The sequence below is a fragment of the Amphibalanus amphitrite genome, unplaced genomic scaffold (assembly GCF_019059575.1).
Source record: "Amphibalanus amphitrite isolate SeventyFive unplaced genomic scaffold, NRLGWU_Aamphi_draft 001901F_arrow, whole genome shotgun sequence".
NCBI lineage: Eukaryota > Metazoa > Arthropoda > Thecostraca > Balanomorpha > Balanidae > Amphibalanus > Amphibalanus amphitrite.
In genome coordinates this window covers 44,032-99,324 of record NW_024883394.1, presented here as the reverse complement: position 1 = coordinate 99,324, position 55,293 = coordinate 44,032, and the positions used below count along the sequence as shown (strand labels likewise).

The following is a 55,293-nucleotide window of genomic DNA, read 5'->3' as shown; positions in this document are numbered from 1 at the left end:
CAAGAGCAGGAGGCAGTGTCGTACTGCTTTGATCCAAAATATGCCATATAACAAATGATATAAACGACCTAAGCTCGGACTAAGCTTATAATTATCAAATCCTTAAATGTAAAAGACGAATGGAAACATCGAGTCTCAGACCAGCAGTAGCAACCATCACAGTAGCAACATCACAAAAACACGCGGCATTATCAGACAGCCGTTTTGTTATCGGGCTACAGGCGGCGACGGCGTGGTTGCAGACCAGCTGCGAGGTAGCGGCGTGCGGGCAAAAGGCGCGGGCACACCTCCATGTGGCCGTGCGGACAGTGCGCGGTCGGCGTCGCATAGTGGGCGGCATCGGGCTGTCCCGGGGCCGTCGAAGCCGCACAGGTTGTCGGCGCATGTGGGCGCCCGCGGTCACCACGGCCAGCTGCTCACCACCAGCACAGACTGCGCAGCGTCGCCGCTCCGCCGGCCAGAACACGCAGACAACCCTTCTTGCAGTCGCACAACACGTCGCCAAACTCATTCACCTGCTCCACCATCTTGTTGATGTCACAGAGTCGTTCAAGTTGTGGCTCGTGCCATCGAGCATGACCTGCCCGATCGGACACGGGTCAGCGGCTTCTGCTCCAGCGAAATCTTCATCTTGGTGACGTCTTGCTGATCTCCACAAAGGCTGAGCAGATGACCTTACCCACAGGGACGGCCGACGTCCTCGCCAGCGACCGCTTGGTTGTGCAGACCTGCCAGAAAAAGAAAAGCTGTTTGGTGATCTCAAACGATTTTTTTTTCTTTATGCAGTGGAACAAAATGGAAAATATGTCATACAACAGGAGCTAAAAAAAGATGCAGCCAGGTCGTCTAAGAAATGGGTGCAACATTGATAAAATTCTTCCTTTCCTTGAATGAATTCTGCAAATTCTTTTGATAAAATGTGTGGTGATTATAAGGAGACCACTTTACTATAAAATTGCTCAGGATTCCCTATCTGGACCTGTCAAAAAATCCTGGCTGCACACCAACAATGAGCATTAAATCCGAAACCTCTACCAGGTACCTAGGGATAATTAAATTCTGATTCAGGAAAATATTTCAGTCACATCATACAAATAAAAACCTTTACTATATTGAAACTGAAAATGTGATGCCGATCCAGCGACCTAAGGGTCTCAAAGTATAATAATGAATTAATCTATTATAAATTTGGTGGTGACTGCCGACTGGTGTCTGGCAGCCTAGACCTTGAGGCTTGAAAGTGGCCTTCCTTTTCCATTGACTCCGATCCTCCAGATGGAAATGATATAAAGGATCATTTTTATCTTATTTCAAATGAGGCAGTCAGCAAAGTGGCTATCCTGTTTCAGCATTCACACACACAATAGTTGACTGTCAGTCTGTCATGCTGTCAGTGTTGTGAAGTAACGAAGGAGTTGAGTTTTGTTTATTATAAATTGTGATGTTATGTAAAGGACTGGAAAATGAATGTGAAAACTATGGAAACATATTGGCAGAGTATTGTCACTTACTATCAGGACATATGGATAGAGAATACATTCAAATTAATAAGAAATGCCAAATATCAAGGTACTCAATCACTGATAGCAGTGGACTATCGTATGTTTTAAGGTCAATTATATGAAAGTTAAGACTGAAACTACCTTTTACCTCGTCATACCTAATGAAAAATTGTGTAAAGAAAACATTCACAGCCTCTTTGAAGCACTTTGACCACTAAAAAACAAAAATTTTCACGTAAATATGTTGTGTCTCTTTCCCTCAAAACATCATATCGGATGGCGCCACTTTCGTCGACAGTTACTTATCTGCACGCAAAGGAAAACGTGAATTGATTGACGTTTACGTGTTTCCAAATTTAAAATCACAGCATATTCAAACTTTTTCAGTGTACCTTTTAATATCTAAGTATAACTAAAACGATAAAAACTTACCTTCAACACAAGGACGACGACAACCACGCGACCGGAGACGTCGCGACGAAATAAACAAACGGCGCCGCCAAATGAAAAAATATTCTCCGATATGGGTAATGTGAAATTGAGTCGCAATCATTTTGGGTAGTATGAAAAATGCTCTTTCCAACAGAACCCTAGTAAAAAAACGTGAATGGACAAAAAATAACTTTATTTCGACATAAATATTGGCCTGTTTTTAAGGCATCCTGATTTGCCTGATATGCCGTAAGATTTCGACCTAGAAATTGGTGTTCCCCCAATCATTGAAGCTTGAGCAGTGAAAAATATGAAAGCCTAATCTGTTTTGCATCATTAGTGATTCTCCTAGGGTGTTGCCATTTCTCCCTAGGTGTTGCGAGTTGCTTTTGCAAAACGTGTTCCTGAAACGGCTCAATTTTTTGAGCCCTCAGCATTACGCCTATGGGAGCCTCTGACGTCACACGCTCAATATTTTGAGCGCTCAATAATTTGAGCTTTTCCCCCTTGTGCGTGGGAATGATTTGAGTGAACGGATGCCGATTCGGATTGAAAAAAGGTGTACGTTTGATATCGGGGAGTCAATACAGTCGCAGTTTCCGATGATGCGGAGGTGCAGCCGTGTGGGAGACTGGCAGTTGACAGTTGACACCGCTGAGGGTTACGCACGAGCTGGGAATACTGGGGGGGTGGAGGAGTGCCAGTGTTTTGGACGTTCAGCATTGATAAGATCAATCAAAAGCCAAGAAGGCCAGAGTATTATTGGCATTCCATGGCGGGATCTGAGATTTGTCGTTTTAGCATATGTTCTGTCGAACATTTATCCAGACTAAATACATCTGCATCTAAATCTGCATCTAAATACAAATGTATACAATACATCTGCATCTAAATACAAATGCTGTAACGTTAAATGGACGTTTCATTTGACGGCATTTGTTACATCATATTACTTCAACCTCTTTGTTTATTTTATTTTAAATAGTTTTCATGTGTATATGGCATTTGATTGCTTGTGGCCTATGCCCGCTTCATATAAAAGCCAAGACCTCTTGTCATTCAGCGCAGCAGCCCACCATTTATAACATCTTGTTCAGATGGGTCACGAGATGTGACAGTGAAGATGACGGACGGATCGTATCATGTGTTCAGACCAGTGGCGTGGTCTGTAGCTTGGTCTGTAGTACGACACTGGTGATAACGGGGGAATAGTAATGGTTTGTCCGGGCGCCCTGCTGGAGTTGTGCTTACTCGATTCCATTATCTGCGTTCTTTGCGGCTTCAGGTCACATGTAACCCCAATTACTGATTACACGAAGTAAGAAACGGGTACGATATAGCCTCGTTGCTGGTGCGCCCTCTAGCATTGAATAATTGTCATATTCTTGCTTCCGGGCGGATATTCGAGGCTGTATGTTCTTTGTTTTTAGTCTCATCGTGCCCATGAAGAAGAAGAAAACGGGAAATCTTGCCAGCGCGTTCCGCTGGGGGAGTTTCGGTAGAGTGATGGACGAAATGGCTGGTCCACACGCTTGCAGTTTGGCTCGAGTCACTTAGGCACTTTCCGTCAGTTGAGCAGAGAGCATGACCGGCCGACAATGTCAGTGGTCGCGGTACATGCTGGAGAACATCGCTTATCTCAGTCTTCCATCTCGTTCTGGATTATCCACATTTGCAAAACATATTTATTGCGATAACTCTTACACTTAAGGACTATCTAAATAACGTACTCTGAGCGAGAATTATCAAACTTCTAGGTGACGTCAGCAACACTAGGTAGGTACGCTTCCTGCCATGAGAAGCGATGTTTGAAGTTTGAAGAAGTTTGAATATTTAAGCTTTTATGTCATATTATTCACTTGCGTGGAATAGAAATAATTTATTCGCCACAGAAGGGGATATACATATGATTAAACTCGTGAGATTCTCGAAAGATTATAATAATCTGTGCCTGACGGTCCCGTGTGTCTCTTCTCCAGACAATGTGTCAGACAGTCTTTGAGTATCTGCCTGTGTCTGACAGTCCTGTGTGTCCGTTCCAGACAAGGTCTCAGAGTGCAGTGCTTATTTACCTGACTGTCTCTGTCTCCTTTTCCAGACAATGTCTCAGATGGAGGGCGGCGGCACCCTGGAGGAGTGGGTTCAGTGGCTGGCGGAGGCCATCACAAAAATCAAATACCAAAAACAGAGGCCCAGCGAGGACCGCATCTGCAACGCAGTGAGACATCTGCATAGCTGTAATAATGATCAGGTATGTAACATCTGCATAGCTGTAACAATGAATAGGAGGTATGTAACATCTGCATAGCTGTAACAATGAACAGGTATGTTAGCAACACAGATGTTACAAAAATATGAACAGGTATGTGAGCAACACAGCTGTAACAAATATGAACAGGTATGTGAGCAACACAGCTGTTACAAATATGAACAGGTATGTGAACAGCACAGCTGCAACAATGAACAGCTGTGTGAACAGCACGCATAGCTCACACGTTGACGCCATTTTCGTTCAGGCTTGGCTCACTCGGTGTGATTCAGCAAGGCTCGGTGACTGGTATTGATGAGACAGACACGGTGGGTTGTCTGTACACGAAGCACCCGCTGGAACTTTTATTTTCGGTAAACCTGCCTGTCTTTGGAACGACTGACGGCAGTGTCGGATCGCCCGGCTAGATAAACGCGCTCCAGTATGCTTGCAGTTGATCAATTTTAGAGGTCCACTCCGATATGAATCAATGGGTCGAGTATTTTAACGCCGGAACATAATATTCTTATGTGTGATGCTGGTAATCTGAAGGCAAAAGTAAACGTCAGCCATTACTTAGGCTCTGTAAAACCGGATTTTAATACTGAGTCGGTGCCCACCGACTCTGACTCTGGCCATTGTTCTGTTTCACCCTGCCTGGACCAGCTGATCGAACATGCATCGTTCCGCGCCACTACAGTCGCGCCGGTGAGCTATACGCCAGTGCCGCTCGGACGATACTGAGCCTCCCTCCCCCCGGCCGCCCGGCCGCTCGGCCGCTCGGCCCGGCCGGTCAAGGTCACGCGAGGTCACGGTCACGTCAGTGCGTGCGCGTGGCCCGGGACACAACAGCCGCTAACCAACCCTCCTCGCTCCACACAGGTGCTCTCCAATCTGGAGCGAGCCATTCAAGGCGGCTACATCCAGCGCGTCTACAACAAGAACGTCGTGTCGTATAAGGTGCCGAACGTTCCGCCGAGACCGACAAGAGTAGTCATCAGCAAGGGCACCGACCTTACCAAGATCATCGTGAAGAGCGTCAAGGATCTGGTGGAAGCGACGGTGAAGGATATTGAGGAGTACATCCTGCAAGCGCATAATATTGAAGTGACGGAAGGTGCTGATCTCAATACGACACTCAAGGTAAGCGCAAATGGATATAATTGGGGACGGGGCTAGGAGATCGAAAATGAGCATTTAGCTGTTTAGGAAATAAATTAAATAGGAAAAAGCTAGTAGACTTGATGGGAAGTATTGATTTGTCTATGACTCGATGACAATTGACATCTTATTTTTTTTGTTATTGTTGCTTCAATGCGCCTGAAGGATAAGCTCTGAATCTTACCTCAGTAGGCGGAACTATGGTCATGAGTACCCAAATATAGGAACGTTCCCATTTTTGGGAACGGAGTTCCCAAATATGGGAACGGGCGTTCCCATTTATGGGAACGGAGGGTAATTTTTCGGCCGTTCGCCCACTAAAACTCATTAGTGCATCACGTCTCAAAAAAGTGCACGCTAATTTAAGTATCTACTAAGTCTCTATAAAATTATCTTTAATCTGACCGTTGCACAAGGAAATTGACCGTCGAATGATATTTTTAATGATTTTTTGAAATGACGGAATGGTGAAAACATGGGTTACACTACATTTAACTTGCAATTTTAAGGAAAATGAAGCGTTTTTTTACATTTTGAGGTCAAGTATAATAATTTTCGCCTGGTTATGAAGTTTCATACTAGCGACACCAGATGCTGACATATGCAAGCGAACACGCGGACAGTCCGGGGGTAATATGGTGACATTTGGTGTCGGGGCGCACGACCGCATGGAACGTCAGTGATTTTACCGAACTACTGTTGTAAACTCAGTTTCAGTGGTTTAAAATTTTTCAGCTGTATTATATCATCCCAGATAGACATATTTTATTTGGATGCTAGCTGTTTAGAGTTGTTTTATAAGGAGCGTCATGAGCGTGGTTTTTGTCTTCCGTGTTTCTAAGCGTGATCGTTTTGGGGGAATTTCTCTTATATAGGTCGCTCTGTGTGGCTTATTTATAATTTTTATGCTGATTTCGATCATTCCTCGTGCCCATCCTACCAGGCCTTTTGCCACTTACACTCATCAAGAAAGGAAAAAACTAGATTTTCATTGGGACTAGGTGTTTTGAGGGTGTAACATTCAGCGTTCCCATTTTTGGATACTTCCTTGTGCTCGTCAACTATCGGTGATAAACAGACAGGTGCTTGACATGTCTCCATTCTCGGTGCGGACGGTGGATATAGGTATGGAAGACCTTGTTGAACATCGCTGAGCGTTGTGAATTACGTAATCCTGCAGAGGGGGGCGTGCCCGCTGCGAGATCGACGGGAATAAAAGCGCAGAAGACCGGGCGAAACATGCGACGGTCTTGCCGGAAAGGTCATCTGATGATTGTTGCGTTAACAATAATTTGCGGCGTTGGACGTGATGCTTGTTAATGAAAAGAGCCCCTGAAAGGCGTCGGTGAAATCGTTCCCAATTTTGGGTACGCCGTTCCCATAATAAGGAACGCTTGCAGCGCCAGTGTACGAGAGCGTTCCTAAATTTGGGCTCGCGGCCCGGATGATGGACTGCTTTAGAAATAGGGGAACGATTTGAAACTACGATGGGCCTTACAATATCAAACTCTTTCCCAACAATATTGAGACAAATATCAGGTGGTTCACGATCTTTTTATATTTTTTGGACGTCATTTAACGGTTCTTTTTCTTGTTTTAAATAATGCCTACATGGCGTTCCCATATTTGGGTTTCTCGTTCCCAAATATGGGAACGAAAATGCGTTCCCGAAATGGGTACGCTTGACCATAGTTCCGCCTACTGACCTGTAATTTGTGTATTTATATTCTACTTCAACTGTCCGCTAATCTGACCTTATGTTTCTATTCTATTCTCCACCGCCAGGTATCTCTACGGCGCGCCATCGCCAACGGGCACGTCCTCCAGGAGAGCGGCCCGGGCGGCGACCTCTACCGGCTGCCACAGGAGTCGCTGGCAGTGGCCGCCCTACTTCACCCCCCAGAGCACCGGCCCAGTCGCGCCAAACCGCGGCACCCGCCCACCACGCCTGTGTCAGGACCTGCGGTAGCGGCGGCGGCGGCGACTACCGCTACGCCGGTGGCTACTGCGGCGGCGGGGGTGACCACGCCCAAGAAGAGGCGCGCGGAGCGGGCTGAGACGCCCGTCACACCGCCCAAACAGGTGCGAGAGGGGAGGGAAAGGGAGAGAGGGGGCGCCGATAAGCTGGTCATCATGCAGTGAATGAAAGTGAGAGGCGGCACTATTGAAGCGTACCCCCTAAAGATTCAAAAATTAAGGCTGCTTGAGCAGCTCTCGAAGAAGACGTTGAGGTCTATGTTGTACAGTTGTAGCCTATTTCTTTTTTAAATCACATGTTCTTCTGCGTCATTTTGATTTATTTTGGATCAATCTTGTATGTCTACTCATGTTTAAAGGCAGGCCAAGTCTTAGGTTTGGCAGTCTGGCTGGGAGTGATGAGTGCGTCGGGTGCGCCCATTGTGGAAGCAGAGCGGACAATGGTACGGTGCATTAGGCTTCCGTAGACAGTACGTGTTGCTTTTTATAGTGAATCTCTGTGAAGTATATCAGATTACGGCTGTCCCTCAAATGACAGCAATACCAGGCATTATTTGCCACAATTGGTTCATAACTTGTATGACACACAGCCTTTGACACCAAGCTGCTTTAGTGGTCCATCTCCTGTGTGTCTCTCTTTAGCCTGACCCCTTCTCCCTTCCCGACAGGCTCCCTCACACATGAACGTCTGCACCGAGTGTCTGGGCACGGCCAGTCGGAGTCCGTCGGGCGGCTCCGAGCCGTTCGTCCACTGTGGACGCTGCCGGGCGGCCGCCCACCCCGGCTGCCTGAGGCCGGCGGCGAGGGCGCTGTACACACGCACTCAGCGCTGGACGTGTGACGAGTGTCAGAGCTGTGAGCTGTGCCAGCAGCCAGCCGATCAGGTGAGGGTGGGGGTTAGGAGTGAGAACAGGATGGAGAGTTCAGGGTGAGAGATGTGAGGATTGGGCTGAATGAGGGATGAGAGGTGGGGACGGGTTTAAGGGTAAGTTGGCTTTTTTGACGGTGAAAGACTCTTGTATGATTGGTGATGATATCCTTAGTATGGGCGCCCAAAATAATAAGTCATCCAGTTAGGCCAGTTGACGGGTAGGCTGGTAATGACTGAGTTGGCAGGCGTGTGAGATGGTGCTGAGTTGCGGTAGCAGCTCGATGCATTGTATTCCCGGTGCTGAACTGAATCAACATACAGAATTGGCTAGAACTGAGGTGATATTCCTTTCCTCTCCCATCCCCCCTTACTGACAGTCTCGAAGGCCGGGTCCGTCCGAAGCCTTCCCCATGTGCGTTAAGTACAACTATCTTGCCTCTCTGACCGTAATTATCTTTCTCGTTCTCCGTAGCCGGAGCTGGTGGCCAGCTGCAGTCAGTGCTGGCGGGTCTACCACCGCGTCTGTGTGGAGGGCCGTACCCCTGCCGGTTGGCTGTGTCCCATCTGCCGCCATCCGTCCGCCGTGTCACCCGGTGGGACGTTCACCGGTGTGACCAGGAAACGGGCCCGGTCCACCAGCGGCGGCAGGTGAGTTGTGCGGTTGTCAGACAGATTGAACTTGTTTAAGAAAAAATGTAGGACCGAATGGGATAATGGGCTATTCAATTTATGAGCCGATGACTTGAGTGTGCTGTCTTCTTTAGTGGTTACCAGAAAGTTTTGGCACCGCTTTCAAATGCTTACTCTCATTCTACTGCCCCCCCCCCCCCCCACACACACACTCAAAAAAAAAAATCCAAACCCGGCTGGTGTGGGTGAATCTATTGCCGTTTGTGGCTATGTTTGAGCTCTTTTCCCGTGTCCGCCCCCACAGCCGACCGAGGAAGCGCGTGAAGCCTCCTCGTCGCCGCAGCAGCGTCGACTCGGGCGGTGACGAGGCCAGTTCCTCCGGCTCCTCCTCTGACGAGGACGAGAGGACGCCCGCCGCGCGCGGCCCTCAGCGCCGCCGTGAGGACTCTGCCGGCTCCAGTGACGGAGAGGAAGCGGGCGCTACCTCGGCCCGTCGCCGACCGGCGGGGTCTGTGACGGTTACCCTACCGCCGGCCGGAGCGGCCGCCCCGGGTGAGGAGCAGAGCTCGAGCGGTATGTCGTCAGCGAGTTCACGCAGCAGCGCGGCGGGCGCCGGAGGGCAGCTCCGGGGGTTATTTGACGGACTGAGTCATCTGTTCACAACGGGAGGAAGACGGGAAAGACCCGGCGGACGTCAGAGGCGACCCACTGGAGAGGCGGGGTCTGAGGGACGCAGACCCTCAGAGGGAGCCACCAGCCCCTGCGGCCGCTCGCCCAGCTGGGAGACAGGCTCTCCTGGCCCTGTCCCCCCTCCTCCCCCGCCCGCGCCGACTGTGGGTCACCCTCCGACGCCGGCTCGGCCCTTGTCTGTGTCGGTACCGGCCGGCAGTCCGCCGCCCGAGGGGGGAGCCGCTGCTGAGCTGAGCTCCCCGCCGCTGCCCGGAGAGCCGCACCTGCTCGTGGCGCCGACCGTGGATGGTAAGTGGAACGCGTGGTACAGGAAACTGCTGTCAGGGGCGCTACTGGTGTGGGCTATGCGAACGGTTGGGTCAGAACATCCCTCACTTGCTATTATGGTTGAAACTGGCCCAAAGTTAACAGACTACAGGACTGCGATAAATTTTCCCCGAGAAAATCATCTTGCCGTCATGGCCCTGGTTAGGGTTTTGCTCAATTTTGAACACACTTTTCCCACTCACTCGTGCAAGATAGCGAACACTGTCTCAATATTGAGTCCCTTCTTACTTTGACCTCAACCGTAGCTTTGCTGCTTAACCGCGATTCGCTGTTCGTACCTTTTGCATAACGCTTCGTTGTGTTTTCTTTATTGAACCGTCTCTCCGCGTCTTGTCTTCTCCGCAGGTGTCGTCGGCTTCTTGTCATTTCACCGTCGCCCCGTTTCCTCCTCCCCAGGTCGTCCGCCCAGTGAGGCGGCCCTGCGCTCCCAGGCCAAACTACCGCCCGGTGTCACCGAGAGGGATGTGCTCTGCTTCCGACGGGCCAAGGCTAAGGTCAACGAGGTCAGTATGGTCAACTGACCAATGCTGAGGTCAATGACCCGTCAGAGGGTCGGGAGAAGGGAGCACGGGGTGGCACAGCGAACAGCTAGAAAGAATGCGAATGATTGTTGTAGCATGTAGCGCTTTCAGTGTGTTAGGTGTTAGGGCTAGCCGGCATGCGTCACGCTGATTACTGTGGTGAATGATTTTAGTAACCGCGTCAGTGATGCCGGTAAAGGTATGGGTTTAATCAAATCAGGCTAAATGCGCAAAAAAAAAGTTTAACAATGAGAACGATTGATATGCTAAAATATAATGCAGACTTAAATCAGGCTAAAATGGATACTAACTGCTTACACTTTACACCACCTGCAGCACAGTTCACTGCTTACTAAAGTTTCATCGCTCATACACCTAATTGCACTTACGGTCACTTGGCGTTGAATGCAACTACGGCACCCTAACTTGGACTACATTAGCATCTGTGGCTTGTCTATGTTTAATCTCCAGCATTTCTGTGTAATCTGCTGCGTTAATCTTCCTGTTTCCTGCCTCTATCTGGCTGGCTGCTTGTCTGTCCGTCTCTCTGCATCTCAGCTGTCTGTATGCGTGTGTGTGTGTCTGACTTCTCGGCGCCCGACACGTGGCAGTGTTTTGGCGGGCAGGTCACTGGCGTCGTCACCCCCGGAGACTCGACACCCGGTCACCCACCACCACCGGCTCACCCCACGGCGAGCCACCCGACGGCGGCGGCGGCCGAGCGCTGGCCGGCGGCGATACAGTTTGGGAGACATCGGATCAGCACCTGGTACTCGGCGCCATACCCGCAGGAGTATGCCAGGTGAGCGAACTGCGGATGGGGGATGGAGGGTTGATGGTAGTTTGATGGATAGGCTGGTTTCAATGGTGATGTGTGTTGAGTGATGAGAGTTAAGGTAGGGGCTGAATGACAAGTTATATATGATGAATGAGTAAGTGGTGTAGATAGAGAGTCGGTCTTTGATTTTGTTATAACCGAACTACTTATGTCACTTTGGAGACAAGTGCAACAAAGCCGTGAAATGCCTATAAATCTAGCGCATGTCTAAATATTGTATTATGATCGTAGGTTCATAACGATAGATTTTCGATATCATTGGCTGCTAATAAGTTCAGACCGTTCACTCTCTTTTCCTGGTAGTTTGTGCGATTCTAGGACGTTATCTGACCAATATTTCCACCCCGCCCGCCCTCAGACTACCGAAGCTCTACCTGTGCGAGTTCTGTCTCAAGTACATGAAGTCGAACGGCTGCAGAAAGCGGCACGCCGGAAAGTGCGCCTGGCGACATCCGCCCGGAACGGAAATCTACCGGTCCGGGGGACTGTCGGTAAGTGCATTTGGCTTGACTGGACTTTGTTGTACGTCGTTCATTACAGTAATTCTGCCCCGTCAGAAAAAGTGTTATCTGTCCCGCGTAATGCCCCCCCCCCCCGTCCCCATGGACAGTAATTTAGTGTAATATTGTCTAGGTAGTTCGCTGACCCGCCGTCAAAACACTTGACCTATCGAAATCGATCAGGTTGAAGGGAGCGAGTGGTTAATGATGTCTGTGTCACACTCTTGCTGCTCTCAGTTTTCCATTGGACAAAAACGGCAGTATTTTTGTCACTGTGGTATTTTACGTCGCTTTCTGTACCCGGAGAAACAGATCTCACTGCAAAAACCCAAGCCCGTCAGCCCGTCTGTCCGCCTAGGTCTGCGCAGTGTGCATATGGTATAGCTTTAAGTGTAATTATAACCTGTCTGACCTGCCTCTTCCCCTTTCGTCAGGTGTTTGAGGTGGACGGTAACGTGAACCGCATCTACTGTCAGAACCTCTGTCTGCTGGCCAAACTGTTCCTCGACCACAAGACGCTCTACTATGATGTCGAGCCGTTCCTCTTCTACGTACTCACCAAAAACGACGAGAAGGTACGACGAACTGTGACTCTTGCTGTTTGTGTCTTCCTTTCTAGCTTCTTTCGTCGATATGCCGAGCTGTCGTTCTTGTCTTATTTATTTTTCGTCTTTTCATTTTATATTTTGTTCTTTCATTCGTTCGTTATCGTATTCTTTCTTACTCATGCACCATGGGTGCTTTACTGTTCTCAGCTTAATTTTTGTGGGAAATGAATTGTCTGGGTATTTTCCACTCACTCTCAAACTCCGTCGTACATGCTCCCTTTTCGCCTACTTTTGTAGTAGACCTGATTTTGTGCGCTATTTTGGCCAATATCTGACAATTTCTGTCTGTCCTCACAGGGCTGCCACCTGGTCGGGTACTTTTCCAAAGAGAAGCACTGCTCGCAAAAGTACAACGTGTCGTGCATCATGACGATGCCTCACTACCAGCGACAGGGCTTCGGAAGGTTCCTAATCGACTTCAGTAAGTAACCGGGGGCAGTGAATATGGTGTCTTTCGATAGAGTAGGACAGTCTTCCTGCTTCCTCGTCTACCCATTGAGTCTGTTACGGCAGTTGTTAGCTTTGTAAGGTGATTGATAAATGGGAGTGATTAAACAGAGACTAGGAAAATTATAGCCTGTTGTTCGGATGCAGGCGTGACTCCGCCATTATGCGGAATACTTGCCGAAACTGTCGCTTTTTCGACAGACTTTGGCCCTCCTACCGTGTAACCGTATCCTTAGGTGTGCCATATCACCACCAAGTCACCTTCTGGTCCGTATGATTGTCTTACTTCTTAGGATACCTGTTTGATTTGTACATAACTCCCCCCCCCCTCCGTCAGGTTACCTGCTGTCGCGCGCCGAGGGCCAGCCGGGCACTCCGGAGAAGCCTCTCTCGGACCTGGGCCGGGTCTCCTACCACGCGTACTGGCGCTCCGTGGTGCTCGACTATCTCTACAAGCACCGCCCGGGCGGGGGCAGCAGCCCGCAGCGGCAGAAACGGCCCCTGGTGTCTGAACTGATGCATCAGACTGGAGTGCATCCGCAGGATATACTGACGGCGCTGCATCTGCTGCATATGGTGCGCAAGACGCCCGACGGCAGGTACGTATGGATGCGAAGAATGCTAGCCCGGTGTCAAGGCGGCAGCTGTTTGGGTGGTAAGACTCCAGTGCCCAGTGTTTTCCAGTGACGATTTTTATGTATGTTTCTGTTATCCGAGTAGGGGTGTTTCGAATGGTCTCAGCGATGTTCTCATTGAGATGGTGTGCGGTAGACGGAATTTGCGAGTGTTGGTGTTAGCAGAAATTACTGCTCAAAACTGTAATTATTAGATCGTCACCGGTAGCTCAGCTCGGACGCCACTAGTTTTGGCGATGTAGTTCATGAGTGCCAAAATTATCAACAGCTACTGATAACCCAGAAAAGAGTTGTTCATTTGAGGTGAACATCCTGTTAATTTAGATGTGAATGGCCGATACACGTTTTTTTCTGGTTCAGTTTTTGCATCTTTTAGTTGGCAAACAATATGCTATGTCTGATTGGTTAATGTATTTCTCTCCGTTCTCCATCAGGTGCGTGCTGTGTATCGACTGGCCGACCGTAGAGGCTCACGGCCGCCGGGTGGCAGCCAGCGCCACCCGACTGACGCTGGATCCGGACGCACTGCGGTGGACGCCGCTGCTCTCCGGGCACGGACACCGCAGCCATCAGGTGAGGACAACACTACACGGCTGGCTGTTAGACACTGTCCTGCGACAGGACCCTGTAGCTGATTCAGTGAGAAGGTACTTGGTTAAATGGGGGTACTTGTAAAAGGTGAAAGGGGTTATTAAGTAACGCGCCTGATTGATTTACTGCGAAGGAGATTAGATGGAGTAGAAATGAAGCAAGGAAAAGGATGACATTAAAATACGTTACCATTGGTAGAAAGGGAACAAAAGGGAAGATCGATTTGAATACATGAACATTTTACCGTGGAGAAGGAGATAAATATATTTAATTTGATAAATATATTTGCTATCTGTTGTGTTTTTAATAAAGACCCAAAGGGTGGGTTACGTAACAAATGACCAAATGACTAAAATGACTGACTGACTGAACGTCTCTTCCTCCCTCCCGCAGGACGGCGACTCGTCGGAGGCCGAATCCCGGCACTCGGTCAGCCCTCTCAAACTGCGCCGGCCCGAGCGTCCTCCGTCACCGCAGTACGCCCCCGCGGCGCCCGCACAGCCGGCGCCGCCGTCACCGCCCTTACAGCGACCGCTGAGCAGACCCCGCCAGGCTAAACTACATGAGCTGATGGCGTTTCGTATGTCTCAGTCGGATGGGAGAGCGAAAAGGCCGAGAGAGAGTGAGGATGAGTCGGGAGGTGAGAGTGGGGAGGAGGAACAGAAGAGGGAGAAGGAGAATAAGGCAGAGGCGAAGACAAAGACGGAGAGGTCAAAGGCGGACGCAGTTGGGAAAGCTGAGAAAGCTAAGGACGTAGGAACGAAGGCTGAAGCAAGAGGCAAGAGTGGAGTTTCAGCAAAGAATGAGTCAAGAACGAAAGCTGACAAGGCTGATGGGAGAGCCAAGGCTGAGCCCAGGGCCAAGTCAGCTGGAACTAAGCCTGAGCCGAGAGCTAAGGCGGAGCCAAGAGCCAAAGCTGATACAAAAACGCATTCGGAGTCGCGAGCGGAGACAAAACGGAAATCAGAACTGAAAACTAAGTCTGGGAAGGCGAAGTCGTCGCGAACTGGCTCGGAAACCAAAGCTAGCATTGAGACGAAATCCAAACCAGAAGTGCGGACAAAGTCAGACGCCAAGTCCAAGTCTGAATCAAAACTCAAGCACCACTCCAAATCCAAATCAGACTCTAAATCCAAACTCGACTCGGCCCGAACCCCACGGACGCACCGGCGGGTGTCTCGGGACAGTGAGTCTCGTGTGCGTGACTCATCTGAGTCCGACTCGGACTCTGAACGGGAGGAGCCGAAGGCCAGGCGGGCGGGTCGTCCGCGAATTCGTCGCTCTGCCGATCGGACTCCTGCCTCGGGTCAGGCAAAGGGTACCAGAGGGGCCGGCCGGGGTCGACGCGGTACACCCACCAGCAGCACGCGGTGAGTCTGGGGTTACGTGCTACTCAGTTTGTCTTGGGGTGGCTCTGACCCGCGGCAATCTGACAAGGTATACTCCTTTGTCTGTCTGCCAGTTCGTGTCTGATTGACTCTGTGATGCCCTTTATTCTTCTCTAAACTTATGTGACAATTGCTTTATTCAGTGTGCGAAATGTTTACTGATGAATGTTAAACTGCTTAGTGGATACTAAACAAATATATCACCTTTGGTATCATATAAAGTAGTTGTCCAGTATATTTTTGGATAAGATTGGATGACTTTCGTCATATCAATTTCCACCCGCTCTTTGCTATTGATTTGTCTCCTCGACTCTATTTCACATAATCTGCGTACGAGCTACTTGCATTCAATGTCTCGCCTGGCCCCCGCGCCCTGACCGCTTCTGTGTTCGTGTCACAGCTCTGTGACGCCGGTGGCGGCCGCGTCCGGCCGGAGGAGACGCCGCACCGTCTCCCAGCAGAGACTCGACGGAGACGGGGAGACGGAGATCAACGGATCACCGGCTCGGGTAAGTTATAATAGAATGGTAGACAGGATAACGTTGTTCGGGGTCCTCAAATTCTCTATTGAGACCGCATTTACTCATACTTCATCGTAAACACTCACCGGCATAGGAAATATTACGTGCGGCAATGAACAACTCAGTGCGGGAGGTCACCGTTAAAGCTTACCTTGTCTGTGATCTACTCTTCTGCTGTGTATCTGGTTGTGCCAGTCTGGTGTTTCTTGTCTGTGAAGTTGACTGTGGCTGTCGTCTCCAGGCTCGCTCGCCGGAGCCGGAGCCGCCGGCCGCGTCCGCCAAGCCGGAGCCCCCCGCCGCCCCGAACGCCGAGACTGAGGCACCCCCGGTGAAGAAGAAGCGCGGCTGGCCCAAGGGAGTGCCGCGCGGTACCTCGTTCAGGAAGTGGGGAAGGCAGAAACAGGGACGGCCACGCCTGGCTGTAAGTGATTAATGATGCTTGACTTGCCTGTTTTGCTGAAAATGTCATGCTAACCAGACGTAACGATCATTCTAAAGTGTATTGCCCCATCCGGAGTACGGTATTTTAGTATGTTAAATATCAGCCGATTTCTTAAGTATTTATTTGTTTTGCTCCAGTCACCAAAAATCTGCATACTCTGCATGTTCAACGGAATAAAACAGCTGCTTTCATTGCCCCGCCGAATATTTGTTTAGCGAGTCCCAATCACGCTTATTTCATGGTTCTGACTCTCCCCAGTGACTGATTACTGAGTGTTGTCATTTTCAGTATATGCTGACTGGGATGTTGTGTCTCATTTTCAGAAGAAGCAAAAGCAGACAGTGGGAGCGGCCAAGAAGGCAGAGAAGGAAAAGGAGAAAGAAAAGGAAAAGGAGAAGGCGGCGTCGCGTGCCGGGACGGAGCCACCGGCCGCCGGCGGACGGACGCAGGTCAGTAGCTGAGATCAGCGAGAGGTTGACTCTCTGGGGCAGAGCGTGCGCCGGGACCGAGCCATAGGGGTGGAGAACCAGGGGAGGTGGTTGATTCTCCGCGGAATCGTTGGGAGAGTGGTTGTTAGTTTGGGGAGAAATGAGCTGGGGAGAAACGAGCTTTGGAGTTGGGAAAGCAATATCTAGTGGGGCTCACCTTGAAAGATGACCGCGGAGGAAAATGACGAATATTTACTGAGGCATATGTATTCACTCGCGCGTTCATACACGAGCTGCCCTGTTAACACTTACGAACCTTGTCCGTGTAGTTGTAGACTAGGGTGACCCGCGTGCTCCGCAACGCGAAAAGGGATATTTTCGATCGGCGGGTGTTTGTTTTTTTCTTGTGTCGGTTGGGTTATCTATCCATTTCGGTCGATTGCTTTTTGACGGCTAAACGTTTTGGTTTGTGGAAAAAATATCCACCGCATCGAGGTGCCCGTGTCTGATAAGCATGCTTTCCACTTCAGAATCTGTCAAATGTGCTTTATAATTTAGGCGCGTAGTTTTATGACAAATTAAAGGCGTAGATAATTTTCACTAAAAATCGTTTTGCAGAGTTTTGAAACATTTATATTTTTAAGAATACTGTTGCTTGTCATGCAAACGTGATGATTGGATCTTGGAGAGAATTGAATGCTCTTTCCAATGATAGCATTTTCAATTGTCAAACGTATCAGGTTAAGCAGCAAAATCTGTGTAATTATTTAGTGGCACATTTTGGACAAATACCATTTAATTCAGCGAATTTTTCCACATTGTTTTTTATCAATTAGCTTTTCACAATTTTTCCATGAGAGACGGTACATTTTTATTGCTAATAGGCGCTGTTTCAACTCATTCCGTCTGACGATCACCTGAAATAATATAAATTCCAAAATCCGTCCAAAACGTCCATTTTTCAAAAGAAAGTGTCCTCCCCGGTGCACGTGGCGCGTGCCAACCCCTGCATCGCACACCATTCGATAGCCCGTTCGATTCTCTACACGATGCTGTTTTCCCCGTACCGGTCGGGCCCACGGTTACCGAGATATTGCACCGGGACCGGACCCGTGTCGGGCAAATTTGGCTGTTTTCGCCCGTTTTTGCCAGCCGATTAATACATGTAAAGTCTATGACGCGAATTTGCACTTTTTGGGCACGCGCCACGCGCTCGCTATCGATCCGATCGAGCTGAGACCCATCAAAGGCACGTTGTCCATCCTTGTTCTATGAGTTGCGCAAACTTCAGCGCGGTAGGTGCAACGGTGTGGCCTGTAACCCGCGCTACGTAGCACCATGTCGCGACCTCGGTTACAGACAGAAACTACGTCACCACAAATAGTAATATATGTAGATTGTTTGTAAGCATTCCGGTACCAGTGTTTGACCGAGCTGTGCGCCCTGTTTCAGGACGGTGAGACCGCTGCTGAGCGGAGAGCCGCACGTGCAGCCGCCCGCCGGGAGCCGGATCCGGATCCGGAGCCGAAATCCGAGCCTGAACCGGACACCAAGCCGGATCCGGGGGCAGAGACTGAATCCGAACCGAAATCCGAACCAGTTCCGGAGCCAAAGACAAAGACGAAATCCAAGGCGAAGCCTGACCCGGAGCCGGAGCCGGAAATGAAGGAGGAATCCGAGCCTGAAGCAGAAGCGGAAGCAGACCCGGAGCCGGAGGTTCTTCGGGATGAGCCGGAGGCGGCACAGGACGAATGCAACGTCAGCAACTCGAGTGAAGAGAGCAACACATCAGTAGCTGCGGAGCCGGCCGGCGGGACTCCAGTGTCTGAACCAGAGTCTGAGCAGAGAGAGGATCGGACTGAACTATCGGAGACGGTTGGTGCGGGTCCTGATAGCGAGGAACGGCCCGAGGCTAGTCCGAAGGAGGTTGAGAGGGAGGGAAGCTGCCCCAAGGCTGAGGAGCCGCGACCGTCCAGCCGCACTGGGTCCTCACCGGCTGAGAAAGAAGCTGTGGAGACCAACGGCTTGGACAGCTCCCGGGCGGAATCAGGCAGTGAGGCAGCAAAGGAGGAGCGTCAGACCGACGGACCGACTGACGTGTCGAACCGACAGCCGTCTCCGTCAATACAGACAGAGAAGTCACGAGACAGCCAGTCTCCACAGAGTCGGGAGGAAAAGAAGGTGGAATCCAGTCCAGTTGGTACGCCCAGCCAGCCGGAGGCTAGCCCGGTAGAGAACAACCACAAGTCGGCGGCTAGTCCTAGCGAGGAGACGGTACAAAAACCTGCGACAAGTCCTAAGGAAGAGGCAGCTAGCAAGCCAGCATCGCCAAGCCTTAAGCAAGAGGAAGCCAGCCAGCTGACTTCCAGTCCCAAGCAGGAGGCAATTAACAAGCCAATGCCCAGTCCCAAGCAAGAAGAAACTCAGAAGCCAGTGGCCAGTCCTAACAGGCAGCTAATGATTCAGCAAGCACCCAGCCCTAGACAGGAAGCAGCGAATAAGCCGGTGACTAGTCCTAGCCAAGCACAACCAGCGCCCCAGCCAGCGCCTAGCAAAAGACAGGAGCCAGCAAAGAAGCAAGAGACGAGCCCCAGCCAGCAGCCGACGAATCAACCGGCGCCTAGCCCTAAGCAGGAACCGGCGCATAAGGTGCCTAGTCCCAACCATCAGCCGACGCCTAGTCCTAGGCAGGAGGCAGCTTGCAAAACGGCGCCAAGCCCTAGGCAGGAGGTGGTACAGAAGACGGCGCCCAGCCCTAGCCAGCCACAGCCGACACATCAGCCTGTGCCTAGCCCTAGCCACCATCCAGTGCCTAGTCCGGCAGCAATGCACCAGCCGGTCCCCAGTCCAAGCCATCAGCCTGCTCCCAGTCCCAGCCAACAGCCAATGCACCAGCCAGTGCCCAGTCCGAGTCACCGTCCGGCGCCCAGCCCTAGCCAACTACTGACGTATCATCCGACCCCCAGTCCTAGCCAGCAAATGGCTCACCATCCGGCCCCAAGTCCTAGTCATGTCTCACATCAGCCAGCGCCTAGCCCCAACCACCAGCCTCCCCACCATCCTACGCCCAGTCCCAGCCAACAGTCCACGCCGCAGCCAACTCCGCAGCCGGCGCCCAGCCCTAGCCACCAGCCAAGCCACCACCCGGCGCCCAGCCCCAGCCAGCAGCTGGTGCACCACCCGGCGCCCAGCCCGGGTCATGTGCCCCACCAGCTGGCACCGAGTCCCGGCCAGCAGCCGGCGCCCCAGCTGGCGCCCAGCCCCGGGCACCTACAGCAGCAGGTGCTGAGTCCTAGCCAGCACGCGCTGCATTCCCCAGCGGCTGCGGCACGGGGGCTGCAGGCGTCCCCGGGCCTGGCGCCGACTTCTGCTCAACAACAACAACAACAGCAACAACAACAGCAGCAGCAGCTACATCAGCAGCAGCAGCAGCAGCAGCGGGCGGCGGCCGTGGCGGTGTCGTCCGCTGCGGCGCACGTCCAGTCGTACTACCCGCAGTATGGGTACAATCAGCAGCTGCTGGCCGCTCCGCAACACGGCTGGCTGGCCGCACAGGTAAGAATGAGTCCCAGTGTCTGACAGGCTGTTTTCCCTTTCTTTTCTTCTCTTTTTCGTTCATTTTTCTTTCTCGCTGTCTTTCGGTCTTCCTTTTTTCTTCTTTCATTTATTTCATGCTTGTTTTTTTCGATTTGCCTGTCTCTTTCTCCCTCAGTTTTTCTCTTTCACTTCGCTTCCCTCCCTCACAATCATTTTGTTCGTTGTTATTCTATCATTCCGCTTTTGTTTTTATTGACCGTATTTATGTCTTGGCAGACCGAGTGTTGTGTCTATCGACCTACAGAGTACCCTGGCCAAGTACCCTCTCTCTTGAGAGTTCCTGCTTTATTTTTTATATGATACTATGATTGGTTTCTCTCCGTGGCAGTTTCTGTTCCTCTAAGAGCAGTTATATTTCTACCGCTCTGCCTTTTTTTGTATTTCATGTACTACCCATGTTTTCCTTCCCTCGTCTCTAACCACCCCTATCCACCCCCAGGGCGGCCACGGCGGCGCGGCACCGGCCGGCTACAGCCACCGTCTCCAGCACACCGGAGGGTGTTACTACGGGGGAGGGGGCGGCGGCGGGGGCGCGGCGGCCGCCGCAGCCGGCGCCACCGCCGCAGCAGCCGCCGCCGCCGCCAGCTCGTGTAGCATCACCAAACTGCAGCAGCTTACCAATACCATCATGGATATAGCGCCCGGTGAGTAGCGTGCTTGGGGTAGATTGATACTGGGTGACATAAAACGGGACGAAATACCACGTGAAATGTTTTTTCAGAGGCTATTGCGTTTTGTGAACATTCATTAGCTACATAAATTTTGGCGACCAATGTGTTTTTCGTACCATCTCACCGTAGCATATTTCCGTCTGTGATCGAGCTTCAGACTAACTGATAAGAGACACTGCTGGCCAGTGTTATCTGCGATAGAGGCGTCTACGAGTGTGCTATCTAATCGAGTTTGTTTGATAGTCGATAAGTACTCTGCGTTTTCAGCGACGAGTGACCGAACTGCGTGTAAAGTAAATGTCCACTGAGGTGGGCTGGCAAATGTCCATACCGTTAACATTTAGGCTGAGTGCCCCTTCCAACGGTGGACACCTATCTTTGCGCAGGTATCATGACCATATTGTAACCAATGAGGTCTATTTGAGGTGCACAGCTCAGTTATAGCTAGAAGCAGGCTTTACTTTTCCCTGTGGACTGCAGAGAATGTTCGCACTGTCCACTGATCCACCCTAGTCCATCATCTGACCTCGCTCGTCTGTTCTCCGCAGGTAACACCACCACTCCCCCGCCCGCCACGCCGCCTCCCGCCTCGGTGGGCAGCCACAGTATGACTCCACCCCCTCCGCCGCCAAGACACGCCCACCTAGCCGCCTACTACGGCGCTAAACAACCCTCTGGTCACGAGCGACGGCGGCAGGCTCGCTCCTCTGGCTCAGGCGCGGCTCCGCCGGCTGCTGCTGCCCCGCCCCCGCAGCCGCCGCCGCCGCCACCGCCGGCCGCCGCGCCCGCCATGCCGCCAGCAGCTATGATGCCGTACCTGTCGCATCATCAGAATGGCTACCACAGGTGAGATAGAGTAACTAGAGAGATAGAAGAGCTTGAATGGTAATCTGTGGGTGGTTGTGTGGCCTATATCGAGGAATCGTATTGAGGCCTGTTAGAAGCTAGGGGAATGTTAAGTATCCTATATAACTGGGGTCTGTCTAGTGTCTCTTTATGAAATGTTGACCGCTGCTTTAAATGTTTTTTTTCTGAAGAAATAGTGCCAAACAATATAAGATTTGCTTTTTGTTGCATTTTCAATTAATTATCGAGGAAAAGGTCATTTGAAATTCTAACTACATATGTTTTTTTTCTGTCAGAGTTAAGCTTGCCAGTGAGCTGTTTGCTAAAATATTTAATATCCTCTCCACACAACCGTATTTATATAGTGTCAGAGCATATTCTCTGCCACCGGTCCAAGTTTGATATGTTCGTCATAACATAATATCGTCTGCTCTATGTTTGTTTGTCTGTGTTTGTCTGTTTGTCACCTCCACCAACCCCTGGTTATCTGTCTGTCTTTCAGGATGTCACCTCAGCAGATGGCCCCGCACATGGCGGACACTGACTTTTCTGATTGTCTGTGTGTCTGTACCTGACCTCTATCTATCTGTGTCTGTCCCTCAGGATGTCGCCGCAGCAGACGGCCCCATGACCGGCGGTTTGGTCACCACTAACTCCTGTATATCTATCTGTCTTTCTCAGGATGTCGCCGCAGCAAATGGCCCCGTACATGGCGGGTGGTTTCATGGGTGGTGGTATGATGGGCCATATGATGGCGGCCGGCCACCAGGGTCAGTACGGTACCCCGCACCCCCATCACCCGGCCGCTGCCGCCGCCCAACAGGAGGCCGCTCTGCAGAGAGGTGAGGACTGAAGAGGGGTAGAGGGGGTGGGTGGAGGAGATGGGATATGCGGGACAAGATATATGGGATAAATGGGGCAGATATTGGGATGAATGGGATGGAATGGGACAAACGGGACGGGGTAGATTGAGGGGAGGAAAAGATCGGGAGAGATGAGGTGGGATAGATGGGGTGGATGGGATAGAATGGACGAGATAATGGGAAAGATGGGATGTGACGGGAGACATGGGGTAGTCGGGACGGGATAGATGGGACGGAATTAGGGACGAGGGTCAGGTTTAGGACGAGTTAGTACTAATCGACTATCGTTGAGGTTACATGATGGGCAATGGGCATGGCATATGTTGATGGCTGTCGTCCCAACGGCAGTTTGTCCGCATGTGTCTGTTTGTTGGTAGGATATTATCAGCTCACCAACCATTTGACTGCTGCTATAGTCTGTTCCATATCAACTTTGCAGTCGGAGTTTCTTCGGCAGATCGCTCCTCCGCTCAAGAATTTTCGTCTTAAAATGTAATTTTCGTCTTAAAATGTAAGAGCTGTATATACAGAAATCACGCACTGCTTTCAGCAGGGCACTTCGGCTGCAAACTTGAAACGGAACAGAGTATAGCTATCTGGATTTATGTATGTCAACGTTATGTATTACCTTACGATCTAAAATATCAGACACTACAACTATTTAACCCTAGCAAAGCCAGCATATGACATTGTTACCGCAAACTGACTGACTGACCTACACTAGCACTATAAATGAAGAAGACCTTACTCTAGCACAGGGTATCCTAACGAGTCTGTATGTCTGTGTTTTCAGCGGGTCACCATCAGGGTAACATGTACCCGTACGGCTACGGTCTGGTACAGCAGCTAAACGGAGCCGGGGCTATGCGACGGTGACGGGACGCCCCGCCCCCGCCCCCGCCCCCGCCCCCGCCTCGGCCGAACCCCAAACGGCCGCCATTGTGATATAGACGCCGAGTTATGCAAACGGAGCGCAAAGGAACGATGTGGAACGTCCGGTCCGGAACGAAAACGTGCCTGGGACGTACCAGAACGAAAGGAAGTGCGGTGAAATAGGTGCCGTCCGGAACGAAACAAACCTACGAACGTACCTTACACCGGGACGGAATGGAAGAACAAAGAACGACATTGTGCCGAGAACGGAACGTAATGGAATAGTTCCTCGTTCTCGTACCGTACCGTTTAGTTTGTTGATTACGATAAGAAGCAGTATATGGAGCATAACTGTCCTTTCCGTGCCGGTCTATGAGTTGAGTTCCGTAGGTTCGTTTCTATAATGTACTCTGTGCAGTGCTGTCTGCTTGGTCGAGTTCCGTACGAAAGGATACGATGCGTTACGGCCCGTACGGTGTTATAAGGTGCATACGGCCCGTAGAATGCGTACGGTACGGTCCGTAGAGATCCCGTACGGTACGGCGCGTGTCTTGTTCTGCTGTGCACACGGTTGTGAGATGGATGGTTTGCTGTAGTGTGTTGTCTAGTAGGAAGACCAAGTAAACTCATGTACTTGTTGAACGATCACCTGGGCAATAAAATGTATCTCATGTCCGATATTGTGTTTGAATGAGGAGTCTTAGCTCGGTCTCGCTTTATTTGTGGAATAAGGAAAAACGCGGTCAGTGAGATGTCACTGAGGTGCAGTCCTCAGTGACATCTCAGTCCCTTGAAAGGGACTAGTCGATCATGGGCAGTCTCAGTGATTTAATACGACGAAACTTATTCGGTGTTTTCTAGGTGATCCCAGTAGCGATTATCCACTAATCGACCGTAATCGGAGAATACTGTGGGAGAAGATCGCTTGCAGACCGATACATGTACGACGTCGTGTATCAAAGACTTGTGGCACTGATAACCCACTTTACAAGCAGAACCGGCTGATTTCCGTTCAGTTACAGCAACACGATTCAGTATCGTTTCATTATTCTTCCGACTCGTATTGGATAGGTATTGGTTGGTAGGATACCTATATCCTACGGCTTCGGTAAGGTATTGGATGTAGAATGGCAGGATATACGAATATCCTACCGTTTCTCACTAAGTCTCAGTGCCGGTTAAACCCGGCTTGCTCTGCTCCCTTATCTACGCCGGGGGGGGGGGGGGGCTGGGCCGTTCCCCCTCCATTGCTGCTGTCGTGCAGATACGTTATCGGCCGGGCCCCCGGGCGAGGTTCACCGGGGCAACTGGCAACTCAGAGTGTCAGTTTCACATGGGGTCTGGTGAGGGGAGCGCGTTTTCGGAGAGGGAAACACTCCGCAGAAAGGTAACTGGTTGGCCTGGAAGTCGCTGTTTTGGGCGCTGTTAGTTGTGTTGTTGGCATATAAGAACTGGAGAGAGAACGGCGGATTTAAATATGTCAATTAGTTTTCGTTGCCTTTTTGTGCGATATAGTGACGACGTTCTGGTTTATATACAAGTTAGAGTGATAACAATTTCTTTGAATTAACTCAAAAAATGTTTACGAACGATCTTCACTTCTCAGCCATTACGAGCGGAGTCGTGTCTCGTGCTCTATGCAATATCCGCTTGAGTTGTACATGAACTCGCAGTTTGCACGTAAGTCCGGAGTGAATAATCATGACATCCTCAAAGACCTCGCCCAACAGTCAGTTGCTGGTTTTCTGCTTGTTTTGTAATTTTCTTACATTCGGGGCAGGGGCAATTCATAATTGTATGCAAGCACGAGAATCCGAGATATGAGAAGAACGCCGAAATCGTACCCAGCACCACTGTAAAAAAAGTTTAGCACCATAGAGGTACTTTTCAATTGACTAATTTTCAGTACCCTAGCGGTGCTAAGCTAAGCATTTTATTCGTACTTAACTGAGATCTGGTTTAGTATCAAGGTGCTAATATAAGTACCCATATTTGTTTAGCACCCGTGTACTAAATGTAGTACCCTACACCTGCTAGACCAATTTTCAGTACCCTAGCGGTGCTAAACTTTAAAAGGTGCTAAGAATAGCATGCAGTTAGTACCTTCCGTACTCACATATGAACCATTTTAGCGCTATTGTTACCCCACAACAAGTAGAATAATGCTAACGAAAGCATTGGGGCTGAAAGTAGAATATCTATACTAGTTAAAGCTGCTGCATGAAAAGTTCGCAAAAACTGCTTTCTTTAGCAGCACATACCTTCACTAGTTACTGCAAAAAGGACTAATCAATTACCATGAAGGAAATTGTGTAAGGCCGAAAAGACGTGCAAAAAAGGTTATATCCTAGATAAGTGATAACTACTTAAGTCTCAATGATTGTGTTTTGCATTCTGCAATATTCTCGTGTAAGTGCATCTTTCAAGCATCCAACACATTATAAAATTAAAAAATAATAATGGAACATTTATTAACACTTCATATCATCTGCATGAAAAACAAATGTAAATATATACACAAACAAACGCAAGGGAAATAACGGAAGGTCGCTCATATATCTGCACACTCGCAGTGACCGACGATTAACGCGAGATCGACTGGGGGAGGCGGGGGGGGGTCGTTGAACCGACTTTCTGTTCATGGCCATAAGTTCGACCTCATCCACGACCAGACGGCGTTTAGTGATAGACGGAACCGGAGACCCCGTGTTGTTGTCGTAGTTGTCCTCCATTGTAAGTGGTAGTCGACGGAAGAACTGACCAGGCCCCATGCCTGGAGCAAAAAAAAAAACTGGATCAGTTCCCATATTTTTTTTCTGTTGGGAGCTATTTTCGCAAACAACACAACTTTCCTTCAGACCAAGAAGCGCGATTTGCCAAAGTCGGAATATGAAGCACTTAAACAATATAAGATAATGTCAAAAGATACAACGTGTCAGACTCACCAAAGTCGATCAACGTCGGTGTCGGTGCATGTGTCGGTGGCAAATGCTCATGTACCACCCGGCCCCGGAGCACTTCACTTCACTTCACTGCACTGCTGCACTGCACTTCCCTCCACCTCACTGCCTCCCGGAGCAGGGGCACGCACTCCCATGCCACGCACGACGGATTCCACCGATAATAGCTGATTTAAGCTATCATTCCAGAGCTATCACTCGGTGGCATGTGCCCGGAGCACTTCACTTCACTTCATTTCACTTCATATACCGGAGCACGTGCACACACTCCCACCACGACCAACGGACTCCACTAAAATGGCGCAACACGTGGCCGGAAACAGCTGGCACGCGCATGCGCATATCGCTCTGCGCCGTCAAAACGTGCTAAAGGGCTGGTGATAAGACTCCCAGAGATTTGTAAAGCAGGGCTTAGCTACTTTCTTTGGCGCCAATTTCAAATTTGTTTCCTCTGTAAGCATGTCCGGTTCTATTGTGATACTAACGTAAGCACCATATTCAGCAATACCAACTTCTAAAACACTTAAAATGGTTCTAATTAGAAATCCAGCTTGAAAGAGCACTCACTGATGGACTGGGTACTAGCAGAAGTAGACGTTAAGCTCAGTAGAAGAATAGGTGATCTAAACTTATAATATTTGATGGGAATGTTAGCTATCATTAGCACAGTATTAGCACCATGCTTCTTTGTAAATACGTCGTAGGGTTCTTTTGACGCTAAAAGATGCTACGAATAGCAGCCGTTAGTACCCCAAATGCTAAACTTTTTTACAGTGTACAGACCCATGTCCCATTCCCTACACCGACCCCAGCTACAGATCCCAACATCTCGACTCCAACTCAGGGCATCGCTCCCAACTCTCGGCATAGGGATGGTTCAGTTCAATCAGCCGTCTTCACGACGGGTTTTAAGGCGAATGCACCAATTTTGACTAAATCTAAACAAGTCTCTTTTACAGCAAATATTAGTATATTCATATCATGATTTTATTACAATGGTTTAATAAAAAACTGTTGGATAATTTGATAATTCATGTATACCTATAAGCATCAAAACTGAAACCCTATTTAGGAAAACTTTGAAACTAATTTGTTCAAACTGCACGAGGCACCAAACGTGACCAAATGTGTGCAGGCTGATCTTCGTGAAAATGGCTATTACGGTCGTCACAAGTCGGATATGTTGGTTGACGAGTGGAACGGGCTTTGTCTGGCGATAAAGGCGCCTTTTCACTCATTCGCTCATTGTTTCACTCACTCATTCATTCATTCATTCATTCATTCATTCATTCATGCAATCGTCCTGTAGCAGAAGTCGTATTTCGGGTCAAAGGAAATGAGTGCACGGTGGACAGGACACCGATACTTCCTTTCCTGATACGTAAACACTGAATATAGTGGATACTGTGCTCATGTATTTACTGGCCTGGCGAGGCAGAGCATTCTGCACCGTAACGACATGGGGAGGTTCGGACAATTTAAGCTTTTCGTAAATGCCTCTGACATCCCTTATTGATCCTTCATCTTATTCACTGGTAAGGTTTTCAGGTTATATAACGTAATGTCAGGTCACCAGATCATTTCAAATGACCTCAACTAATAAATATAAATATAAAGACCCGATCTCATCCGTCTAATTATAGTTCAATATCCCTTCATCATCATTTTACACATGCGGCATCATTTTACGGGTGTCATGTATCCCTATAAATGAATTGAATTTCTTCTACCTAAACAGACACGCATGCCCATACAGCTTAGAATGACAGCATTGATCAGTACGTATACTGAACTGGACAGTGGACGTAGACGTAGTGGTCGTAGTGTAACACTGAACCTATATGTATAGTATTTCAATATGGCCAAGCCAAGACGGGACAGCCCAACTCTTACACCATACACTTTACAAGTGTTGCTGATGTCGACACAGCAATTGACAGGCGTATATCGACATTTGTCAGACAGAAGAGACATGTCTGGGTGGGATTCCCGCTTCTTTAGTCGATAAGGAGAATGCAGTCCGATATAGTAGATACTAGATAGCATTATTTGAAGTGGTCGGATATCCCAATGATACTTGTTGCACACCGCCTGAGCGTTATGAAACAGAGATGTACCATGTACCTACTGCAATATGTTGCCAGCCCCGTAGGGCAAACAGATACCTATTTAGCCGTTATCATGTCATTGCTTATCAGGCTGTTGCCGGGCTTAACTTGACTTTCAGATGGTGCTCCCTCCTGATCTAGGATACGTCTGTCTCCCTCAAAAGTGTGACTGTTAAGACTGCCTCCCTGGCCCTAAAAAAGAAAAGAAAGAGAATTGAACAATCATTTTCAGGCTGCTTAGTGGCTCGATTCATAAAATAATAACCTCCTTTTTGCATAGGAGGGAAAGTAAAAAAACGTGCTGCGAAAGGCGAAAGCACAGTTTTAATTGATGGTTTCTAAGTTCTTACGATGCCTTAGATATAACAATCATAAATAACACGAGGAGTCGACACACTTCTCGTGAAGATAAGCCGGCCCGGAGTACACGAGTGTACGGCGGCACAGCCTATCCGTCATACGCATTTCGCTTGATCGACGCGGGGCCTGTCCATAGAGACGTCCCAATCCATAGTGACGTGCTCACCAGGGACGTTGGCAGTGGACGCTATCTAGTATCTACGTCCAATGCGAGTAACAGTGTCCGTTATTGCTCTCCTCTCACATGCATTGCAGACAGAAGCGAATATATTCGGAGGATGTCAAATGCCCGTCATCTAACTCGAAATAAACTGAGTACCGGAAGCAGTAAAGGCGGAACCAGTCAAACGATGAAAGCTCAGGGACACAGCCAAGGGGGGAGGGCACGAGGGCCATGCCCCCCTGAAAGCGAAAAATAAAATAAAATTAAATAAAAGAATAAAAACAAATAAAAACAGCTGCGCCACACCCCCAAAAATAGTCGGCCAAATCCGAGGAGTTTTCGTTTTTGGAGGGGGTACGACACTAGGCCGCGACCTGTGGCCCCTCCCTGAGCAAAATCCTGGCCAGCGCCTGTGAAAGCTGGTTCGTGAAAATAAACATTTTCGTATGTGGGTAGATGTGCTTTTAGATTAGGCGTATCTCGTTCACAAAGCAGCAAAACCTCCTAACAAACCCTCACAAGATTTACGAATGTATAGGTACATCCTCACGTAACTTCCATGACATCTTTTTTATTTTAGCAGGCATCCACCCTTCCAAGAAACCATGGCCACCCCTGAAAGAACAGTCGTGGGCCTGCAAAAATCAGCCATTTTCCGCAAGCATAATTTTGTGGAGACCCGATACGCAAACCTCGGCACAGCAGGACAGACCAGTTACACTCGTCGACTAGCCTTCTGCAAGGTGGAGGGTCAGCGAAGACCAGGAATTATCTACATACCGGGATATTTCGCGCCGATGAACATTGCCAAGGCGAATATTTTGGAGGCTTTCTGCATCAGGACTGGACGACCGTTTGTAAAGTGAGTGAAAATAGTTTTTGACTTCGCAGTCCAGACTCAGCAATTGTAGGTGACCAATATCACGTAAACGGCCGATATATGAGTCAGTCTGATCTTGCAGCCAACGTACGGTCTAAGTGATCTCTGGTGAACTGATAATGTCAGAACGTTTTACGTAAAAAATCACCGTAAAGAGGACCCTATAGAAGCAGCACGCAAACAACCCGTGTTGGACTTTGTACATTATATGATCGTTAAACGGTGATCACTAAGCAGCTATCTGTGATTTGTATCATAAATACAAATCACAATACAAATAATACAAATAATACAATATAAATAGTATTATGATTTGTAGTATAGGTGCATATCTCCTTCCATCAGACTCTGTGCAGTAGCCCCTCGGATCCCTTCCATGACCCCTTTTATCCCTCATCACACCCAATGACCTCTTGGGACCCTCCCCTCAGAACCCTTATCAAACCCAGTATGAACGGGCTGCCCTTCGTAACAGGTACGATGCCGAAGGAGTCGGTCAGTCCGTCATCCCAGACGCAGAGGAGGTCTCCTTCACAAAGTGGTTCGAAGATGCGTGTTACGTGGTGGAACACCTGACAGATGGACCTCAAATGCTGGTGTCCTCCAGTAATGGAGGTTAGTGGATCGGTTGTGGAGGTCATCTGAGAAAGGTCCAGTGGAGGAGAGTTCATGGATGGATGATCCAATGTCTATGGTTGATGGTTCATACTTCATTGGCTGAGCTCCTTCAATGACTGGTGATTCATAGCTTATTTATGCTTATCTGTATGCATGAGCCATTTAATTAATGTAAAAGACGAAATCCAAATAATTTTTAGCGCTGCTTTGTGAACCACAAACACTTATTTTATTATGTATAGGCGACCGAAGTCTGGATCAATATCGGACCTCTTGGCTCTTTCGGACGGCTGAAAATTTGGACTTTCATTGACATTTAGTGCTGTTGTTCACTCCGCCCTATGTACCTCTATAGCGTGGATGGTGCCGCTAGTTTATTGTTCCTATCCTTCTTCCCTGCTGGCTATTGTTCGCTTGCTTGCTGTTTATTTATTGTCCCTTCCCCGCTGATATTGAGCATTTCCCTGCTGAGTATTGTCCCATTCCCTGGTAACTAACGTTTCCTTCCCTGCTTCTCTGCTGTCTACTGTTCCCTTCCCCCTTTGTCTGTTGCTCCATTCCCTGCTGACATACCGCTTCCTTCCCTTCTGACTGTTGCTCCCTTCCCTGCAGACTATTATTTCCCCTCTACCCCTCCCTACAGCATGGATGGCCCTGCTGATGGCCTCCAGATACCCGGATAGAATCCACAGCACGCTCATGATCGGTCCCGGCGTCAATCAGTGTATGGACGATGACATTTACGAGGGCATTCTAGCGTCACTGGACAAAGAGGTGAGAGAAAATGGATGGTTTGCCGTATATGCTGCTGTGAGACCCGGTTCATTTAAGAGAAAAAGAAATGTGTAAGTGAATGGATGCTTCCGAGTCTCGTCTTTATATTTTTTTTGTAGAAACAACTTTCAAGTTTCCAAAAAGTATTTACATTGGGTATAGTATAATCGTAGCTAAAACTCATGCCTATCTGACATTGCATCTAGTAAATCAGCTATAACCATGGCTGAATATTAGCATTGATGTCCGTATACAGATCACATACATTCGATGCACGTAACTACATATACGTCATGTACAGGTGCATTTATTATTACCATTCTGTCATCCACCCCCAGACGGCCGCACGGGTACGCGCCGGTAAACCGATGCGTTTCAAAGCCAACTGGGTGGGGGAGGTGACCGGATCAAAGAAGTTCCTGGATGAGATGAAGGCGTTCCGCATCACCAATGAACAGCTGCACAACATCAAGTGTCCCGTGCGGATTGTCCATGCCACTGATGTGAGTTTTACCGCTATAACATAGGCGTGGAGGGTATGCTGGTTGTATTTCAACGGTGACAGTCAGGGGCTGAGTGTTTATCTTTTATTTTGAGGTAATGGGCAGTGTTTCTAGAAGAGCCGTCAGTTTGGTTTCACCCCAACTTTTGACAGGGAAAACTGGTATCATCTTCTAAACCAAATTTAATTTCATGGCATATAGTGCTATTTGGATAGTTCGTGAATGCACCGAAGGAACAATGAAAGAGAGAAGAATGCAGGCAAATGATCAATAGACACATCAGATATGCGCAAACTGGCGTGCCACATGGGAGACTACGTTTTGTAAGGGCACAACAGTCAAGTCAGTGACATCATGTGTTACGTTCTTATCCAGGAAGCCATTGATGATGCTGCTTCCTCCCCTTCCAGGACTCGTCCGTTCTCTGGGACAACTCAGTACGCCTGATGGACATCATCGGTCACCAGGACGTGCGGATGTACCTGAAGAAGCGCGGTGACCACCGTATGCTGGCCGACGAGGATCTGCACCTGCTGCTGATTGCCGTGCTGGAGCTGCTGGATAGTTACCCGGTGCCTGATGGACCTCCTGCTCCTCCGAGTCCTCTGACGGTGTCGCTGAGAGAGCTGAGGGGGGCGGGGGTGATTGGAGAGAGCAGGGAGAGGGAGATGAGAGAGGAGGGAGTGGGCGGCGAGAGAGAGCAGAAGAGCAAGCTGTAGATCAAGCAAGCTGTAGATCAAGCAGGCTGTAGATCAAGCAAGCTGTAGATCAAGCAAGCTGTAGATCAAGCAAGCTGTAGATCAAGCAAGCTGTAGATCAAGCAAGCTGTAGATCAAGCAAGCTGTAGATCAAGCAAGCTGTAGATCAAGCAAGCTGTAGATGCAGCAAGCTCCTCTTTCACGTCTGTGTGAAAGGGGAGAAAAGCAAGCTATAGACGCAACTCCAGTGCAACTAATCATTGACGAGAGAAGGCCAAACACAAGATGTGCAAGGCTCGTCAATTGCTCGAGAAAGAAGTGAACACGGGTATGAACTTGAGTAGTGTCGTGAGTAGGAATGGGGACCGGACCGGTCTATGTGACTGCATTCAGCAGGCCGAGAGGACGTATCCAAGAGCCTGCTTGGCGAGAGCAGGCGGCACAATATTCGTAGGGGATCGATTGGATAAGTGCAGGCTGAAGTGCGGGAGTGAATAGGAAGAAGGGTGAAGAGATGAGTGACTGGATGTGCTGGCGAGTTAACCCGCGCCCTGGTGGGGTCTATTTATAACGCGACCTGGTGGGGGGGGGGGCTATTTTTTTGCCCCCCTCGTATCTCCGAAACTACTGGACGGATCCGCAAAATTCAAACGGCGTTCGAAAGGCCTGTCAAATTTGTCGAAGGAAACCAAATTTCATTGACCTCGGGGTCACCGATGACGTCACAGGTCAGGTCAAAGATGAAATGTTTCACCGTTCACGGGTCTTCTAGGGAATGCGCTATAACACCGAGGAAAACGCATTTTGTCGAGAATCAGCGATAGGGCGTCAGTTGCCTAGTAGATATGTTGCTATTAGAGGTCACTGACAATACCAGGTCACGTCACAGGTCAGGTCACCAAGGGTCACAGGTCAGGTCACATGAGTCCAACTTTACTAAGGTTGTGTGATGCATGTTTTATAGCCAATTTTTCATTTCCAACTCAATGGTGTTGGTTTTAAGACTATCAGGTACGGCTTAGGTCACTTTCTGGTGAAGTTCAGGTCAAGGTCAGGTCAAGGTCATGCCAAAAAGGTCAAATTTTAAAGTTGATAGTTTTGCATAAAATGGGTATTGATTCGATGCAGCTCGTCACGGGGAGTCTAATGGTGGTCTTTGTTTTGCGCTACGGGGTCTAGAATTGCTAAAAATTGAGTTTGAAAATTTGACGTCATCAATTTTGAACAGTTTTTTTCGCTATAACTTCGCCAAAAAAGAGGTATCAATCTAAAATTTGGTATGTGGATGGAAGGCGGTAAGGACTATCACATATATTCCGGTTTTTGCGAAATTCAAAAAACTTTTTGGATTTTTCGATCATTATATCCAAAAAAAATATTTTTTGATTTTTGGGGGTCAAACTCCAAAAATTTTAAAAATCCGAGATAGCAGTTTTGTAGCCCTGTCAATTCTACAACTTTTATGTCCTTATCATTTTTCTGTATTTGCAAAGCTATAGGCCTGACAGCTCTTCCCGCGAAACCCTTTTTTGGGTTGAAAACGGCAGAACATGACGTCACTCTGACGTCATTTTCGGCCAACCTATCATAGCCTTTGGAAAAATTTTTGGTCACCTTGTGTTAAATTGATGTCCGGGAGGGTACTGAAAGTTTGGTGACGATCGGCGCAGCGGTTCTGGAGATATATCGAAAAGTCTGGAGGGGGGCAAAAAATAGCCCCCCCCCCCCAACCAGGTCGCGGGTTAACATCACTGCGCTGGTCAGAGATGCCAGATGGAATGGGGGAGTGTTTTATGTGTATTGATGCGTACATATGTTGTAGAGTCAACCAGCCAGTTGTTCAGATGAGAACTACATACATACACAGAATGGAGAATGAAGCAAAGCGAAGAGTTCGGTAAAGACGGAGAAGGTGGTAATGCAGCGCTCAAGGGGTAGTGAATACGTGATAGAGTTGCTTCGTGTGTTCATGATCCAATGCAAATATATGCCGTGCAATAACTGTCGGTGTTAGTTATTAGCTCACCGGCCAACTATTCTGATGTTTAGGGTTAAACTATTTTGTGAATTAGTTACAGCTGCAGTAATCTATTGTCGTGTTGTGTTGGATTATGAGAAAATGTAATAATTGTCATGTTTCATGGGAAAACATGTGTACAGCAAATACATTATAAGATAAATACATTTATGCTCTGATATATGCTGGGTCGTTCCCCATATGGGTCGATAACATGTAAACGTGTTTCTCGCGATTCACACCCATCCGTTAGGCCACTTACATACTCCTTTACAGTGAAGGTGCATGTTCGTTACAATTGTTGGATTTCAATGTGGTATAGTAGATTTACCGAGACGGTGCAGCAGCAATGACGAAGCATATGGAATGCTAAGACGAAAACGTATATGTCAACTGCCATTCAAAGTTAAATGGATGCATGCAAGACGTGTGCTATTCTAAAAAAAAAAATGTCGAAGGCAGACGCATCACGCATGGTATTTCGTTAAGGAGACTGTGGCTCTCGGCATACCTGGTTTGTGCAGGCATATAAGATTAAAAAAGGTTCCCAGGAATATGCGTTTTATTTCACTCTGACAATCAGATACTCGTAGCATGAAAGTGAAGGCTTCATTATCTCAAATTTACAAGACGATTTCCGAAGATCTTTCTCAAAATACATATTCATGAGTTAACCTTCCAGGCGGTGGGGGGGGGGCATTTTTTTTGCCCCCCCCCCCCTTTAGTTTTTCGATATATCTCGAGAACCGCTGAGCCGATCGTCACCAAACTTTCAGTACCCTCCCGGGAGTAGCTAGCGCACATGGTGACCGAAAGTTTTTCCAAAGGCTATGATAGGTTGGCCGCTAATAACGTCAGAGTGACGTCATTTCTGCCATTTTCGACCCAAAAAAAGTTTCGCGGGAAGAGCTGTCAGGCCTACAGCTTTAGAGATACAGAAAAATGTTTCATCTATAAGGGGTGTAGATTTAGGAGGGCTACAAAACTGCTATCTCGGATTTTTGAGATTTTTAGATTTTGACCCCAAAAATCAAAAAATAGATTTTTTGAATATAATAGCAGAAAAATCCAAAAAGTGTTTTGAATTTCGAAAAAAACGGAAAATATGTGATAGTTCCTACCACATTCTATCTACATACCAAATTTGAGATCGATACCTCTTTTTTTGGCCAAGTTATAGCGAAAAAAACTGTTCAAAATTGATGACGTCAAATTTTCAAACTCAATTTTTTTGCAATTCTAGACCTCGTAGCGCAAAACAAAGACCATTACACTATGCAACAAAAAATGAAAAATTTTCTGTTCCTGGAAAGCGACCAAATTTTTCTTATTCATTGGGTCCTATTATAACCGAAATGGGCATTAGTTTTGATCTGAAAATGTTTTTTCCGGTTTTCAGAGACGATTTTCGATTTTTGGCCCCGAAATTCGGTTTTTGGCCCACCGTGTCCGATGTAATTGAGTAATCGACTTGCGGTAACTTTCATCGCCTTTCTTATGCCACGAGCTTTCGAATGATATCTGGTTTTGCATATTTGCGTGCAAAAATAACGTCATAAATCTATGTTAAAGTAAGAAAATGTTGAAATTTTGTAAAAAATTGACATTTTTTCGTTTTCATTTCAAAATAGAGGAAAAACTAAAGGCCCCATCCAAATTCTGAGCCCAGTTCCTTGAAGAGCATTCAATTTCCGTTCGGAAGGTACCTTTTTAGTGCATTTTATCGGATTCCTGTGGCGTCCAGATTGAGTTAACCTAAACACATATCCTAAGTCATATCACATAGCATTAACCTGATAACGTATGTTAACGCCATAGGATCAACGAGGGGTCAACTGAGGTCATTTTGTTGACCCCTTGTGACCTCGGGTCACACGCAGGAACTTACTTTTGAGCAGTCCTGTCGCCCAGAATCTTGATCTGTTGGGGGCCCGTTTTTCAAGTGACTCAATCTGGACGCCACAGTAAACCGATAAAATGCACTAAAATAGTACCTTCCGAACGGAAATTGAATGCTCTTCAAGGAACTGGGCTCAGAATTTGGATAGGGCCTTTAGTTTTTTCTCTATTTTGAAATGAAATCGAAAAAAATGTCAAATTTTTACAAAATTTCAATATTTTCTTACTTTAACATAGATTTATGACGTTATTTTTACACGCAAATATGCAAAACCGGATATCATTCGAAAGCTTGTGGCATAGGAAGGGCGATGAAAGTTACCGCGAGTCGATTACTCAATTACACCGGACACAGTGGGCCAAAAACCGAATTTCGGGGCCAAAAATCGAAAATCGTCTCTGAAAACCGGAAAAGCATTTTCAGATCAAAACAAATGCCCATTTCGGTTATAATGGGACCCAATGAGTCCAAAAAATCGGTCGTTACTCAGGAACAAAATGACTGTTGCATAGTGTTATTAGACTCCCCGTGACGAGCTGCATCGAATCAATACCCATTTTATGCAAAAATATCAACTTTGAAATTTGGCCTTTTTTGACCTGACCTTGACCTGACCTCCACCAGAAAGTGACCTAAACCGTACCTGATGGTCTTATAACCAACACCATTGAGTTGGAAATGAAAAACTAGCCATAAAACATGCATCGCACAACCTTAGTAAAGTTGGGTTCATGTGGTGACCCTTGGTGACCTTTGGTGACCTGACCTGTGACCTGACCTGGTATGACCAGTGACCTCTTATAGCAACATATGTACTAGACAACTGACGCCCTATCGCTGATTTTCGACAAAATGCGTTTTACTCGGTGTTATAGCGCTTTTTCCCTAGAAGCCCTGTGAACGGTGAAACATTTTATCTTTGACCTGACCTGTGACGTCATCGGTGACCCCGAGGTCAATGAAATTTGGTTTCCTTCGACAAATTTGACAGGGCTATCGAACGCCGTTTGAATTTTCCGTATCCGTCCAGTAGTTTCGGAGATACGGGGGGGGGGGGGGCAAAAAATGCCTCCCCCACCGCGCTGAAGGTGGCCGGGAGGCCCACCGCCTGCCGGGTTAATTTCATCGTTGGAAGCTGAGGGTTTTCACATACACATTCACAATCTTCAAATGACCATCGAACAGGGTTTTTGTTGCTGCCATGATTTATAAATACTTAGTCAAGTTTTATACTGCAAATTACGCCACCAATTACGCCAAATTTGCGCCAGCTTAACAGGTGTGTCACCATATCTAGATCTAGTACGCATACACTTAAAGGGACTATCCCACCTTTAACATGGGGTTTGAGTTGAGATAGCCAAGTTTGCGGCGAGGTTCAGAAACCACTATCTATCTAGGTTGCAAACCCCGCGGCCTCTTGGTGTTGAAGAAATTCGTTCCCTTCATTTGAAAATGGGCCTTGTACAAGGCCCTATCTTCAACATGGAGCGACCGTTAGTGTGACGTCACATCGTTTTTAGTCATTCTGATTTAAATGGGTTTGTTCGTTGAAAAAATCGCTTAAAACTTGGTCTGAACTTTGTTGTGGTGCCTACAGAGTAAAAAGAATCAGCTTTATGACAGTAATGTGGCCTGGGGAAGGAGGAAATTTTGGGCTATGACGTCACATATTTGAAAGTTTGTGTTTGGAATATGGGAAGCCTAAGATGTTTAATGAAAAATAAATGCCAGAACCGTGTTCCTGGTCATCCAATCTATAAAGTCGGGCACAATTTAACTGGTTTTAACAACATTTTAGAAGGTGGGATAGTCCCTTTAACACGATATTATATATCTACAAATATACCAAATACATTGCACTGAACCCATAATAAGGCTTCATTACAAGAAACCGAGCAACTCAGACTGGTAAATGGCACCAAAAAATGAACAAAATGGATACCTAAATAGGAGTACCAAACCAGTACAGCAAACCACTTTAACAGCATATTAACAGCATGTTCCTGGCATGCTAACTGCCTTTCAGGTCTGACGACCATGATAACAGTGACGCTCTTCAGTCAGGCAAGTCAGCCTATTAACATTGCATCATATAGGTACACTAACACTATACACGCTGGCTGCACCATCGCGCTCTGAGGTAACCTACCGAACAGCGGCATACTTAATCATATCTTCAGTGTACCTACAGTACACCTCTACCAACCTCTACCCGCACTGACCGCTACTATCCTCTATTGTAGCTTATCGAAATTCGACTCCAATGGTGACCTCTACAGAGCCCTACACTGCCTCAACCCTATCCTATAAAGTAACCAATCGAAATTCGACTCCAATAGGTGATCTCTACATGCATCTACATTGACTTCAACCCCATCCTCCAAAGGATCTATTGAGTTGCGACTCCATGGATGATCTTTACAGACTTCCATCGATCTTTCCACCGTCCTCCGGTGAAATCTACCGACACTCGGATGACCTCTACAGTCTGCTGGTGCCCGCCGGACCGTCCGGAACCGGGTAGTTTTCCAGCAGCTCCTCCACCGCCCTGATCTGCAGGTGCAGATCCTCGTCATCCAACATTCGGTGGTTGCCTCTCTTCTTGAGGTAGATGCGGACATCATCGTGTCCGATGGCTTCCATCAGTTGTATGGTGTTCTCCCAACGGGAGGAGGTGTCCTGAGAGAGAGAGAGAGAGAGAGAGAGAGAGAGAGAGAGAGAGAGAGAGAGAGAGAGAGAGAGAGAGATGGGAGTCAGTGTGAAACCAGGTCAGCGCGAAACCATGCGGTCACGTCTGGGGTTTTGGAGACCTTTGCTAATCTGTGTACAGGTAGAGGAGCAAAGATGTGTCATGCATGACATGTATGACATATCACATTTGACATATTCTAAATCTGTCATATATAGCACATATGACACATCATACATGACATATTCCCAGTGCGTGATATGACATCTGCGAATATACCATTCCTATCATACGAGTATGTGGAGTGTGGATATGGATGCATATCAGCCAACAGAACCATGCCCTTACCGATGTCATATGAACAATGAACATACGAGGGTATTTGCATGAAAAAGGTTATACATTTAGCGCCAGCTAGATGTTGAATTATCTTCGAAGATTGGCTCATTCAACTAGTGCAGCTAGGTAAAATTTGAAATAGACACCGTTTTTTGCGCTAACTGAACTGCAAGGCATGACATGTTTAGCTGTCCTGACACCCCACCAAACCTCCATGCAATATCTCAATCGGGCTCTTCCCAAGGCCTCCTTGAAAATAACTATTCAGCTATTCTACAGTCATGCCGTTTGGCCCTGATCCCCTCTACACTGAATGCCCAACTCACGTCGATTGCATGGACAATCCGCACGGGACAGCGGATACTGCCGAGCTGCTCTTCGTTCAGTCGCACCGCCTTCATTTCATCGAGAAAGTGTCTGGAGGCGGTTACTTCGCCCACCCAGTTAGCTTTGAAACGGATCGGTTTACCATCGCGTACCCGAGCTGCCGTCTGAGAGAGAGAGAGAGAGAGAGAGAGAGAGAGAGAGAGAGAGAGAGAGAGAGAGAGGGAGAGAGAGAGGGAGGGAGAGAGAGAGGGAGATAGAGAGAGAGAGAGAGAGAGAGAGAGAGAGAGAGAGAGAGAGAGAGAGAGAGAGAGAGAGAAAGAGAGATGGAAAAGCGGAGGTCAGCGCCTGTCATGCAATTCACGCAAATTGGTGATGCAAACTATACTAAGTGTTGTTAGTTGACAATGGCATTGATAAATCGATAAACTGCAAAATAACTTATTTGGCTTCGACATTAATCCCGCCTCGACCACAACTTTTAACCTCTTTCACTGACATCAGTGTCCACTGTCCAGCTTCGCCTCCTACCTCTTCGTCCAGCGAGGAGACGATGTTCTCGAAGACGTCATCATCGAGACACTGGTTTACGGCCGAACCAATCAGTAGCAGGCTGTGGACTCGCTCCGGATAATTTACAGCTAACAGAGTGGCCATCCACGCTGCAGAAAACGGCACGGCGTTATGGGAGTGAAATGCCTCAAAGGAAAAATAAATGAAAGGAAATAATCTATGAGCATCACGAATTGTGATGAAATAGGAAAATGAAATAATCTATGATCATCACGAATTGTCTGAAAAATTGATTATGGGCTGGTTAGGTTAGGTCAGGCCAGGCTAGGTTAAGCTAGTAACTGAAGAATATCATATACACTAGGCGAGCACGTTATACCGTAAAATGGGGTGTTAAGGGACAGTGGGGTGCTAAGGGACAGTTGCATGGGAAAAACTTTGAGTGATATTAACTTCCTAATTTGAGAAGGTTCAATAAAAATTTCAGTGTGGTAGTTGACACTGTTTTGTTCTTGACCATAGGACAAAATGGTATGGTTTTTCATGCAATTGATTTGGTTCAAAAATGGATTTGAAAATCATGCTATATTTTCACAAAATTGAAACATCTCCAAAACTTTGTGTGTACAACATAAACTAGTGGGTGTACAGGGAAAATGAATGCATAGGTGTATTATCACATGTATTGCACATGTTTCCTGAAAAACTTGTGCAAATCCACCTATTCATTCATCATCCTCTTCCTCTTTTCCGGATACATGCATATTTTGAGGTGGATGTGGGGTGCTAAGGGACAGGGAAGAAAAAATAAAAAATAATATCTAAATATAATTTCATTAAATTTTCTTTCAGTAGGCATGGAAAACACCAAATTCCACATAAAATGCTGGCAAGTTCATCCTTTTATCTCTAACACATCTTAAGTTATATAACAAAGCATCTCAACACTCTTTTACAATGATGGGTCAATGGAGACTGATGTAGGTAAATAAGATGTCATCATAAAAAGGCTAAAACAAAGGGGGCAACATAATGCCAAGTGACTAGCTTCAACACGGGTTTTTATTGATGACAGAAGGTACTTTTTGGTTCTGTTTACCTTATAATTAGCACATTTTCCAGAAGCGTAAACTGCATTACATGTAATTGGCTAAAAGGTCATTAGTGGTGAATGAACCAGACTTGTTTTGTGACAGAATATGCAAAACATTTCAATAAATAAATTGTGTGGCCTTCCACACCCCAATTGTGGGCATTTGATGACCATTTCTTGGATTACTATAGGTGTCCCTTAACACCCCACATTGGGGTGCTAAGGGACAGTGATGAAAAATAATAAAAAATAATATGCAGGTATAAATCTTAAAAACTTCAATGTGGCAGGCATGCAAAGCACCAAATTCCACACAAAATGCTGACAATTTGATGCTTCTATATCCAACCCTTCTTGAGTTATGTAACAAAACACCTCAAAACTGTCCCTTAACACCCCGTTTTACGGTATTTAATATTGTCTTAGCTGATAATTTTCATAGTTGCGTGTTGTTATGCAATATACTGTTTAATATTCCGATGCTTATTTTACATAGGTCATGACAATAAATACATTTCTAAGAAGTTTTGTGGAGCATTGACTTTGGTTCTTCAATCATAGCTTTTGACGTAATAAACACAAAATTTTCCAAGCTTTACTCAAGCTTGCGACTGAAACGAACAATCAATGACAATACGTTAATTGCAAATTAAGCTGGCACAAGGGTATGGGCCGGTGGTGCCTAGGCCGACATTGAGCTCTTCAAGGGCACGACTCTAAACGATCACGTCAAAACGTGGGCGTTTTGATATAACAACACATATACAGGCGAATTTACCTCCATTACTGGATGATATGATCATCTGGGGTCCATCGGTGAGATGTTCCATCACATAGCAGGCGTCTTCGTACCACTTTTTGAAACTCAACTGTGCTGAGTCGGGCATCTTGGACTGCCCGACACCTTCCGAGTCATACCTGAGAGAGAGAGAGAGAGAGAGAGAGAGAGAGAGAGAGAGAGAGAGAGAGAGAGAGAGAGAGAGAGAGAGAGAGAGTGAGAGAGTGAGAGAGGGAGAGAGAGAGAGAGAGAGAGAGAGAGAGAGAGTAAGAGAAATAAGAAATAGAAGGGAAAGAAAGAGAAATAGGCAGAGACAAAGAGAGAGGGAGATAAAGATAATTATCAGTTCGCTTCATTCAGAATCGTAGGCAGCTTACATCAGCATGAGGTAGGTATAAAGCAGTGTCAGGTCACTGCACTGATCGGCAGAATTATGTGACTAAACGGTGCTATTGGTGCGTGCACGTATCTACCTCATGAGGTAGATACGCCGGAGTCTGCAGAACCGTTTATCAGTGAGTTCATGATGACAAGACGTAGATGCCGGTGCGTCCGGTGCACGCGCACGGAACGAACCCTCTGACCTGCCTATATGGCCACCCCAGTGTGGTGTGGCCATATAGGCAGGTCAGAGGGTTCGTTCCGGCCAGAAGGCCGGATGGGTCTTCAGAACTAGCGGAGTTTGCCTGAAATGTCTCGTTACTGGAATAAATGTCTCGGTATCGGAATTCCACTACCTGGCAACTAACCCTATGTAAACACGGCTATTGTGAGCTATTTTTTAGGTTGTTGTGTAAAATTCGTCGGTTATGTATAAATCGAGCTTCTATCAAGCTGTCTAATTTTGTGCATTTCTCCCTCTGACAATTTCCCAATTACTGAGGTGTTCCCTTTCCTCCTTCCTTCAGCAACGGCAATTGCGCGAGCCTACCCCGCTCCCATTGACGCAGCTGGGGACACCGGGATTCAAACCTGGGTCCTCCCGAGCCTTGAACGAACGCCTTAACAAGTGCTTCACCAGGGCCGCAAAATAATTTCGACTTGATAGGCAAAAGCATGTGTCTTTATCGCAATATGAGACACATTGGTCATGAGTGGTACAATAAAAACTCGTATTTGTATTGAGAAAGAATCTTCTCAGCACTAGCCTACCAAACATTTGTATATTTGCTAAAAATCCTTCTATAAGACATGGTTTTCCAGGAGTTGCGTCATACCAGCATATGATTAAAACGAATAAAAACAGCTCAGGGGTGAACGTAAAAGTGGCGCCTACACAACCAGGTTAAAAATTGTCACGGTCTCATCTGACAGCAGCATATTACATCACGCGGCGAAGCGACGCCCGGAAGGAGCACGCTGGCTACGTTTCCATGACACAAGTCAAACCGATTTTGCAAAATGGATTTGCTTCATCATAGCATGAAGGCAACATTCAAAATTGTAAATATAGGAGTGCTAGCTAAAATCATATATATGCTCGTTTTTTTTTGCAGAAGGTGAATAGTACTCGAGAAAAACGCATGACGACAAATTTCTCTAAATCGATTTAGACATGTCCGACGTGTCATGGAAGCGTAAGTGAGTGTCTGCTGTCCTGTGACAGCCATTTTGTCTGACTGACAGACATCTTGTCAGTCTGAAAAAGAATGATCCACTTTAAAGATAACATTTTGAGCTGCGTTGGAAAATTTGTAGCTTGAGCTACAAATTAGCATTGAGAAGCGCTGACGGCCAGACGATATCATAGCAAAATACTTTAAGTGTCGAGTTAAGCTCCCAATGGGACCGTTTAAGACGAGGCGGAACACGATTCAAACGAATAAGGCCGCGAAATCGCCAAGTTAGCAGCATTGTTTGAAGTTAGTTAACTGTTCCTCTAGTTGCGTTCAATCCGTAACTCGTCAACATGAAGGAAATGGCTTTATATAATCGAGTGGTATGAATTCATAAACTTCATAAATATTGACTACCACATTTCAAGTAAATGTTTGATTTAAAATTTCATTTAAAAAGATCATTGCTAGCTTAGATGATTTTTCTAAATAGCATTATCCTTCCGCATTCCTCAATTGTATCATCGTTTTACGTTAAAATGTCTCCACTTACTTGACGAATGGATGACCGTGCATCGCACAGAACTCTTCCAGAATGTTGGCTTTGGCGATGTTCATTCGTGCAAAATATCCAGGCACATAGATCAGCCCCGGCCTATGCGGCCCCTCGATCTTGCAGTAGGCCAGGCGTCGAATGTAATCTCCATCTTCCGACCGTCCCAGGTCAGCAAACTGGGTCTCAACTAGATTATTTTTGCGGAAAATGCTCGACTTTTTGATGCCGCAGATGTGCTTGTTTCCGTCCATGGCTGTGGGTGGGCGAACGGAGACTGAGGACCGAACGTGATGTGGAGTCAAGCTATCAGATAACACCGGGCCAACCAGAGCATAGGAGCGCCGCCACTAGGCACACAATAGTGACTTGTCGGTTTTCATATTTTAAACATATGCAAGGATGCTGATTATTTAGGGACATATTTGTGTTATGAGGTTATCGGTGGAGCCAACAAATAACTAAATGCACTTACTTTTATTGACGTTTCGGTTTCAAGCAACCTTCGTCAGAATAGAATTACAAGTTACGTCTCATATTTCAAAAATGCACATATTTCAAACACACTGAGAACATAGCTATGTTCTCAGTGTGTTTGAAATATGTGCATTTTTGAAATATGAGACGTAACTTGTAATTCTTTTCTGACGAAGGTTGTTTGAAACCGAAACGTCAATAAAAGTAAGTGCATTTAGTTATTTGTTGGCTCCACCGATAACCTCATAACACAAATATGCAAGGATATTATTCTGGAAATTTTGCCTGGAATTTTCACTTATCACCATCTATGCAAAAAGTACTGACAAGGAAAAACGTTTCCTTTTTCGTAAAAACAGCCACCTTTGGTAATTTAGCGTCATGCTGAATAGAGATAACCACGCCATCCCGCGTCCTGTATGCCAAATCATTTCATGATATGGACGACACGTGCGAACTTTGTCCCAGACAAATCGTCACGCCACCTCTCAGATAACCGCTACCACGCAGGGACACCGTGCGTCTGCAGAGGCGTATCCAGAAAGGCGATCTAGAACGCTGAGGGGCATGCCTGAAAATCTCAAAATTCTGTATGAAAAATATAATCGGATTTCGATTCAATACCAGTGCCGTGCAATTTAAAGCAAGCTGCTCCTGATAAAAGTTTGATAAATTATTTCCATTCTTTGAAAAAAAAAAATCATCGGTTTCGGGTACTGCAAGGGAGCGTTTTCCTCAATTCGCCCCCACTCCCTCCCCACTCCTGGATCGGCCAGAACGGGTCTGTTACCCGCTGATACGCCCGGGTGTTATCTATACTGTGCTGCTCGAATACAAGGCCGATGCCATAGCATATGCGTTAGGTAATGAAGGTATGTCTTCGAGACTGTGTGCGGCTGTGTAGGGAGGCTGTCTTTAACCTTCCAGGCGGTGGGGGGGGGGGCAATTTTTTGCCCCCCCTTTACTTTTTTCGATATATCTCGAGAACCGCTGCGCCGATCGTCACCAAACTTTCAGTACCCTCCCGGGAGCAGCTAGCGCACATGGTGACCAAAAATTTTTCCAAAGGCTATGATAGGTTGGCCGCTAATGACGTAAGAGTGACGTCATTTTTGCCATTTTCGACCCAAAAAAAGGTTTCGCGGGAAGAGCTGTCAGGCCTACAGCTTTAGAGATACAGAAAAATGTTTTAGACATAAAAGGTGTGGAATCAAAAGGGCTACAAAACTGTTATTTCGGTTTTTCGAATTTTTTGGATTTTGACCCCCAAAAATCAAAAAATAGATTTTTTGAATATAATAGCCAAAAAATCCAAAAAGTTTTTTGAATTTCGAAAAAACCGGAATATATGTGATAGTCCCTACCGCCTTCTATCTACATACCAAATTTGAGATCGATACCTCGTTTTTTGGCCAAGTTATAGCGAAAAAACTGTTCAAAATTGATGACGTCAAATTTTCAAACTCAATTTTTAGCAATTCTAGACCTCGTAGCGCAAAACAAAGACCACCATTAGACTCCCCGTGACGAGCTGCATCGAATCGATACCCATTTTCTGCAAAAATATCAACTTTGAAATTTGACCTTTTTTGACCTGACCTTGACCTGACCTCCACCAGAAAGTGACCTAAACCGTACCTGATGGTCTTATAACCAACACCATTGAGTTGGAAATGAAAAACTGGCCATAAAACATGCATCACATAACCTTAGTAAAGTTGGGCTCATGTGGTGACCCTTGGTGACCTTTGGTGACCTGACCTGTGACCTGACCTGGTATGACCAGTGACCTCTAATAGCAACATATGTACTAGACAACTGACGCCTTATCGCTGATTTTCGACAAAATGCGTTTTACTCGGTGTTATAGCGCTTTCTTTCCCTAGAAGCCCTGTGAACGGTGAAACATTTTATCTTTGACCTGACCTGTGACGTCATCGGTGACCCCGAGGTCAATGAAATTTGGTTTCCCTCGACAAATTTGACAGGGCTATCGAACGCCGTTTGAATTTTTCGGATCCGTCTAGTAGTTTTGGAGATACGGGGGGGGGGGGCAAAAAAGTGCCCCCCCCCCCCCCACCGCGTGGAAGGTGGCTGGTGGGCCCACCGCCTGCCGGGTTAACACTGCTGCATGGATGTTTGTGGGGATGTTTTAGGGGAGGGACTGTCTGGGAGCGGAAACAGTAGGTGAAGAAGGAGCAAAGATAGTCGACAGAATTTCAGTAAGAGGGTGAGTTTTTTGTTTTGGGGTTGGTCTTTGAGTCTTTCGGTCTAATGAGACTCTCAGAGCCGGAAGGATGATGGGAATTAGGTGGAGACATTGGTCTGGGCAGGCACCCTGGTGAGTCGCCGGGGCTGAGCCCGTCCGAAAGGACAGGCCGACCCGCCCCTGACACTCACCGCACCCGGCAACGGGCGTGCTCCTACAGGAGCTTCCCGCATGGGAGAAAGTTGCCCGTCCAGCCGGGAACAGGGGGTGGAGGCGTGGAGGAGAAGGATTTGACTGTCCTGAGGATGGGAAGCGACGGACCGCTTAGAGGGCGACAGGATTTCGGGAAGGAAAAACGTGACGCAGACACACCTACCATTGAGAATCCACGTGCCTGTCGAGATGAAGATAAGGAATGGGACAAACCGTGAAAACTGAGGTCTCCTCCATAAAAACTTATACTCGACCTTCAAAAGTCAAAACTAGTGATGATCTGTTAAGTTCGGAGTGTTGTAAGAAAAGACTATAATTAGATGATCTGTCGTCTGTGGATAAATTCTCCCTCGCACACTGCACTCCTCCGCTGAAATAAACTATACATTCCCGTCAATCTTCAATGCAACTGCCCGAACCAGTCGGACTGTCAGTTCATTAGTCACGTAATCCTAATGAGCCGTCAACAATTCGTTCGTATTCGTATCGATACAACTCTACCCCGTGCGCCTGGAGTGATGCTGTGCCGCAATGATCGAAATATTCACATCTTACCGATAGATGGCAGCAGCAAAACGCCTGCAATGATACTGCGCCGCAATGCCCTATATGTAAGCCCATTACGAAACGTAGATAAAGAAATATAGGTATAGGTATGGATAACATTCGGCAGCTGTCTGTCGTGGCTGTCTTCGAGACTGTGGCTGTCTGGGTGGGTCACGGCAGGGGGGGGGGGGGGGCTGGGGAAGCTGTCTGGGAGCGAAAACGGTCCATATCCAAAACAGCTACTAAAAGGCAATATGGTAAGCTAAAGAGAGTGAGCTTGACAGAGGGCCATCCACTGCATCGATTCATCTGTTCAAGTTTTTTATGTTTCACCTTAGCCTACGTTCCATTCTTTACAACTGCCTTCATTCTGAAGACAAACTCATAAAATACATGATGACATAAACTGTCTTGCCAAGAGTCAAGACACTTACCGTCAGTGCATTTTGTAGGCAGAGTGACAATAAAAATTTCCCACGATGGCCCCCAGAGAGAAACGGTCTTCCACTGTCGTGTCGACGGAAATCCCCAGCGCTTATTTGATAGTGGCCAAGTCGACCTTCATTCGATTGGCAAGGTACTTACATAGATCTCGCTGACGCCTGGTAGTTGTCCGGCGTGATTCAATGTATCGCATGATATTTCGATATTTTGTGAATGTCTAGTGATTATAAGCACTAATGGATATTTAGTGCTTATCAATTAACACTAATCGATAAGTGCTAACGTATGAGTTGATTCAGTGATCAAACTGACTGTGACTGTTGTTTGTTGATGAAAACAGACAGGTTGACAGTAGGTATAAAGACTGCAAAGACCTTTCGTTAATCGCTACTCTAAATCGTCATTTATCGTAAATCGTTAATCGTTACTCGTTGAATCGTTATGAAGTTAAAATTAGACACATTAATGGCCCGACGTTTCGCTGTGTTCGCTTTCTCAAGGGCGACAAACGTTCAAAAATATAGCAACATCTTCACAGGCTCGCACATTTATCATGCAACCGGAAGCATGACAAATGCGAGAACCTGTGAAAATGTTGTTGTGTTTCTTACTGCTTGTCGCCCTGGAGAAAGCAAATACAGCGAAATGCCTGGCGATTAATGTGTTTATTTTAAATTGATAACGATTTAACGATTAACGATTAACGATTTACGATAAATGAGATGCGTTCGCTGCTGGCAACAGATCACAGAAGCAACAACTGGGAAAAGCCTATCGCTCATCATAGTTGTTTTAGGCCAAGACACTCCAATCTATACTACTATTTGAACAGGATCCATCTGTTTGTTTGTTTGTTTGTCTGTCCGCCACGCCGTGTAGTGGGTTCAATTTAGCCGGCCTACAGGGCAGACGGTACGGCGCAGGGGGTTGAAATTTGCACACCTTATAGGTGACAGAACGGGTCAGCGCCTTTTCTAGGTTTCGGCTCGCTGGGGTGCACGGTTCGCGCGTGGGGCGCGCTGGAAGATCGCCAATGAAATTTTGATCGGTTCGTAGATCTTCATTGAGAGCTGGGGTCGACAAACTTTGTAAACTAAATGCATGCCGATCGGTGGCGGGTGCCTCGCATTGGCGGATGGTGAAATTGATTTTGATAAATGGTGGCGAAAATATGTGTTGATTTTCGTTCAATGGAAACAGTTTGTGATACACGTATAAAAATGCACCGCGTTTGCCGCAATGCGCCACATCTGTCCCAAGGCGTCATTTTTTGCCGCAAATCGCACAGTTTTGTCAAATATAGTCCGATATGGGTGTAATTTGGTGCCAGGATGCATATTCAGCCAACAGGTACAGATGCGCCGCATTTACCGCAATGCGCCACATTTGTCACAATGCGCCATTTCCGACCTATAAGGTTAAGCGTAATGGAATGGCACGAATAGGAGCAGGGCTAGAAACTTTTTTAAGCCTGATTTTTAAAAATACTTATTGCCGGATCCAATTCTGTGACCTGACATGACCCAGTGGTAGGTAGTGGTAGTGGTAGGGGTAGTGGTAGTGGTAGGAGGTAGGGGTAGGGGTAGTGGTAGGGGTAGGGGTAGTGGTAGGGGTAGGGGTAGTGGTAGGAGTAGTAGTAGGGGTAGGGATAGGGGTAGTGGTAGGGGTAGGGGTATGAGTATGTGTAGTAGTAGTGGTAGGGGTAGTAGTAGGGGTAGTAGTAGGGGTAGTAGTAGTGGTAGGGGTAGGGGTAGGGGTAGTGGTAGGGGTAGGGGCAGTGGTGGAGGCAAAAGCAGAACAGTGGCCCGGGCTGATCCCAGCGGACGAGAGGTGACCTATGTGACCTGGCCTGACCCAAAGTGACCGGGGATGACCCCTTTGACCCCGTATCACCCAAATTTCATACAACAACGCCCTCAGAACAATTCTTTCTTAAATTCTCTTCACATTTCCGTCCGTATCAATGCTTCTAGACGACACATTGATTTAAATCGAACACCATTCGAAAGCAAATTGGCTGGTGCCGCAATTTTTTCCTACCACGCAGCAAAGCAAGTGGCGCAGCCGCTTGTCTATCTTACTATTTGAACAGGATCCATCTGTCTGTCTGTCTGTTTGTCCGCCACGCCGTGTAGTGGGTTCAATTTAGCCGGCCTACAGGGCAGACGGTATATCGTAGGGGGTTGAAATTTGCACACCTTCTAGGTGACAGAGCGGGTCAGCGCCTTTTCTAGGTTTCGGCTCGCTGGGGTGCACGGTTCGCGCGTGGGGCGCGCTGGAAGAACGCCAATGAAATTTTGATCGGTTCGTAGATCTTCATTGAGAGCCGGGGTCGAAGAACTTTGAGGACTAAATGCATGCCGATCGGTGGCGAGTGCCTCGCATTGAAGGAGGGTGAAATTATTGATTTTGATAAATGGTGGCGAAAAAATGTGTTGATTGTTGCTAAATGGGTACAGTTTGTGATAAGATTGTACAAATGAAATGCAAATGAACCGCGTTTGCCGCAATGCGTCACATTGGTCACAGGGCGCCATTTTTGCCGCAGCTCGCACAGTTTTGTCAAATATGGCCCGATAAGGGTACAATTTGGTGCAAGGGTGCATGCTCAAACAACAGGTACAGATGCGCCGCATTTGCCGCAATGCGCCACATTTGCCACAAAGCGCCATTTCCGACAAAATCGAGTAAGGGCAATGGAATGGCACGAATTATTCTGTGACCTGACATGACCCAGCGGTGTTAGTAGGGGTAGGGGTAGTGGTAGGAGTAGTAGTAGGGGTAGGGGTAGTGGTAGGGGTAGGAGTATGGGTAGTAGTAGTGGTAGGGGTAGATGTAGTGGTAGGGGTAGGGGTAGGGGTAGGGGTAGGGGTAGGGGTAGGGGTAGTGGTAGGGTTAGTGGTAGGGGTAGGGGTAGGGGTAGTGGTAGGGTAGGGGTAGTGGTAGGGGTAGTGGTAGGGGAAAGGGTAGTGGTGGAGACAAAAGCAGAACAGTGGCCCGGGCTGATCCCAGCGGACGAGAGGTGACCTATGTGACCTGGCCTGACCCAAAGTGACCGGGGCTGACCCCTTTGACCCGTATTGACCCCGTATCACCCAAATTTCATCCAACAACGCCCTCAGAACAGTTCTTTTTTAAATTCTCTTCACATTTCCGTCCATATCTATGCTTCTAGACGACACATCGACATGAATCAAACACCATTCGAAAGCAAATTGGCTGGTGCCGCAATTTTTCCTACCACGCAGCAAAGCAAGTGGCGCAGCCGCTTGTCTATATTACTATTTAAACAGGATCCATCTGTCTGTAAGTCTGTCTGTCCGCCACGCCGTGTAGTGGGTTCAATTTAGCCGGCCTACAGGGCAGACGGTATATCGTAGGGGGTTGAAATTTGCACACCTTCTAGGTGACAGAGCGGGTCAGCGCCTTTTCTAGGTTTCGGCTCGCTGGGGTGCACGGTTCGCGCGTGGGGCGCGCTGGAAGAACGCCAATGAAATTTTGATCGGTTCGTAGATCTTCATTGAGAGCCGGGGTCGAAGAACTTTGAGGACTAAATGCATGCCGATCGGTGGCGAGTGCCTCGCATTGAAGGAGGGTGAAATTATTGATTTTGATAAATGGTGGCGAAAAAATGTGTTGATTGTTGCTAAATGGGTACAGTTTGTGATAAGATTGTACAAATGAAATGCAAATGAACCGCGTTTGCCGCAATGCGTCACATTGGTCACAGGGCGCCATTTTTGCCGCAGCTCGCACAGTTTTGTCAAATATGGCCCGATAAGGGTACAATTTGGTGCAAGGGTGCATGCTCAAACAACAGGTACAGATGCGCCGCATTTGCCGCAATGCGCCACATTTGCCACAAAGCGCCATTTCCGACAAAATCGAGTAAGGGCAATGGAATGGCACGAATTATTCTGTGACCTGACATGACCCAGCGGTGTTAGTAGGGGTAGGGGTAGTGGTAGGAGTAGTAGTAGGGGTAGGGGTAGTGGTAGGGGTAGGAGTATGGGTAGTAGTAGTGGTAGGGGTAGATGTAGTGGTAGGGGTAGGGGTAGGGGTAGGGGTAGGGGTAGGGGTAGGGGTAGTGGTAGGGTTAGTGGTAGGGGTAGGGGTAGGGGTAGTGGTAGGGTAGGGGTAGTGGTAGGGGTAGTGGTAGGGGAAAGGGTAGTGGTGGAGACAAAAGCAGAACAGTGGCCCGGGCTGATCCCAGCGGACGAGAGGTGACCTATGTGACCTGGCCTGACCCAAAGTGACCGGGGCTGACCCCTTTGACCCGTATTGACCCCGTATCACCCAAATTTCATCCAACAACGCCCTCAGAACAGTTCTTTTTTAAATTCTCTTCACATTTCCGTCCATATCTATGCTTCTAGACGACACATCGACATGAATCAAACACCATTCGAAAGCAAATTGGCTGGTGCCGCAATTTTTCCTACCACGCAGCAAAGCAAGTGGCGCAGCCGCTTGTCTATATTACTATTTAAACAGGATCCATCTGTCTGTAAGTCTGTCTGTCCGCCACGCCGTGTAGTGGGTTCAATTTAGCCGGCCTACAGGGCAGACGGTATATCGTAGGGGGTTGAAAGTTGCACACCTTCTAGGTGACAGAGCGGGTCAGCGCCTTTTCTAGGTTTCGGCTCGCTGGGGTGCACGGTTCGCGCGTGGGGCGCGCTGGAAGTACACCAATGAAATTTTGATCGGTTCGTAGATCTTCATTGAGAGCCGGGGTCGACAAACTTTGTGAGCTAAATGCATGCCGATCGGTGGCGGGTGCCTCGCATTGGCGGATGGGCAGGTTTTTAATTTGAATAAAAAGTGGCGAGAGCATGTGTTGATTTTCGTTCAATGGGAATAGTTTGTGATACAAGTATAAAAACGCACCGCGTTTGCCGCAATGCGTCACATTGGTCACAAGGCGTCATTTTTGCCGCAAATTGCACAACTTTATCTAATATGCTGCAATAAGGGTACAACTTGGTGCCAGGATGCATGCTCAACCAACAAGTACAGATGTGCCACATTTGCCGCAATGCGCCACAAATGCCACAAGGCGTCATTTCCGACAAATACGATTAAACGTAATGGAATGGCACGAATAGGGGCAGGGCTGGGAACACTTCAAGTCTGATATTTTAGTACTGATTGGATCCAATTATTCTGTGACCTGACATGACCCAGCGGTGTTGGTAGGGGTAGGGGTAGTGGTAGGGGTATTGGTAGGGGTAGTGTAGTGGTAGGGGTAGGGGTAGGGGTAGGGGTAGGGGTAGGGGTAGTGGAAATAGTAGTAGTAGTAGGGGTAGGGGTAGTGGTAGGGGTAGGGGTAGGGGTAGTGGTAGTGGTAGTGGTAGTGGTAGAGGTAGTGGTAGGGGTAGTGCTGTGGTAGATGTAGTGGTAGGGGTAGGGGTAGAAGTAGGGGTAGTGGTAGGGGTTAGGGTAGGGGTAGGGGAGTAGTATGGGTAGTAGTAGTGGTAGGGGTAGGGGTAGATGTAGTGGTAGGTGTAGGGGTAGGGGTAGGGGTAGTGGTAGGGGTAGGGGTAGTGGTAGGGGTAGTGGTAGGGGTAGTGGTAGGGGTAGTGGTAGTGGTAGGGGTAGTGGTAGGGGTAGGGGTAGGGGTAGTGGTAGGGGTAGGGGTAGTGGTGGAGGTAAAAGCAGAACAGTGGCCCGGGCTGATCCCAGCGAACGAGAGGTGACCTATGTGACCTGGCCTGACCCAAAGTGACCGGGGCTGACCCCTTTGACCCGTCTTGACCCCGTATCACCCAAATTTCATCCAACAACGCCCTCAGAACAGTTCTTTTTTAAATTCTCTTCACATTTCCGTCCATATCTATGCTTCTAGACGACACATCGACATGAATCAAACACCATTCGAAAGCAAATTGGCTGGTGCCGCAATTTTTTCCTACCACGCAGCAAAGCAAGTGGCGCAGCCGCTTGTCTATCTTACTATTTCAACAGGATCCATCTGTCTGTCTGTCTGTCCGCCACGCCGTGTAGTGGGTTCAATTTAGCCGGCCTACAGGGCAGACGGTATATCGTAGGGGGTTGAAATTTGCACACCTTATAGGTGACAGAACGGGTCAGCGCCTTTTCTAGGTTTCGGCTCGCTGGGGTGCACGGTTCGCGCGTGGGGCGCGCTGGAAGATCGCCAATGAAATTTTGATCGGTTCGTAGATCTTCATTGAGAGCTGGGGTCGACAAACTTTGTGGACTAAATGCATGCCGATCGGCGGCGGGTGCCTCGCATTGGCGGATCGGCAAGTTATTAATTTGAATAAATAGTGGCGAGAGAATGTGTTGATTTTCGTTCGATGGGACCAGTTTGTGATACGATTTTACAAATTCACCGCGTTTGCCGCAATGCGCCACAATTATCTCAGGGCGTCATTTTTGCCGCAAATCGAACAGTTTTGTTAAATATGGTCCGATGTGGGTGCAATTTGGTGCCAAGGTGCATGCTCAATCGCCGGGTGAAAATGCGCCGCGTTTGTCGCAATGCGCCACATATGCCACAAAGCGCCATTTCCGACAAATACGAATAAGCGTAATGGAATGGCACGAATAGGGGCAGGGCTGGGAACACTCTAAGTCTAATATTTTAGTACTGATTGGATCCAATTATTCTGTGACCTGGCATGACCCAGCGGTGTTGGGTAGGGGTAGGGGTAGTGGTATGGGTAGTGGTATCGGTAGTGGTAGGGGTAGGGTCGTGGTAGGGGTAGGGGTAGGGGTAGTGGTAGGAGTAGTAGTAGGGGTAGGGGTAGTGGTAGGGGTAGTAGTAGGGGACATGGGTAGTAGTAGGGGTAGTGGTAGGGTAGTGGTAGGGGAGGAGTATGGGTAGGAGTAGTGGTAGGGGTAGGGGTAGGGGTAGGGGTAGTGGTATGGGTAGTGGTAGGGGTAGTAGTAGGGGTAGTGGTAGGGTAGTGGTAGGGGTAGGAGTATGGGTAGGAGTAGTGGTAGGG

The 55,293-nt window shown here is 47.7% G+C and overlaps 3 protein-coding genes across 4 annotated transcripts; 2 read left to right on the top strand and 1 right to left on the bottom strand.

The window, feature by feature from the left end:
• Nucleotides 1–4,016: 4,016 nt before the first annotated feature.
• Nucleotides 4,017–24,285, top strand: LOC122375713 (histone acetyltransferase KAT6A-like). 2 transcript variants are annotated; one of them, XM_043355211.1, is made up of 22 exons: nucleotides 4,017–4,185; nucleotides 5,065–5,325; nucleotides 7,129–7,425; nucleotides 7,989–8,204; nucleotides 8,664–8,839; nucleotides 9,126–9,799; nucleotides 10,235–10,341; nucleotides 10,986–11,161; nucleotides 11,556–11,688; nucleotides 12,132–12,272; nucleotides 12,603–12,726; nucleotides 13,090–13,351; nucleotides 13,822–13,960; nucleotides 14,372–15,348; nucleotides 15,767–15,875; nucleotides 16,129–16,308; nucleotides 16,653–16,778; nucleotides 18,210–20,312; nucleotides 20,794–20,998; nucleotides 21,574–21,871; nucleotides 22,553–22,713; nucleotides 23,528–24,285. In XM_043355211.1, exons 1-22 carry the CDS (start codon nucleotides 4,036–4,038, stop codon nucleotides 23,608–23,610), a joined length of 7,098 nt encoding a protein of 2,365 aa, XP_043211146.1. In that variant the 5' UTR covers nucleotides 4,017–4,035; the 3' UTR covers nucleotides 23,611–24,285. The 2 variants fall into 2 exon arrangements, with proteins under 2 accessions (XP_043211146.1, XP_043211145.1); XM_043355210.1 differs by having other exon boundaries at nucleotides 10,971–11,161.
• Nucleotides 24,286–24,925: 640 nt separating this feature from the next.
• On the top strand, nucleotides 24,926–33,225 carry LOC122375714 (palmitoyl-protein thioesterase ABHD10, mitochondrial-like). The gene is made up of 6 exons (XM_043355212.1): nucleotides 24,926–24,994; nucleotides 29,779–30,060; nucleotides 30,554–30,693; nucleotides 31,340–31,470; nucleotides 31,809–31,973; nucleotides 32,384–33,225. Exons 2-6 carry the CDS (start codon nucleotides 29,804–29,806, stop codon nucleotides 32,690–32,692), a joined length of 1,002 nt encoding a protein of 333 aa, XP_043211147.1. The 5' UTR covers nucleotides 24,926–24,994; nucleotides 29,779–29,803; the 3' UTR covers nucleotides 32,693–33,225.
• Nucleotides 33,226–38,337: 5,112 nt separating this feature from the next.
• On the bottom strand, nucleotides 38,338–44,704 carry LOC122375712 (palmitoyl-protein thioesterase ABHD10, mitochondrial-like). Its single transcript, XM_043355209.1, has 5 exons — nucleotides 44,437–44,704; nucleotides 42,328–42,467; nucleotides 40,475–40,605; nucleotides 39,946–40,110; nucleotides 38,338–39,270 (listed from the first exon to the last, which is right to left on the bottom strand). The coding sequence occupies exons 1-5, from the start codon at nucleotides 44,688–44,690 to the stop codon at nucleotides 39,073–39,075; spliced, it is 888 nt and encodes a 295-aa protein (XP_043211144.1). The 5' UTR covers nucleotides 44,691–44,704; the 3' UTR covers nucleotides 38,338–39,072.
• Nucleotides 44,705–55,293: the final 10,589 nt, after the last annotated feature.

Excerpts from the sequence above, each read along its gene's own strand:
- LOC122375713 (XM_043355210.1), top strand. The coding sequence starts at position 4,036 with ATGTCTCAGATGGAGGGCGGCGGCACCCTGGAGGAGTGGGTTCAGTGG. Across the intron at positions 20,999-21,573 it reads CATCATGGATATAGCGCCCG|GTAACACCACCACTCCCCCG; the intron begins GTGAGTAGCGTG and ends TGTTCTCCGCAG. Across the intron at positions 21,872-22,552 it reads CATCAGAATGGCTACCACAG|GATGTCGCCGCAGCAAATGG; the intron begins GTGAGATAGAGT and ends TGTCTTTCTCAG.
- LOC122375714 (XM_043355212.1), top strand. The coding sequence starts at position 29,804 with ATGGCCACCCCTGAAAGAACAGTCGTGGGCCTGCAAAAATCAGCCATT. Across the intron at positions 30,061-30,553 it reads ACTGGACGACCGTTTGTAAA|GTACGATGCCGAAGGAGTCG; the intron begins GTGAGTGAAAAT and ends CCTTCGTAACAG. Across the intron at positions 31,974-32,383 it reads GGATTGTCCATGCCACTGAT|GACTCGTCCGTTCTCTGGGA; the intron begins GTGAGTTTTACC and ends CTCCCCTTCCAG.
- LOC122375712 (XM_043355209.1), bottom strand. The coding sequence starts at position 44,690 with ATGGACGGAAACAAGCACATCTGCGGCATCAAAAAGTCGAGCATTTTC. Across the intron at positions 40,606-42,327 it reads CATATCATCCAGTAATGGAG|CGTGGATGGCCACTCTGTTA; the intron begins GTAAATTCGCCT and ends CGTTTTCTGCAG. Across the intron at positions 40,111-40,474 it reads TCTCCTCGCTGGACGAAGAG|ACGGCAGCTCGGGTACGCGA; the intron begins GTAGGAGGCGAA and ends TCTCTCTCTCAG.